We start from the raw sequence: 68,865 nt of genomic DNA, 5'->3' as shown, positions 1-68,865 counted from the left end.
CTGGTTTGTTTTTAGGACATGGTTTGTCCCTTTTCAGCCCAAGTTTGATCTCTAAGAAAGGAATATATTAAGCTCATAGATTCAAACCAAATAAGAAAACAACTTCCAATTCACTTTTGATAGGAAGAAATGCATCTAAAATTAATTTATTACTATTCCAATAAAATTTTGGTCACGGAAATCGACATATTTACCACTACATTTTGTAATATAAGTGAATCTTATTATTGTATATGAGTCTCATTTGTATGAAAAAGTGCGTTAACACCTTACTATTGTTGTTTTATTGTCTTTTTACACTAAGGAATCAAAATTGTAGTGTAGTGCCACTTGACTTAGGCCTGGGGGGAACCAAATCAAACAAGTATATATGGTTCATAAAGGTCTTCCTCTACACCACCAAAATAAGCATAATGCACGAGGACAGAGCAAAAGATCAACAGAATCAACCAAACATGTATGGTTGTTGTTGAACACCTTCTTTGTTTTACCAAATTGCTCTATATTCCCAAACAGTAGTACCAAGTACCAAGACAATTTGGATCACACTAATGGTACTTGGACCTGACAATAAATGGTTAAAATGATCTTTTCATATGTCATTGGAATATGATCACTATATCATCAAAATCTCATCGTTATATCATCAAATATTCGATCACTATGTCGTCAATCTTTAATTTTAATCAATTCAACAATTAAAATTTAGTATCTAATCATTTTAATCATTTTTTTTTCAATTATTTTTGGCGTTTTAAAATTGAATAGATTATTTGTACAATTTTTTTAGAGGCAAATATCTATGCAGAAAGTAAAGAAAAAAAGAAGAATGGAGGGGGGGGGTCAAAGTGTATGAAGTGCCAAATTATTGCAGCCCTGATGAACTCTAGCTACTTATTTTCTTTTTTAAACCGTAGCTACTTATTGATTAAGTGAATGACGTCAAAGGGTCCTAGTGTTCCAAATATATATGCCATGACAATCAAAAGAGAAAGGAACGTTGATAAAAAGTGGCTTAGATTAAAGCAATGTCTAACTCTTTTCTATGCCAAATGGTGATAAAAAGTGGCTTGGATAAATTAAGAAAATATTTCCTTACCAGTGGCGAGGGATTGGAGAATTTGCGCTATATGTTACAATGTGCCGTCATAAGAATTGATATTAAACTTATTTATTATTTAGGAGAGTCGCAGCTATAATATCTCACTAAACCGCAATACTAGGGCCAATAACTTAAATTATTAAATTAAGAGGAGTATCGACATGTTTGGTGTATGAGTGAGTTTGTGATAGAACTTACAGCGCGGAGTTGATGATGATCAATTCAATTAACTATTCCTATGATTTCCCCACAACGAATAGGAATTTGAGTAATTCGACAATCACCAGCATGCTAATGGAGAATCTTTTAAGCCATTTATAATGGATTGTAGGTATAAATGGAGCGATATAATGAGACCCAAATGGTTGGTATTCTCTGAAATGCTCTTACTTTTGTATTTGGTGAATTTTCAAAGGTCCATTCGTGTGGATAGCTTGGTTCACAAAATTACATGGGACTAGAATCTCATCGCAGGACTAATCAACTGGCCAGTTAGGCCATATTCTGCTGCACTTTGCGTGTACCTTGTGCCATCTTTTGGAAATACATCACACGTAAATTATAAAAGGGAATATGAAGAAATGGAAACTTGTTCATGTGAAAGCCACAAAGTCCAAATGCTTTGACCTCAAGTCAAAAAATTCATCCATATTGAATTGCATACGTTACATTGCTTAAGCATTTGTACATGTGTGATTGTTGCTCATGTTAACAAATTCAAAAGACAGACAAATTCTGATTCTTATTTTATAAACAAAAAATAAAATAAAAGACTATAAGTTATCAAGACGGTAACATGGCTAAAGAATTTGCTATACTTAATTATTATGTTACAATACAACGGTGTGTTTATAAAGACAAATACGAAACAAATAAGAAAGCAATAAATGTAAGGTTTTCTTTAGTAAGCATGATCAAACACCAAGTCATGCAATAACACAAGTCATATGAGCTATATATGAAGCAAGACTTTATTTAGGGTTGCCATTTAGTACTACAGTCTAGTGATATTCTTCTTCATTTGTAAGTGAGAGGTCGTAGGTTCGATTCTTGTCAAAAGTGAATTTGAACCACATTATTGCTAGCTCATTGTGAGGCTAAACTCATCCCCCTTCCGGGGATAACAACCATTTGGAGGAAAAATATAAGAAACTAATTTGAAATTAGAATGATGCGGTTATGGTTTCTTCGACAATTGATTGCAACTGCTCACTTAATGGGAGGAAGCAGTTGCAATGTATATATAGTGATGCTTGGTCCCTTTTTTCGGTGAATCTATCCTTTGTTCCATATACATTGGTTTGTCCCATTGAAAACCAGAGAATCCTAATGTGATCACAGAGATGAGAAGGCTAATCTCCTAAGAATTAACTCATTGAGTGCTAAAGATGGCTACAAACTCAGGTTAGGTTTGTCAGCCTTGTATACAAGTAATTAGGGTTAATGCATGTTCATTTAATGTCCATGCACATCATAGATTTACTGAATATTAATATGCAAGGGTTTGATGGTAACGATCTCAAACTATGGCCAACAATAAAATAAACAGGAAAGTAATCCTAAACCTTAAAAGATTAGGTATAGTAAAGCAATCTTAATTTTTATCCGACTAGAAAAGCATAGTACGTAACAAATCAAAAGTACTCCGACATGCATAAAAATAAAGGAAAACTAATTAAAATTGTTTCAAATCTTTACATTTTAATAAAAAGTCATCCACTAACTTTATTTAATGATAAAGGACAAAATAAAAATAAAAATAAAAAGAGCATAAAAAATACCACATGAGCTGGTGCGCATACACCCCACTCCACCCCCCATTTCCACTATGTTTTCTCCCCATTGTGAACTAACATTAAGCCATTATTTTTATTTTTAATTTTTTGCTTAGAATAAGAGAAAAACTTCAAATTGAATTACATTTTCCCAGTTTTATTTTTGTGGTGTTGTTTCCCAATAGTAGTTAAGATGACGAGAAATTTTTCAATTTTTCAATGTGCTCGAAACATGGAGTGATACACCACGTCTCTATATAAGTGGTGAGATTCTTATGTTAAAAAATAAAATTTCTCACCACTTACATAATAACACGTGGTGTAGAAAGTTAAGATTGTAGGTGGAGGAGAAGAGGAAGCTGCAGATGGGCGGACAATAGAGGAAAATTAAGTAATTGGTGTAGAAAGTTAAAAAATTGAAGAGATACAGAGAAAATTTGATGAGTATCGAATAAAATTAGAAGAAGAAAATGTGTTTGTTGGAAGGTGAGAATGTGCCAAGAAAATTCAAGAAAATGAGAGAGAAGAATGTAGTACAGTAAAGTTTTATAAACAGTGTAGTACCGTAAAGATTTATAAACAGTGTAGTACCGTAAAGTTTTAGTTAAGTTTCATAAACAGTATAGTAAGTTTCATAAATAGTGTTGTAATTTTTCATAAACAATGTAGCAAGTTTCATAAACAGTGTCGTAAGTTTTATAAACAGTGTAATAAGTTTTATAAACAGTGTCGTAAGTTTTATAAACAGTGTAATACCGTTAAGTTTCATAAATAGTTTGTGTGAGGACGCGTAGATCTGCGCGTCAAATTTTTTTTTTAAAAATATTAAAATTATGTCATTTTCATTAAAATTTAAGTTCTTTTGTCATTTTTATTATAATTTAAGGATTTTTCATTAAAATTTAAGTCTTTTTAATTAAATAAAGTTATAGCATGATTTATTTATCAAAATAAACTTAGACCAATCACTTTTCATAAAAGTTCTCTAAAAATGAATCAATTACTAACTAACTTTTCAAATAATTCAGGATATAAATCTTGCATTGAGAACGTCAAGCGTTGCTTGTACACGTGCTAGCTGTAAGAGAATGAATCATGTAGGGTTTTCTTCATTACTCAACAAAACAAAAGTAATTTTTCTATTTACCCATGTTTAGGTTCATATATATATATATAAATTTTTTTTTTTTTTGAGAACTGGTTCATATATTATTTGGCTATTAGAAATTGAGAAGAAGAAATGAAAAGTGAAAGAAATAAAGAGAGAGAAGGTGGGCGGGAGAGGCCAAAAGTCCAAACAAAATACCTTTTGGTAAATGATTTTCTTAAAGTGATCTTATGCTGGAGATGCGTTTGGTATAAGCACTAGATAATCACTTTAGATTTTCGTAAGTGACGCGAGTTGGGAAGCAGATGCCATTGCCTCGTGAAAACAAATAATTATAAAAAGGTGGAAAGAAATCCCGGTCCCAATCCCATCCTGAAGCATTATATATAAATAAAGAAAAAGTGAGCCCTCTGTTAATTTATTCAAGTAATCTGACCTAGCTACCTTTGTACAGTTATATGGATGAAGATGATGCATGGCTGTCTTTTCGTTTTAAAACTGAATTCCGTGTACCCAAAACACCTGCGTGCTAGCTCAAGAGTTGCCAGTTTCATATGTTAAATTACTTAAAAAATTTGTTTATGATATGTGATGGCAACAGCAGATCCTTATCGTAGATATTAGCTAGATTTGGTGATATTTTCGTTCAACCTTACAATACTACCGATGTTAAGAGAAGAGACTCTCGAATGTTGAACATCGACTGAGTCGTAAGTAAACATTTTTATCCACTCGAACTACATATATAATTTTTTTAATTTAAAATAAAGCTGGGTAAAAACTCCTTTAATTATACTTATAAAAACTTATAGTATCTCGCTATAATTGTTTCAGTTGTGTATTTGTTTAATTAATCTCCCCTTATATTATAGATTAACCTAATAACTTTACAAACCTTAAACTACTGTAAAGTGAAATTATATTGGCTAATTTAACACAGTATGAACACAGAAAGTTCTTAAATTAATTAGAGAAAAATCTATTTGTATAAGGCTACCTAATTAATTGATCTTTAGTTGTGGTAATTAGTATTATTTTGAACCAATGATTTGAGTATTGCACCTCAATAATTGGTGATCAACCTAGTGGCTATCATGTAAAAGAGAGACCACATTACCAAATGGCCAAGTATCACTTCGCTATATTTATCTTTCTTTTTATTTTGGCTTATTCCTGCTTTTTTCTTGCATTGTCTGTGCTAAGTTGACGCAGCATTTCTTTGTCTTGCATGGCATACACAGTGGCAGTGCACCATCATGCTCTACCAGACCCAAAAAACAATAGAATATGAAAGCCAATATTTCAACAAGTTGCGTAGGGTAATGTTACTTTGTTAGATTTATGTTGCTAAGTAGGCAAATTTTTATGTTGATGAGTATTGTGAATTTCGATGGTATGTGATAAGTGAATTTTATATTATATATTTAACTCTATTCTTAGTATATTTTGGTTAATATTTTGGAAGAATTTTGATACTTTGAATTGTATTTTCAATATAGGACTTTCGACTTCCTCTGGAGCAAAACATGGACAAATGGACGAATTTTGGAGCAATTCCAGTTGGAGGACGTTTGTGAGTCACTTAGCTTGGTCGTATCAAAATTTGGGATTTTTCCATCAAGCGGTTATTTTCTGACGATAAAATAAAGGAGCGATGTGCGGTGCTGGAAAATGACGTTTCTGGGCTTAAATTGCGTTTTTTGGAGCCCAAAATGACCTCGGATGGTTTCGTGACCTTCTGGAGATGTGTTCGGAAGGTCCTTATCTTTAAAACAAGCTGTCTTGGGCCGGATTTGGAGGATATCTGAGGCTAAAACGTGGCTGGACAAGTATTTGGCAGATTCTCCTAGTTTAATTAGGGTTTTATTTTCTAAGATATTTTATTATTTTTCTTAGTTTCCTAGTTGGAATAAGAAACCTATGTCTTAGGGTTTGTGGGGGCTGAGCAAATATATTGCTTTGGCTGTCTACATTTTTCTGGACGCTTATTATTATTCAACTTCAGAGACAAATAACTTGGCGAGGGTTCTTGGAGATTTTATACTTTAAGGTGTTTTCATTCCTTTTCTTCTTAAGAATATTTTCTATGATTTCAGTTATGAATATGCATAACTAATTCCTTTTGTTAGGGCGAAACCTTGAGCCTTAGCATGAATATGTAATTTTTATTTAATTGCTTATGATTGATTGCATGCACACTTTGAATTATTGATCACTGTTTTAAACTATCTAATTATCTTGATGATTGGCCACCATTAAGATGTTTAGACAAGTAATTGGATGCAATTCGGTTGGAATATCACCGGAGGATTGAGTATTGCTTCTTGTGATTGATAATTGTAATTCCGTCTAAGGCGAATATCACGTTCTTAGGGGTTGCATGGTTCTTCAAAAGGTTTTCATAAAACTTAATGAGTCTTGTATGTTCATATTTGATCTGAATATCACAGACGGATTGCATGTTAGATATACGTTCTTGCTTGAATATCACGAGGAGAATATATATTAGGAAAACCTAACCTTCGAAGTAGCATGTGTAAATCGTAAGTAATTGGTAGAAATTCATAGGATTGCTAGGTGATGGTGGAACCCTAGTGCCTTTATATATTGGTATTTAAAACTCTTTTCTTCGATTATTTTAGTTTTTGTTTAAAATTCGTTTTTAATATTACCCATTCTCAAACTCTCTTTTCTCAAGTTTTAATTCTAAGTATTTAATTAGGAATTGTTTCTACACAAATTATCCAAATAGTCCTTGAGGAAAACGACCTTGCATGAGCATCTATACTACAATATCCTTGTATTCTTGCAAGTATTTCGTGTGATTTTGACCCTATTTGCATAGACGTTAAAAATCCTATCAGTATGTATGTTAAGATTATACGAACAATCATTCAAATTTACAGTTGAACAAAATAAATGTTAGATACTCATTATTCTAAACTTATTACGTAAACCCAAGCAACCGAGTGTGTTTACGCTTCCTCAAAGTTAATTAAAAACTGACTAAGCCATGCAATTGCTTGTGAATGCACATAATGTATACATTCCCCTTTGGCAAAAGGCTCACTTAAGTTACACCTATTGCCTGGGTTCCACATTGATGAAAAAAGGGATCTTGCATGAGCTTATAAGAGGTTGGGCTAGTCCTCATATTGCAAATTGGTTTTATGGTGAAACCTTAACTTTCTTTATGGTATCAGAGCAAGTTGTCTCACATGTGAAGCCAAACAGCCACAAGTGCTTCATGTCATTCCGTTGTGTTATCCACATGTTAAGCTTGAAATTCGCCGTGTGTGATCTAGACTACTCTTCATATTGCCAATTGGTTTAAGGTGAAACCTCAACTTTCTTATTACCGTGGTATATGTGTGTGTGTGTGTATTGCTTCCTAGTTGATGGGAAAGTACCATCTTTCTTCATTTTAATTATCTACTTGTTTTTCCTTATTGTGTTCCTTTAGATTGACAAGCTGGGAAATTTGTTGTCGGAAAGTATTTGGTAATCTTTAATACTATGTTTTTTTTTAATCAAAGATACAATATTATTGAGAATAAGGAACCATGACCACATGATAGCAGAATAAAAGAGAGTGACCCTTGAAACTGCCTTGCCGGGCCTACCAACCCGGAATCAAGGAAAGAAGGGGTCACCAAATACATCAAATACTTGAAAGAAAGCTATGTAGCACTATCCTCTAACAAGGCATCTACAACTAAATCCGGAGGTTCCTCATACCAAATCACCTCAATTACTAATATTATGCAGTATGCATGCTAATAACTTAACTAGCAGGATATGTTTCAACTTTCAAGCATGGAGTATTGCACTGTATATTTTGTGTGGAACAATAATATGCTAAAATGTACGTGAAATATTATCATGTAGATGTAACGTGATGCATGAATGGGTAATTCTAGTGAGACTAAATTTGGAGACTAAATTTGTAAACTAAATGATGTGTAAGTAATAAACCAATCATCAACTTCAATGTCCTTTAGTTTTCAAAAATTTTGTCTACAAATTTTGTCTCCTTAGCATTACTCTGCATGAATACGTAGTTTGATTAGGTAAAGCCGCATTTAAATCATCAGCCAAGAGAGAAGACAGCCAATTACAGATCCCTCCTCAAGCTGGGAAGATTATGAGTTACTCTATTGTACTTTTTGATTCTCAATAATTAAACGCATGATATTATTGCCTAATATTGACTGAAGGGTAGCATTGTCTAAAGATTAGTTGTGCTGATATGGCAAAACTGTTAGTAAGGTTGTTAGCTAGCTAATGTGGTAGTTAGTTAGAATTGTTGCAACTATTAGTTAGAGTTGTTGATGCTAATAGCTTAGAGCGCAAGGTAGCTATTGAGCTATATATGTGTGTAAATTGTCATTGTAATTCACTTGGTGAAATATATTGAAATTCATAGCTTTCTTTCTCTATCTACAACTGCATTCATTTCTTTCATTTTTCTGCAATCCATTAGTTCTTACAATTTTGTTATCATGGTATAACTCGCCCGTCGATCCTCGGTGCCAATTCCGCTGTGCAATTTCTCTTGATTGATCGAAGTTCTTTGCTTATTAAAGGTTCTTTGTTGGTTAATCGAAGTTCTTGATCGTCGAGGTTCAAGATTGCATTGTATATCAGGTTCTTCGTTTCTGATTTTACTGTGCACACAAACTATTTGTTTTGATGCTTCAGTAAGAAAATGTCTGTAATTTTTGTTCAAGATTGAAGGCCCGATAGCCATTTTATGAAAGATTGCAAAGTCAATAGCCAACTTGTTAAAGTTTTGAAGATTGTTATTTTTCACTCGAAAAAGGCCGATAGCCAATGAGTGGTTTATTGAGAAATTTGTGATTTTGTTCTTGATATTCAAGAACAAAGTTTTCTATGACGAAAGAAGAATTGTTTGATCAAGATTAGTTGTGATTGCATTCAAGTGGCAGAATCAACTGTAAAGATTGAAGGGTTACTTGGTATGCTCACAATAAAGTTACAAGATGACAATTTTGTCAAGTGGAGTTTTCAGTTTCAGTCAGTTCTTAGAGGCTATGATCTTTTCGATTACTTCACTAGAGAAGCTCCATGTCCTCCAAGATTTGTGATCAATACAGAGACATGAGTTACAAAAGAGGTCACTTCGGCTTACAAAGATTGGGTAAAGAAAGATTTGGCCTTGCTTAGTTTACTCTAGCTACTTTGCTTGATGATGCTATGGAGCATATAATTGGTTGCAACATTTCTCATGAGGCTTGGACTTGTCTACAAGAAAGACTTGCATATGTTTCCATGGTGCGAATCAATCAGTTGAAAAGTGAATTTCACACCATTCAGAAAGGTGGGGAATCAGTAAATAAATTTCTTCCAAGAGTCAAGGCTATCATAGATCAACTTGTATCTGCTGGAGAAAAGATTATTGAGAATGACTTTCTTATAGCTGTTTTGTCTAGATTACCACATGAGTTTGAGATGATTAAAATTGTAATACTTGTTAGGGATTCAACTATATCATATAAAGATCTGAGGGCTCAACTTCTTGGAGCAGAAGCAAGTATTGAGTCAAGGATGAAATCTCTGAGCACATCTATGGCAACAATGTATGTTCAAGGAGAATGATCTAGTTCCAATGGATTTCAAGGTGGTTACAATGGTTTTGAAATTTGTGAGAGCTCTAATTCACAAAGGTATCAAAGTGGTTATGAAGGGAGCAATTCTGATTGGTCAATAAAAATATATTTCAATACGATTTCTTTTTTTATTTTTCCTTTGTTTAGCCAATCTATCATGATAAGTAAAGAGGGGTAAAGTCAATCACATGGTTGTCAATCTGGGTTTCAAGGAGGATCTGATTTCATGGGGAATGGAAACAAGTCTTTTCAAAGGAATAACTTCTCGGGGGGGGGGGGGAATAGGAAGTATAAATGGAGCAATAACAACAATTCAAGATCTTTTTTGAGCAACTTTGGTAACAAGAATGGTAATGGGAACACTAGTGATAATTTATCTGGAAATGGGAAGAGTTTTCAGAACAATGGACATAGTTTTTCAAATGGTGATGCATGGATCCTGGATACTGGTGCTATACACCATATGACAACAAATGCCAATGCTCTATCTCAAGTCAATCCTTACAATGGAGATGAGAAAATCATTATTGGAAATGGTGAAGGTTTGGCAGTCAAGCATATTGGTTCCTTATCCAGTATTACTCCTTCAAATGCTTTAATATTGCATGATGTTTTAAATGTGCCTCAAATAAATGTGAATCTTATTTCTGTTAAGAAATTATGCAAAGATAATGGATGTTGGTTTATTTGTGATGATGTGGATTTCTTTATATAGGACAAGGCAACAAGGGTGATTTTGTACCAAGGAATGAGTGATGGTGGGGAACTCTTCAAGATTCCAATGAATGTGTTTGCTAATTCTTTTGCTTTAAGTTTGAGTAAATGTGCTACATTCTTGGGACAAAAAATGAGAGCTACAATTTGGCATCAAAGGCTAGGACATCCATCTAAGGAAGTCTTGGTTTCAATGTTGAAGAAGGCTGATATTACAATTAGTAATATTACAGTTTGTAAAGATTCATGTCAAATATGTGTTCCTTTTGTATTAAAGGGAAAATGTGTAGGCAAGTGTTTCCTGTTAGACATGATAGGGCTAGTTTTCTGTTTGAGAAAGTCCACTTTGATGTATGGGGGCTATCTCCAACACAGTATGTAGAAGGGCATAAATACTACATAACATTTGTAGATGAGTTTTTAAGATTCATGTGGATATTTTCTATGATAAATAAATCATACGCTTTTCCAATCTTTGTCAAGTTTACTGCTTTGTGCTTAATCAGTTTAATGCTTCAATTGAATGTTTTCAATCTGATGGTGGAGTTAAGTATATGGGTAAAGTGTTTAACGAATTTGTAGCAAGAAAGGGTATTACAACATGGTCTCATACCCATATACTCCTTAGCAAAATGGAATTGCTGAAAAGAGACATAGACATGTCATAGAGACTGTTATTACTTTATTGACAGAAGCAAGCTTGCCACAAGTGTTTTGGTATCATGTTTGTTCTCATGCAGTGCTATTAATAAATAGAATGCCATCTAAATGCTTGGATTCGAAATCTCCATATCAACTTTTATTTGGTAAAATTCCAGATATTCATAATTTCAAAGTTTTTGGGACTGCAATTTATCCTCTTATGGGACCATACACTGTGAATAAGCTTCAAGCTACATCTTCAAAATGTGTTTTCCTTGGATATGCTTTGGCGTATAAAAGAGCCATCTGTTATGATTTCCAGAACAAAATGTTGGTTTTGTCAAGACATGTAATTCACAATGAAGATGAATTTCCATATAGACTGCACTAGTTCAAGATTCTAATGTCTCTATACAGTCATAGAATGCAAGAATTAATACTGTTGTGATTCAAATGCCAATTCCTACAATTCATGATCAGGTACCACCATCAAATAGTGTTTCAATTCAGGAATTACAAACAAAATCCTTGTCAGAGAATACTTCTTAACAACAATCTTCAAATATGCAACAAGGGTTTGATATTGGGGATTTGCCAGTTTCTAGTTCACCTCTCAGTGCTTCAATATATGCAGTAGTTATCTTTATAATCAACTTCTCATCACCATCACTCTACTCCTACAACAAACAAATCACCTTTAATGCATGTCCATCACAGTCCTCAACTTGAGGTAATTCTTCCATTCTCATCTCAATTGAATGTAAATTCTGAAAATCATGTAACAGCTAAAGATTCACTTCCTCGTCATTCCATGGTTACAAGATTGAAAAGTGGGACTATTAAAAGGAAAATTATGCGATATATCTTGCAATTTTTCCAGAATTGAAAACCTTACAAATCACTAAAGATAAACCATTCTCTGGTGGTTATTCTGTAACATCCCACATCGACCAACAGAGAGGGGGTGATGTGCCTTATATGTACATGCCCACCTTCATATAGCACGAGGCCTTTTGGGAACTCACTGACTTCGAATTCTATTGGAACTCCGAAGTTAAGCGAGTTCGGACGAGAGCATTCCCAGGATGGGTGACCCACTGGGAAGTTCTCGTGTGAGTTCCCAGAAACAAAACAGTGAGGGCATGGCTGGGGCCCAAAGCGGACAATATCATGTTACAGCGGACCCAGTCTGGGATGTGACATGGTATCAGAGCAACTCTATCGTTCGGTGTGAGTGTGCCGACGAGGATGTTGGGCCCCTAATGGGGGTGGATTGTACCATCCCATATTGACCAACGGAGAACGGGTGATGTGATTTATATGTACATGCCCACTTCTATATAGCACAAGGACTTTTGGGAACTCATTGGCTTCAAATTCCATTGGAACTTTGAAGTTAAGCGAGTTCGGACGAGAGCATTCCCAGGATGGGTGATCCACTGTGAAGTTCTCGTGTGAGTTCCCAGAAACAAAATTGTGAAGGCGTGGCCAGGGCCCAAAGCGAACAATATCGTGCTACGGCGGAACCGAAACTGGGATGTGACATATTCATTTGTCACCGAGATTACTGATAACACAGAACCATCCAATTTTCAAAAAGCTGCAAGTATATCACATTGGAAAAATGTTATGCAAGAAGAATAGGACTCTTTGAGGGCACAAAGTACTTGGATATTGGTTCCATCTCCTATTGATAAGTCAATTGTTGGTAGTAAATGGATGTACAAGGTGAAAAAAAATCCTGATGACAGTGTTTCCAGATACAAAGCTAGGCTGGTTGCTCAAGGGTTTTCTCAGGAGTATGGCATTGATTACTTTGATACTTTTAGTCTTGTTGCTAGACACACAACAATGAGGATTATTCTTGCAGTGGCTGCAATGAACCATTGGGAATTGGAACAGTTTGACATTAAAAATGCATTCTTACATGGAGATTTGCAGGAGGAGGTTTATATGAAACAACCTCAGGGTTTTATTGATTCTTTTTGTTCTGATCATGTTTGTAAACTCATCAAATCCCTATATGGCCTTAAACAGGCACCAAGGGCCTGGAACTCTAAATTTACAAGCTATTTGAGTGCTATGGGATTTTGTATTCCATGTCTGATACAAGCTTGTTTATGAAGAAAGATGGGGCTGATATCATCATACTTCTTCTTTATGTTAATGATATCATTTTGATAGGTTCCAAGTCTATAAAAGTACATCAGGTTATTCATGAGTTATTTGAAGTGTTTGACTTAAAGGATCTAGGTAAACTTACCTATTTTTTTGGGTATTCAAATTACATATCAACCAAGTGGTGACATCTTTGTCAACTAGTCAAAGTATATTAAAGACTTAATCCATAAAGTTGGTATGGATTCTTGCAAACATGCATCAACACCATGTATACCACACAACTCATTGTTAGTGACAAAATGAATTCCCTTCAATGATCCTACATTTTATAGAAGTATAGTTGGATCCTTGCAATATTTAACCTTCACTAGGCCAGATATAACATTTGCAATAAATTCAATATGTCAATTTATGAAAACACCAACTGATATTCATCTTGGGGTTGTGAAACAAACACTGAGATATCTTCAAGGAACATTGAAGAATGGTATTGTGTATTCATTGGATGCAGACCCAACTTTTAATACTTTCTCGGACTCAGATTGGGCCGCCTGCTTGAATACTCGAAGATCTGTGATTGGATATGACACGCCCTGATCCCGATGTCTGGGGGACATCAGGATGGTCACGTGATGGCCGACACCTAAGCATGACGAAAGTCATTTAATAAATGCATATGCCGAGAACATGTGAAACATGCATATAAATTTCGCGCGAACTACGCAAAGTAATATTCAAATGTCAAAAAAAGATAGTGATAATGCATGACATGTTCAGAGCATATATCTAATTCAGAATACAAGCGGAAGGTGCTATTACAATGGTGTCAAAGTAGAGAGGATGACAAGATATCATTGGTAGGGGAATGCCTCGTAGCTTGGATTGTATGCCTCGTTCCTATGTCCTGAGGGGGCGCAAAACAAACATGAGTGGACCAAGTTGATATATAATATTAAAACAATTATTCAACAACGTGCTAACCCCCAAAGTTTTATGGAAACTCAATAGTATAATATGTAATAGGTTTTCCGAAAAACCTAGCATGCCATAAAATCTTCCATAAAACATATATCGTATATAATGTGCTAAATAGTGGTATCATAATCGACCGAAGCCACTATATCACCTGACCCATAGGCCAAATATATGAATATCTTCCGACCCGTAGGCCATTACATCACCCGACCCGTAGGCCAAATAAATATCTTCCGACCCGCAGGCCACTACATCACCCAACCGAAGCCAATATAAGTATCATCGCCCGTAGGCAGAACAGTGACCACTAGATAAGCACAAAAATATTGAATATAATCTTTCCAATGTAAGTACATACATCTCAAAACATCTTCATAGTATATAGTCATTCATCATATATATAATATACTACAAAGAGTGTAAAAATATGTTCATATATAGTATATAGTCATCCATCATATATACTACAAAGAACATAAATTCGATAAAGTATGGTATTCCAAAATATTCTCAGTAAAACATGATAATCATGAAGTGTAAATCTAATTTACTCAGGAAACGTTTCATAAAATGTAACCATTTAAATCGTGCTTTTCATGTATGCATTACTAATAGTAAAATATGCATTTTAGAAGGGGTCCACTCACAGATACTCCGTCATCGAAGAGCTATGCAAAATAGGAAAGACGAAATCGCCGCTAATAATCGCACCTAAGCACATAAAGGGTCCAATTAATAAAACTCTATCATAATGATTGATTTTCGGAAAATGGACGTTATAAACGGATTCAAGATGTTGAAAAACATAAGGGAAGACCTCGGGTACTCCCACATGCTACCACACGCACTCTCACTCACTGCCGCAGGTCGTCGAAAAGTTGGCTGGAAAAATCGATGACGCTGTCGTGGAAGGTGGTGCGTGTGCTCCACGGGCTGGCACCGACAACCCTTCACTTGCGCCCACGCGCCTTCACGCTCGACCTGGGGTCTGGGTTAGTTGGGTTTAGGCCTAGGGTTTGTTGGGTTTGGGCCTAAGCTTTGGGCTTGGGTCCAAAGGGTTTGGGTTTAAGTTTAACGGGCCGAGGGCCCTAGTTGGTAAGGCCTAAAGGCCTAGGTCCAAAGGGATTTGGGCTTGGATTAAAAGGGTTTAGGTTTGGGCTAATAATCGGGTTGAGCTTGCTAGCTCGGCCCAAAACTCTAGGCTAGGGGACCCGGGCTTCCGGGCCTATTTTTAGTCGAGAAAGTAGGCCGGAGCCTCTCGAGCTTCGGTCGACGCTGATTCACCACCTTACCCTACAATCTACCTATTAAAATGAAGGTAGAGATGAGAGGGAGAGATTTCGTACCTGTTTCACACCGTGAGTGGCTAGAGTCGGCTAGATTTTGGCTCGAAAGCCACGAGTTTGCCGAAGAGGTTTAGGTGGCCTCTGGGTGTCTCAATGCTCCACAAAGGAAGATGGAGAGAGAGGAAGGAGGTCCAACACGATGGTGGTGATGGTGGTGGTTCCTTGGGTGTGAGGGTGTGTCGTCGGAAGGGTGAGAGAATAGAAAGAGAGATCTGCGAGAGAGGGAGAGTGAATTGAGAGAGAGCTCGGGCGAGAGAAGAGAGTGTTTGAGCTGAGAGAAAGATAGAGAATGTGTGTGTGTCTCCGAGGAAAAGAGAGAAGAAGAGAGAGTGAGATAGGAAACTGCCACGTGGCAGGCAGAGAGAGGAGGAGAATTAGGAGAAAATCCAAAAATAGGATCTGGGTTGGGTAAAGAATAAGGGGTAAAAAATGGTGATTTTATAAATTCGTGAATATAAAATTACATAGTTTAGGACGGGGTTTCACATGATATATTGTTTTCCTTGGCAACAATCCCATATCTTGGCAGTCAAAGAAACAAAGTTTGGTTTCCAAGAGTTCTACAGAAGCAGAATATAAAGCATTGGCTCACATTGCTGCTGATATAGCCTAGATCAGGCATATTTTGAAGGATTTGGAATTATTTTTGTCTACATCTCCAGTCATTCATTGTGACATTATGTCTGCGATTGCATTGAATGCAAATTCAGTGTTTTGTTCTCGAATAAAGCACTTGGATACCGATTACCACTTTGTTCGAGAGAGAGTGCAACAAGGTGACTTGGAACTTAGCTACATTCCTACTGAAGATCAATCAGTTGACATACTAACCAAGGGGTTACATGGTCCTTCATTTGTCAAGCACTATTACAATCTTAAACTTGGCAACCCAAGTTAAGATTGAGGGGGGATATTGCCCAGTATTGACTAAATGGTAGTATTGTCTAACGATTAGTTGTCTTGATATGGCAAAACAATTAGTAAGGTTGTTAGCTAGTTGATGTGGCAATTTGTTAGAATTGTTGCAGCTATTAGGTAGAGTTGTTGGTGCTAATAGCTTAGAGCGCAAGGCAGCTATTGAGCTATAAATAAGTGTGTAAATTGTCATTGTAATTCACTTGGTGAAATATATTGAAATTCATAGCTCTCTTTCTCTCTCCACAACTGCATTCCTTTCTTTCATTTTTCTGCAATCTATTAATTCTTACAATATTGTTATCAGATATGACATAAATAAGAATGACACACATTTCTTACCATCATTCTTGCAAGTAAAAATGCTCTCACTTTTCAAGCCTTATAATAATCATTCTAGGATCTAAGTTGGAATTCTTTTACATACAATTTCACAAACTATTCCAATACCTTATTTTGTATTTTATTTAAAGATAAAAACCATTATAATCGGATCCTCTACAAATCATATTACGATACAAATCAAATAATAGAAACTATTTTCGGGAGAAAATTACCAAACCAAATACAAGATTGATTGTAATCAAGAACACACAAGCGCTAACTCAATTAATAAAACGCTAGCCACTCTTCTAGGCTTGCTTCACTATGTTTCGCATAATCTGAAGGAATCATTATTTTAGTTTATCATTGAAAGATCAACTTTGCAAAAAATCACTAAAATCAGTAAATGCTTAACCCTCCAATTTTGACTTGATAAATAGACAAACACAATATTGGCGATAAATATTGAAATGTTCAAAATAATAATTAGACAACTAAGCGATTTCAAATTTGAGTGATTTTTTACAGGTATGATCTAAGAATGATGATCTAAAATAAATGGTTCAGATCTTGAAATTACTTTATAAAATGTGCCTAAATAAGTGGTTAGTTAAGTTATTGAATGATTAGCAAAACCGTCATATAAATGTGATAAGAATGATTGATCTAAAATAAATGGTTAAGATCTTGAATCACTATATAAAGTGTGCCTAAATAAGTGGTGCCTAAATAAGTGGTTAGTTAAGTTATTGAATGATTAGTGCTTGAGGTGCTAGAGTAGCAAAACCGTCATATAAATGTGATTAATCATACTTGAAATATTGTTTTGGTTACTTTGTAGTTTTTAGCATGCAAACGTAGTTTAAAACGAAAATATTTCTCCCATACACAAAAATCCCATCCATCATCATCCATGTTTGGTTTTGGTGGCTGGAAATTCTAGCCTCTCGCAGTCGCAGGTACAATTCTTCCGGTACGAAGGAGAGCCTGAGACAGTCAGACGGTACTCCCAACTTCACCAACTCATGTTCTCGAAATGACAAAACTGCCGCTGGTCCCTTCTAAAACGTACATACATTGCTTTCTCTATCCTCACCTGTCACCAATCCATTCACAATCCATCCAGAATTTTCCACCTGTCCTTCCAAAAGTAACTGACGTCATTCATGCCGAAATATTACTGTATTTATGTGACATAATTATACTCATAATATGATCTATCTACATGTATTATATCATTTGTATGGTGTATTGCATGTCAGTTTTAACTTGATGCAGTGATGCTCTCTTTACCAACCAAAAAATAGTGTATGATGATTTAAAATCAACTCAATTGAGTAGGATACCAAATACATAGATAGTGATACTCAAAGTCGCTTCTTTTTATGTTCCTTGAGTTAGCAAAATCATTATGTACTTTACTTATATCATAATATGTGGAGTACCCGGCTGTTTGAAAAAATTTCTTTTAATGAACAAAAAAAAATCCTTGTGAGTGTTAACATCTCATCGGTTGGATTCATGGTCACTCAATTTGACGTCCCGCAAATGGGCCAAACTATAAAATCACATTTTAATAACATACTAGTTATATATTGGCGAGGTACAATACACCACATTAGCCAACTTACGTTGTGTATGTCTAGCACACGAGTAACTTTTTCATGTATTAAAAATACAATCACTTGACGTTATTATTTCACTCCAATTATAACAAATAAATTTATTTTTTATTAATATATCATAAAACAGTAATATAGCATATTCAGGATACACTATGTGCTACCCATAAAAAAAATTTCAAATACACAATTATTTCTCCTCTTTTTCGCTCAATTTTCTTTTCTTTGTTTTTTCGGCAAAAGCAAAAGAAAAGGAAAAAAAAAAAGTAATGAATAAGACGTTAGTGGGGATGTTGCTACGTTAACGTTTACTGCTCTTTGGGAAAAGAATGAATATTTTAAGGTGGACAGACGGCTTATGGGTTCCTGCAAAATTGTGCTTAAAAAGCCTCTGAGAAATTTTGTGACAAATGATTCCCAAATGATCGATGGGAGTGTTGAATTGCCAGGGTCCTCCCAGCCCAACCCAGAAAACCCAATTCGTCATCTTCCTCCAAATTCCCACATTTGAAGAAATTAATCAAGATTACTTTGTTGGGTCTGATTGAATGACTCAAAGCTTTGAAATTTGAAGTTATTGTCTATAAGGTAAATGAAGTCATATTTTTTTTTTTTTTTTTTTTTCCTTGCGAGGAGTTTATATCGTATAATATTACTGCAGCAATTATCTACTTCCCTCCCCAACTTTTTACTGATCTTTATCCACTTCTTGTGGTTATTTAAAGTGTAAGCTTTTTATGTTTTCATGCTTCTTCTTTGCTTTTTGATGTTTCTTCTGGTTTTTGTGGAGGCCTCTACTTCACCATGCAAATCGTTTCCAAGTTTTGAAGGTTCCCAATCATCCAACTTTCTGATACTGTAGTTAACTTAGAAGTTTAGGACAAATTCAAGTTATAATTTGTTTGGATTTTGCTTGTTACCTTATGTGTTTTCAATTTCTGAATTTTCAGACCATTTTCTAGTCAAGTTTGTCTGTTTGGCGTACCACAGTTATGTTTTTGATAAAAAGTTTGTAACCGATTCTATCTGCGCATACCTATGGGCCATATTTATTGGTCTTATTCATGGAGCTGTGAATTTGCAGCAGAGTGGTTATGAAATCTCTTTGTTTTTGTTGATAGAGTATGAGCTATTCATCAACTCAATTTGCCACCTCAAGACAAATGGGGATATACGAGCCATTCCGCCAAATTGGTGTGTGGAAAGAAACCTTCAGAGGTGATCACACCTCTAACACAGCTGCTTCCACAATTCTAGAAGAGGATTCTGGTATCGAAAACAAGGTGAAGCCGAAAAATGAATCTTTTGTTCCCTTTTTCTTCAATGTTAGATTCATTTTATTTGTTCTGACTGATGAACTTCAACTAATTTTCTGATTTTGCTTCCTCTAGATTGGATTTGTTTCTCATGAACCCATGCTGCCTTCCGGAAACGGAAATGATCACGAACCGAGCAGATCTGCTGATAAGGTGATATAGCTTTGCTCTCCCTACTGTCTGTCTGTCTTTCTTTCCAAGCAAGGCAACATATTTGTGCCATGTTTTTGTTATTTGTTCATTTATCTCATCAATTATGAAGAAGATCATACTATCATCGATGCAATTTTTCTTTTTTGTATTCATTTTCGTGTAAGTTGATTATGAAGTGCACATATACACAGGTGCAGAGACGGTTAGAACAAAATCGTGAAGCTGCACGGAAGAGTCGTATGCGAAAAAAGGTGAGTAGGATTCACATGCCTTGATTTATTGGTCTATTTCATTGCTACAACTTGTGAAATTATTTGAATGATTTCTTGTACTACCACAGGCTTATGTTCAACAACTCGAAACAAGCCGCTTAAAATTGGCACAGCTGGAGCTGGAAATTGACAGAGCTAGAAAACAGGTGAGTTAAAAGAAGAAACTTTTTTCATCTTTGTTCATGTTACCCGATGCATTTCCTTATCAATCAGAATCGAATTAGTATCATTGGATGAACCCGTAACTGCCTGATTTGCAGGGTGCCTATGCAAGCAGTTCATTAGGTACTAGCCATATGGGATACAATGGAGCTTTGAATTCAGGTTTGTGATTCTGAACTCCCTATATTAATGACCTGATCACAATTTTTGTATTTTTTTTGAGAATTTTTAAGTGATTCTCGTAGATTATTGTGATTATAGTTCCATTCTGTAATTCCATCTGCAAATCTTTGCAGGGATCACTACATTTGAGATGGAATATGGACACTGGGTTGAAGAACAACACAGACAAATTGTTGAGCTCAGAAATGCACTGAATGATCGTGTAACAGAAATAGAACTTCGAAAACTCGTAGACTGTGGCTTGAACCACTATGCCATTCTTTTCCGAATGAAGGCAGATGCTGCAAGGGTTGATATCTTTTACTTACTGTCTGGCATATGGAGAACATCAGTCGAACGCCATTTTCATTGGATTGGTGGATTTCGCCCGTCGGAGCTGCTAAATGTAACGCTGAACTGAGTTCACATTATTTCTGTTGAGTTATTGTACGGTTTTATTATTGTGTAACATGGTGCATATTGTTTCGCTTTTTCAGATTGTGTTGCCACAGCTTCAGCCATTGACTGATCAACAACTTCTGGACTTCTGTAACCTGCGGCAATCGTCACAGCAAGCGGAGGATGCGCTATCACAGGGAATGGACAAACTGCAGCAGGCACTGCAGCAGGCTCTGGCATTGAGCATAGCAGCTGATCAAATGAGTGGAGAAAGTTTTGGGTGTCAGATGGCTTCTGCACTTGAGAAGCTTGAAGCACTAGAGAGCTTCCTGAGCCAGGTGATGCATCAGATTCCAATAATGGTTTTTGCAATTAATCTCATAAGTGTTGGGGATTTAATGAAATTGCATATTCAACACTAATTATATTTAGATTATGGGTAATATGTACAAATATAATGGTTACTAACTGCATAAGCCGGATATAAACTCACTTTTAGAGCCCCTTGAGTCTCTGTTTGGTGTCCCACTTTCCCTTCAGTTCTATTTTTTATTAAAAGTTTGTAACCGAACTGTTTTCCCTTAAAAATGCCTCAGCACAATTTGAGTTAGATTCTGCTATATAAGTTCATGAACTTACTGAAGAATTCAAGCTTCAATGGGGTGAGAAATTGTTAAGAAGCATAAAGCATGAAATACCTTTTGACAGTTGACTCCTTGTTAATTAGTTTGCTGAAGTAGAAAGTATGTTTCTCTTGTCCATGGCAGGCAGATCACCTTCGGCAGCAAACGCTGCAGCAAATGTCTCGAATCCTCACGACACACCAAGCAGCGCAAGGCTTGCTTGCACTGGGGGAGTACTTTCACCGGTTACGTGCCCTCAGTTCTCTATGGACTGCTCGTCCCCGCAAACCAACATAGTCAGCTGCAACGTATTCTCCGTAGTTATATGTATTCTTTGTTCCATTATTATGAACTTATATCTCCCTGTTTCAGAAGGTGTAACCGTGTAAATATGAAGAAGCTTAGTGCAGGAGCGTTACCTATTCATATAGGTTTTCAAATTAGGTCTCCAATGAATGTAGCATATACGAAGTTTCTCTAAGGGTAGGAATCATTTCCGCGCTAAAACGCTTTATCTGTTGTAGTGAGCAGTATTAAGGTTTGTCGAGTTATTAGATTGTGGCCATACATACATATTTGGATGCAAATTTATTCCTCCTTGATCTTAGACAATTTTGCACCTGCAAAACAATTAACACCTTAGGTTAAGGCCAAGAGCCTCACGCGCCCACGATGAATGGGGGGGCTTTGGCCGAAGAACCTCCGATGCCAAAGTTAGAATTTAGAGAGAAAGAGTGTTTAGAGAATTTTGGGATTTTTGCCAAAGTGTTGGAATTGGCTTTTTGGTGAGAAATGAGAGTATATTTATAGGGATAGGAGGTGGCTAGGGTTTTTTTGGTTTGATTTAGGTTTAATTAGCCAATTTATTTGGCTATTAAACATAAAATGAATGTTTGGTGGTTTTTTGTATGATTGGCTAATCAATGTCACAAAAAATGAAAATTATGGTGAAAAAAGAAGGAAATGGCCGGCTCCCTTTGGAGAAGGGATAACCGGCCTTTAGGGTGATTTTTGGGCTTAATTTGGTGATGTAATTAGCCTTTAATATATTGATTATATTAATTGGTTGAGGATGTTATGGAATGTTTGAAATAAATGGCTAATTGAATAAGGAAAAAATGAGGTAAAAACATATATGGAATGAAATAGGTTTTGAATTGTTACCCATTTTGGGTACTCCTGACTTGGTTGATGGATGATTCTCCACTGCTCGCGTGTAGGAAACCCAGTATGCCTCGAGGGTATTTTTGTCCTCTTTTGTCCAAAAGTCCACGTGTCGCCTAGTGAATATTTTTGGCTCCACAAATGCCTCCACATCTGTTGGGCTGCTCGCAGAAAAGGGCAGCAGGTGTAGAGATCTTCTTGCTTTAGGAAACTTAAGACTGCTTCCTATTTTGATGTTGATTCTCTCTTTAATAGGAAATTAGATCCTTCTAGGAAAAGGAAATAAATTTCTCTCAAAGCCTATTTAAGTCCACCTTAAGTGGGTTATTAAATCAACTTTGGAGAGCGATTTATTCTACCCTACAAGAGAGAGATAGCTTAGAGGATATTTGTTCCCCCTCCTCTAGCAATCTTCTACATCTTGCCCGTGCAAAGGACCGTCCTTTGTTGCTTTCTTCGTCTTCTTCGTGCCGCACCAATGTAAGAAAAATTTAATTTTTCTTGCCTTATTCTTGGATAGTGCTATTGCGGGGTAGCCGTCGGGGTGGTGCGGCACGTCGGTTGGCAGGGGCCAGGAGCTGGCTCGGCATGGGTTGAGGAGATGTCGTGGCAGAGACCACTGCTTGGGTAGATTGGCTTGGCTTGAGCCAAGGGCAGCTTGTGCAGCTGGGGTCGAGGATTGTGGCGCTGGGGCACAGTGCTAGGCGAGCCGCATGGCTCATGTCCTTTGGGCTCTTGGACCTGACTCGGGCCAGGCTGGCGATTGAGAGAAATAAGGAGATTGCGGGTCTCATGGGCTGCTAGAATGTTGGGCATGCAGGCCTCCTGCCTGCTGGAATGCTGGGTTGAGCTCCCCTGCTGAGTACCATGAATGTCGTTGGCTGCTTAGTCATCTTTGCTGAAAGAAATGTGGGCTGCTTCAGAAAGATGAGGTAAAGAGGATCAAGGCGGATGCATTGGCTCGTCTGATCGCTGTCATGGAGCTTACTATGAATGAAGATGGAAAGAATAGATCTTCCCCACCTGCTCATGAGATGCCAGTTAAGAAAAAACTAAAGACTTCTTTTGCTGCTCATGAGGGTCCGCTTGCTACCGAGAGGTATGTGATTGACATGACTTCTTCCAATGGGAAGAAAAATAAGGCTGCTAGATCTGAGCATGTGGCGTCTTCCATGTTGAGAATGGCTAGTACAATTGTGGATAAGATTGCTCAGCGTAAAGGTTTTATCATGCCCCTAGTGCCGAAGTCTGTACCAGGATGTTCTTTGGGAGCCAAGTCTGGTTCACCTTTGTAGAGACTTGCTATTATGAAGAGTGGTAAGGTGGACTCTGCTGCTAAAGTGGCGCCAAAGCCTGATCCCTTTGCTGCTGAGATTGATTCGCCTCAGATTCAAGATCTTAAGCTTGCAATTTCTGAGCTTCGTTTTGCTGCTTATGCTAAGAAGGGAGTGGATGAGCTTTTCTATTTCTCCAGAAGACTTGCTTGCTTTTATTTTTAAGGCTTCCATTGGTGAAGTAGTTGGAGAAGTTAGTGCCCAGACTGGGGCAGCCGGGGGTGAAGCGCCGGATGATGCCGCTGCTAAGAGCGTTACGACTGTTGAAGGTGTGGCGACCGAGTAGTCGTGGGATGTTCAAGCTGCTGTAGTGTAGTATTTTAGGTAGCCTTTAGGATTTTCTTTGTTTTTCCTTGTAGCTCTTGTTTTGCTTGAACTCCTTCGGCCTTTGCTAGTTGTTTATAAACATGTTTTCCTTCGTTTTTCTTCATCTTCACTTCTTTTGTTCATGCCCTAACCTTTAGACTTGATAGACCAGTGGCAAGCATGTTACTTTTTTATAAGCAGACAAGCTCGCGTAGCCTATGCAGCCGTAGGTGTTGGTGTAAAACTTTGCAAAGTTGTTAGCCATAGGGTTGGCAGCCGGATGCCTTACTTACAGAAGCAGACAAGTCCGCGTAACCACTAGGTTGTTAACCTTGACTTTCTTCAATTCCGTAGGTTGCGTAGCAAGTATCACAACACTTTAGGACTTGGTGTAGGTTGTTCCGCGCTTGGCAGAGGTGAAGCTTATCGACTACGTAGCATGTCAGCAGTAGATAAAACTTCGTATATGCGCGCTAGCTTGTTTAACCTTTCACAAGAATGTGTGGTTGCATAAGTCTAGCGCGGCTTTACTGCTCGAAGGGTAAGCCGTAGGCAGTCTTCCGGAATCCGTAGGCTACCTTAGTGTACTCGGTAGCAGCTTTAGGATTCCAGGGCAGCCGTCCATCGAATGTACTGCGTAATGTGCCCTCTCCGTCTCTAGGGCCCGGTTGCCCACGGATTAGGCCAAGAGACCCAAAATCCTTCAGTTAGCTAAGCCTTGAAAAAGACCATTGCGGCTACTTCTAGGAATCCCAGCGTAAGCCATCGTGCATTTAGTTATACTAGGGCAACCAGACTCATCCACGTCTGGATATTCGGAGTGTAAAGTTTATCCTCCCGTCTTGGAGAGCTGACCCATATGGATGTCGGGGAATTGGTTTACCCTCTCGCACTGGAGAGCAATTAGTTTACCCTTTCGCACTGGAGAGCATGGTTGGTCCCTCGGGGGGTGCAATTCCTGTGATGGGTCCCTAAGAAGGGCGCAGTCTTCTTTTGAAGTGCCGGAGTGATCAGTTGTTATAAGCATGCAGCCGAGCCAAGTTGTGATTACTTCTGAATTCTTCATTGAAAAACGAGTGAAACGAACGAGAACTTAGCTGTAAGGTAGGAACTGCATAACAACTAGATAATCATTGACTTGTGAGGTGGTGCCTGTCGAGCTTCTTGAGTCTTCGGGCTTTGATGTAATGGGAGGTCACACATGGTACTTCTTCAGATTGTAGGCGCTCCACTACTTTTCGATCTTTTTATCGTTTCATGGTAGCGGGGGTATAATTACTCTTGCCGCCTATTCTGCTGAGCTTGTACAGACCTTCCCAGATGAGATCCATCTTTTTGGATGTTTCGGCCTGCCTATTGCCTTGAGGATATCTCGGCATGCACATGTGCTGCTTGATGCCATATTTTTGGAAGAACTTTGCCAAATCTTTGCCCACGAATTGCAGGCCGTTGTTGGTGACGATGGATTAAGGAATGCCAAATCGGTAAATGATGTTCTTCCATATGAAGCGCTCTATGTCCGTCTGAATCGTGGTCATCATGGGCTTTGCTTCCACCTATTTGGTGAAGTAGTCGGTTGCCACGAACCACGGCTGCTCGTGAGCCTTTGTAGTTGGATGCGCCGTTGACATGCGAATGCCAGAAATCTCCATTGAGGGAATATGTGCGGCTAAAGTGTGATCGACTGCCTTCGGGGCATCGTTGGGCCGAGTTGTTACGTTCGTCAGAAAACTTTGCATCTGCCAGGGTCTACGCCTTTATCGTCGCCAGTTTGGATTCGACGGAATAGTGCGTCATGATGATGACTGCAGGTAACTGTAGAATACAGGTAGTCGGGCCCCCAGCTCTTCTCGCATGATGGTAGAGCTTATTACTACTTTAGATACCGTCAAACATGTGAATAAGTCCTCCGCTGCTTCTAGGGAGGTGATGTCGGGTACTTCTTCAAGTCCTTGAATATGCATTGGCGAGCCTCATCCCAAAGTGCATGCTTCTCTGCTAAAGCAAAAGAGTCTGCCAGAGTTAGTTCTTCTTTCATGATCAATTTTCCGAATAGCGGGTGGTCTGCTGGAAGTCCTTTTTGGAAGGCTGCTCTAGCTATCGAGTCGTTGCATCCGACTATTTTTGCCTTCTCTACTTTGAACCTCCTCACATAGTCGCGAAGCGACTCCTTTGGGTTCTTCTTAACGTCGAACAAATGGTCAGACTTCTTTTTGATCGAGCGATAGGATGAATATTCTTTGGTGAAAACCAAAGAAAGTTCGTAGAAATTCCGGATGGATTGTGGCGGCAGGGTGTAGAACCAATCTTGTGCCTCGCCTTGTAGAGTGGTGGCGAATATCTTGCACATGAGATCATCATTGTTTCGATAAAGGATCATTGCACTTTGGTAACGTTTTAAGTGTCTCTCCGGGTCTTCATCCCCTTTGAAAGATGTGAAATGTGGCATGCTGAACTCGCGTGGAGGCTCTGCCTGCTCGATCTCCTCCGTGAAGGGTGACCTGCTTATGTTGGTTATGTTCCGTCGTAGTGCCTCGTCGGTGACCTCGTTGCATTGGAAATCATGTAATCGCTTGGTCAAGAGTCTCTCTACTTCTTCCTGAATTTGCCTTTGTTGGGGTAGCGGAGCTCTCGGCTGCCCCCAGTCATGACTTGCTGGTCTAGGCTGCTCTTCCATGTGTTTGGCTGGTCTATGCCGCGGATGCAATGCATGTGATGCGTTCCTAGTAGGCGAGCGAGTTCTTCGCAAGCTGCTGGTTGAACTTGAGCTGGATTGAGTGACTGCTTCTCTCCGTCCGTCGTGCTGCCTACTCTGATGTGAGGTGGAGGACGCTCGTTGTGGGCTTAGCTGCGAATAGACACTTTGCCCAGAAGGTTGTTCATGTTAACTATCGGAGTATGACCCCAACCGTGAATGTATGCTCCTCCGTGGGCCTAGTCGATAGTGCATGCTCCTTCGCGCTCTAAGACGGGAATGTACACTGCCCAAACGTTTGGCTCGTGGCTGGTCGAGTGACTGCTTGCCAGGACGCTGCTGTAAATGTCTGTCTGCCCTTGTCCTATTTCGGGATACCTCGTCCGCGGCACGTTGGATCCCGATGCGTTGCAAAAGTTGATTCACCAAGGTTGTCTGTTGTGCAAGGGCGCTCGTTAACTCTATGACTTGTCGAGACAAGTGTTGTTCGCCATTTGGATTGGAAGAGCTTGGAAGGAATGCGCCTCCTTGGGCAGTGGAAGAGTGGTAGATTCCGGGCGCGAGATTTGAGTTAGGAAATGTCAAATCCGCGAAAAAATGTGGTGAGAATGCTCCCGGCTCGATGGTAGGTCCAGATGGTTGAGATAGTCTTGGGCCGACTTGGGCTGCTTGGAAAGCCACGGGAGCAGTCTGGGCCTTGAGAGTGGGCTGCTCGTCGGGAGCAGGCTGGGTCACGAGAGCAGACTGCTTGGCAGGAGCAGGTTGGGCCGTGAGAGTGGGCTGCTCGACGGAAGCAGGCTGGACCACGGGAGTGGGCTGCTCGTCGGGAGCAGGCTGGGCCACGAGAGCAGGCTGCTTGGCAAGAGCAGGCTGGGCCACGGGAGTGGGCTGTTCGACTGAAGCAGGCTGGGCCACGGGAGTGGGCTGCTCGTCGGGAGCATGCTGCTTGGCAGGAGCGGGCTGGGCCACGGGAGTGGGCTGCTTGACGGAAGCAAGCTGGGCCACGGGAGTGGGCTGCTAGATGGAAGCAGGCTGGGTCACGAGAGCAGGCTGCTTGGCAGGAGCAAGTTGGGCCGTGAGAGTGGGCTGCTCGACGGAAGCAGGCTGGACCACGGGAGTGGGCTGCTCGTCGGGAGCAGGCTGGGCCACGAGAGTAGGCTGCTTGGCAGGAGCAGGCTGGGCCACGGGAGTGGGCTGTTCGACTGAAGCAAGCTGGGCCACGGGAGTGGGCTGCTCGTCGGGAGCAGGCTGGGCCACGGGAGTGGGCTGCTTGACGGAAGCAGGTTGGGCCACGGGAGTGGACTGCTCGACGGAAGCAGGCTAGACCACGGGAGTGGGTTGCTCGTCGGGAGCAGGCTGGGTCACAAGAGCAGGCTGCTTGGCAGGAGCAGGCTGGGCCGCGAGAACAGGTTGCTTGGCGGGAGCATGCTGGGCCGCGAGATCAGGTTGCTTGGCGGGAGCAGACTGCTTAGAATGTGATGCAAGCGAATGCGAGGCTTGGGCCCGGGCCCGTGCAAACTTGGATGGCATGACTTGGGCCGTGGCCTTGGTGTCGTGAGCCTTGGATGGCACGGCTCGAGCCGTGGTGAAGGCACCATGGACCTCGCCACGGGTGGCTACCGAGGTAGCCACCGTGGTGGTTCCCATAGTGGAAACTCGTGGTGGTGGTGTTGCTCAACTTATTATCGCATTTAACCTCACGGATCTTTTTGTGCGAGAGTCTTCTACGAGTATGGATTTCAACTCTCAATGAAAGCACCAATTTGTGGATGCAAATTTCTTCCTCCTTGATCTTGGACAATTTTGCACCTGCAAAACAATTAACACCTTAGGTTAAGGCCAAGAGCCTCACGCGCCCACGATGAATGGGGGGGGCTTTGGCCGAAGAACCTCCGATGCCAAAGTTAGAATTTAGAGAGAAAGAGTGTTTAGAGAATTTTGGGATTTTTGCCAAAGTGTTGGAATTGGCTTTTTGGTGAGAAATGAGAGTATATTTATAGGGATAGGAGGTGGCTAGGGTTTTTTGGGTTTGATTTAGGTTTAATTAGCCAATTTATTTGGCTATTAAACATAAAATGAATGTTTTGGTGGTTTTTTGTATAATTGGCTAATCAATGTCACAAAAAATGAAAATTATGGTGAAAAAAGAAGGAAATGGCCGGCTCCCTTTGGAGAAGGGATAACCGGCCTTTAGGGTGATTTTTGGGCTTAATTTGGTGATGTAATTAGCCTTTAATATATTGATTATATTAATTGGTTGAGGATGTTATGGAATGTTTGAAATAAATGGCTAATTGAATAAGGAAAAAATGAGGTAAAAACATATATGGAATGAAATAGGTTTTGAATTGTTACCCATTTTGGGTACTCCTGACTTGGTTGATGGATGATTCTCCACTGCTCGCGTGTAGGAAACCCGGTATGTCTCGAGGGTATTTTTGTCCTCTTTTGTTCAAAAGTCCACGTGTCGCCTAGTGAATATTTTTGGCTTCACAACATACATATACATATACATATATATCTATATATATATATATATACATATATATATATATATATGCCTGTATATGGCCTGATGATTCTGAACAATATATCCACATAAGTCATGCAAGGAGGACCCGTTGCATCCAACAATTTTCTCTCACGAGAAGGGTAAAAATAACACAAAAAAAATCTGTTGGAATTCCGAGAATGCCAGTGTTTGGGTTAATATTTGAACATTGGACTTAGATAAAGGAAAGTCCAAGGGTGTCAAATTAAAGGAGACTTGCCCAAAGCCCAGTACTGGGCACAAAGGCAAATTGAAGCCTTTTCAGCCAAATACAAGCCACGTGCTTACCTTTGAAGTGACAAGTAATGAAGACTAACCTACTACCAACCAAAGAATACTTTCCAGTGGCATTCCAAGTAAAAAGCTGAAGACTCACTATCCTCTAAGTGCTTTCGGGCAAGAACAAAGTTGCAGCAGTCAGGCTAAATTGCCTATAAAAGGAGGAAGAGGCCCCCAGAGACAAGGACACTCAACCAATTAAACAAACAAGCATACAAACTCTGCTCTCAAGCCAGATTTGCATCCAAAAGCTGAAATTAACCCAGATTCAGTCATTTTTAGCGACAATCTATCTCTTGTCTAGTTTAAAGCTCTGTTATCTCCCTTAGTAGTATAGTATCGATTCCCTTGTGTAAACTTGTTTACCATCCATCCCTTTTTAGCATATAAACCCCTGTTAATTCAAAGAGAAGTGACTGCAAGAAAGTTCAACCTTAACAGACAAGGTGAAATCTTGTCCGATGCTCTTTGTTTGTTTGCTAAATTAGTAGATCTATTACTTAATGTATTCTCCAGCATGTATTCAAGTCATATCGACCTGCTTTCCTACTTTAAGAGTCTTATTTGCATCTGGATCTGGTTAGTTTAATGGATATGTTATCATTAAAATCAATCAAGAACCACGTAAATGGCTTAAAGGGATCTGGACTCCCTTCATTCGAACATACAAGACTATGAACTAAAAGTCCTTGTTTACAAGGCAAGAAAGAGAGCTTAATGTAGACTTAAGCCATCCACGACAATCTTTTGATAACAAGAAGTCCGAGTAACTTGGAGCGCAAGTAATCGACTTAAAACACACTTGCTCTACATTTGCTATACTAAGATAACAGTGGCACACTTAGCACTTAGTTAGTTTTGATTGCGAGCCTCAAGGCCTACACCTAAGGCCCCACAAAGGCACCTTGCAGAACTAACTATGTGCTCTTCTTGTAGCACATCAACAAGCAAGAGCTCGACTATACACCCAAAGTGCCAATCCCTTGGGGAGCTGTGCTGAGGCCCGAGGATCCATCTCCAGAGAAATCTTTGCTCGAACATAGTTTTGGCACTTCCAGTGGGATTCCATTAGTCTTGTATGCCAAGAAAAAGAAGGAAGGAGAAAACCTTCAAGTGGAACACAGAATATGAGCCACCCTAGTGTTTACCAAGATCAAGCATGACAAATCATCCAGAGGATTCTCCTTCCCTGCAAGGACCAGTTATTCTAGAAAGCCTGACTTCATCCGAGAAGTCAGGAAGGAAGGTAACCAATGAAGATTTGCAAGCCACCATTGTACAAGTGCTGAAAAGTATGGAGAATATCATTCTAGAAACCAGAGGAGAAGTAAGTGGACTCTGTTTTTTAATAGGGAGTTTGCAAAGGAGATTAGATCTGGAGTACTCTACTCCAAAAAATGGTTATGCCAGGGAAGTGATAAGAGAGGCTAGTCTTAAGAAAGAACCAGTTATCCCCCTATTTCCTTTGCTTGGGGAAAAAAATGATAAGGGAAAAAACAAGGAAGGATCTAGAGCTAGTCAGCCAGTATTTGAGGAGATCCTAGAAGCGGAGTTACACGACCCCCTATTATTTTCACTAGATAGTAAGGGGCAGAGCGGGCACGCCTAGCACTTAGTTAGTTTTGATTGCGAGCCTCAAGGCCTACACCTAAGGCCCCACAAATGCACATTTCAGAACTAACTTTATGCTTTTCTTGTAGCACATCAACAAGTAAGAGCCCGACTATACACCCAAAATGCTAATCCCTTGGGGAGCTTTGCTGAGGTCCGAGGATCCATCTCCAAAGAAATCTTTACTCGAACAGCTAGGTTAAGAGTTGTTGTATCATAGTTTGGTCTCACTACTTAAACCTATGTACGAGGTGAGGAAGCCCTTGGTTTTTGTTTTTTCGATCAAAGAGGAAGCCCTTGTCCCATAAAGGGGTCCCTCACCCTCATTTTAGGGATGGCCTCTTATAGCCTCTTTACTCTCTCAAAGGCAAGAAGCCTTTATGTCCATTGTAACATATATTTACATGGTGAACTTGGATCACTAACGTGGATGTAGCCCCAACTGACACACCCCGACCTAGATCGAGGCATGCTGGTCGTCACGTGATGGTGACGTAGCCATGTGCACAGTACGGAAGCAATAGAGATATAAGGAAATGCGAAAGAATAAAAACCAAACTACTAAAAGTAGTATCTAAAATAAGGTGCTAGTGCGAGATTAAGTGTGAAATACATAATCAGAGCAGAGCATAAATATCCTAAGTGCAGTCCGATTGGACAAGTACTAATTATACAACACCCAAAGGTGATCCTACATTTGTGATGTTCTGTCAGAACCACCGTCGAAATCCCCGTGAGCCACCAAAGCACTTTTACCTAAAACCTGGAGGGGCGCAAAATAGAAAGTGTGAGTGGGCAAAAACAAAGCTTTTCAAATTCATTTCATTTATCAAAAACGCTAATCCCTCGTCGTAAAACCTATATAATTTCCCAGAAAAATAATATATGCTATATCATAAATCATGCTCATAATGAAAATCCATAGAAATATACCATGCCAAAATATCTTAATGAAATGCTATAAGTAATCCAGTTAAAATATATCAATGCCAGATATCATATCATCCGGATCCACCTAACGTGACCTGCCCGGTTGAGTCTATAGCTCATAACCATTCTCAATCATATCAAATCCTGCACACAAGTCGGAACTACTTAAAGTGGTATGTACGACAAGACTAGGTGTAAAATAAATATGCTCTAGTGCTACGATTACGTGAAGATTGTGCGAATGATCGCGGGTCACCTACGAGTCGGAACCACTTATAATGGTCTGTACGACAAACCTGTGCACCTAACTTGGATCCAAGGTAAGTATATGGTGCGGGAGATGAACATCACGTGAATGACTGTGCCCTAACTCTGGGCGGGAGCACTAACACTGGGGTGCAGGTTTATGAGCTCTCAATGCATCACATCATATCTCGCATAACTAAAGCAATCTCATATCTTTAATTTATGAACTTACCTGGCACTTACATGTGCGTCCGTAGCACCAATCATAAATATATGCAACTATTAATGCATAAATAAAATAGGCAGATACTTTGCATGGCATTTCAAAATGTATAATCATTCAAATTCATTTTCTGGGAAAAATCTCAAGTATATAGGTATATACGGAAAACCAAAAGCCCACTCATTGGTATGTTGAAGGGTCGTAGCCCCTAAGCCTCGATTGATGGCGCTCGTCCTCTGGATAGGTCTCACCTATATGCAAAATAACTAAATAAACATTAATTAAAGCACACAACCAAAATTAGCTAATAACTTCTCATACAATGCTCAAATAGGGTGTTTGAATATACCAACACGATCTACTCAACCTCATGAACATCCCCATATTTTTAAAATAATTTTTGGACCACCCACGCGCCGCCACCCGCCGGTAAGGGCACAGCCAGACGCACCCTCACGCGCCACCAAACCCTAACTGAGCCTAATGACCGTTAGGAATATTCCGTTAAAACCTTAATAAAAGTTAACGGCGTTACGTGACGCCGTTAGAATATTCCGTCAGACTTGATGGAATATTCTCCTTTGTCTTTCTTGGTTCACCGGAAACCGTTGCTGGCGCCCCTGCGATTGCTGGCTTCTGGAAAATATTAAAACCTTCATTCCTTACTCATTTTTTCACCAAAATCCATGAAATTTGTCTCAAAATGAAGCTTAGAATGAGTAGAACACATTCTTACCACTTTCAAGCCTTGAAATCCATGGGATCTCGTCGGAGAAACCTTGATAATCTGGCCAAAATTTGAAACTCATCAAACTAAGCTTCCCGACGTCCAAAACACTCCAACTTTCTTCCCCGAGCTTTGTGAAGATGTTCTAAAGCTTCTTAGGACCTCAAAACTCCTTGAAAAGTCCACAATTACGATCACATGAACAATGCTCAAAATCAGGGTTATTGGTTTCTCGGGAAAACAAAGGCTTCGCATCCAATGAAAGGTATGGATGGGTTCCTAAGCTCACAAGCACGAAAATGGCTTCCAAAACCTTGATCCGTGCCAGAATTGATTGGTTCATGGGTTGACCGTACAATTGTACGGATAATGGATGAAAACCGAGAGAGGGAGGAGAGAGAAAGGTCAACGGGTATGGGTATGGGTGTGTGTGAGTGTGTGTGATCCTAGTTGGCAACAAAACAACCAACCACAAACTAGGAAAAAATTTAGTTCTAATTGGGTCCAAACAATTAGGACTTAACATGAATTGGACCACAACCAAAACATATCACCCACAACACCAACTAACGTCCAAGGGTAATTTAGTCAATTCACGCCATCGATAAAAAAAAATTAGGACGGGCTGTGACACCAATTTAGGGTGAACCATAGTATATGTGTGTTCTTGTGTTTGTGTGATTTACGGTCAAATTTAAGTTGGCTCAAAATTGATGCGAACATTTTGTTACAAAAGTTTGAGCACTAGTGATCTCTATAATTAACATGTTAGTTTCGATGATCATCATATCGTGAATCGGCTGAATCTTAACTATGTAGTGAATTTTTAATTTTCTCCTATACATCAAAGTTATTAGAGTTCCTTGTTCATAGTCATCCATCAATATAAAATAAACACCTACCACTAAATATTATGCAATTGCATAAAGTTTATTATCATGCAAATGTGATGCTGAAAAATAAATATCTGTTGTGTGCAATATCACTAAAATATTCTCATGAAATTCAGGTTTTGAAAAAGACCAAATATTTGTGTTATTTGTTTTGAGGAATTGTGGCTTCATAAGGACCATGTTTTTCTTTTTCTTTTTTGGGGTCAAACATGTGAGAATCATGTTTTCAAACTACATATATAGTTACCAATTTTTAATCACAAATAGAGCTAAGGATCTAAACAGAGAATAAGTCATATATAAACCAAAATTTGGTGTTGTTTATTGTACCTGTCTAGTTCTAGTGTTGATTAAAATTTTGTAATCGGAACAGGTTCTATTTGTTTACATTTGCCTTATAAAAATGCAGCATTTTAATATTAATTATAATTCTGCTATATAACTTCTTGAACTTATTGAACTAAAACTTAGATGAGGTGAGAAATTGTTAATAAGCATAAAGCAGTAAATACGTATTCCCATCTAGATTATCGTATTATCAACTACCACTGTGACAATGGACTCCTTGTTACTTTGCTGAACTGTATATGTTGCTCTTGTCCAAAGCTGCAGGCATATCTGTCAACAATAGTTGTTAGACATTATTGGTATAAACAATAGACTTATAATTATTCCTCTAAATAGCCATCATTACTTTACTTTATAGCTAGTCATCATTACTTTGCTTTGCTTTCCTTTTCTCCTTATTTTCCTCTTCGGTGTTTTCCTCATGTAATCATCATTTGGCTTGTCCACTTGGTGGGACTAGTTGTGTAGTTTTTGGCCCTCTATAAGAGAGGACTTCCCTCTTGTAAACAAATGATAATAAAATATATTATAATTTCTGAGATGGTATCAGAGCAGTCGATCATGACTAACTCTTGAACCTCAAAAACAGAAAGAAAAAAAAAAGCTTCCGCCATATCATATCTCAATCATCATATCAGTTTTATTTTTATTTCAACTTTATTGATCTTAAGCCTATACAATGGCTAATGATGATGAAGTATCAGACCTACCAATTTAGTCCTTCGCACCAGGTGAATCAAACTCCACCACACAAGTGGTCACCATTCAAAATGATAATTCCAATTTCTCTGCATGAATTAAACTTGATGAGAACAACTATTCTCTATGGCATCAAGTCATAGAGATGAAAATTGCTGGTCGAGAAAAACATGGGCATCTTTCCAGTGATACCAAGCAGCCTGCAATCACAGCCCACTGTATAACAAGTGGCGAGCTGAAAATTGCTAAGTCAAAAGTTGGTTATTTGATGCTATGACACCCAATTAGATGAAGCGGTTCATCCGTTACGACACAACCATGCAAGTATGGGATACCATAAAAAAGACTTACTCAGATGGTTCTGATGAAGCCATTTATGATCTTCATAAAAGGTCATTTACCATGAAGCAAAATGGAGCTCCTATTGCTAACTATTATAGCAATCTCATCGACATTTTTCAAGAACTTGATCAACTTAGTCCTACTAACATGAAGGACCCAGATGATATCTTATCAAGGCAGCAAGAAATTGAGCGACTTTGAGTCTATATTTTTCTTGCAGGATTAGACAACAAGTTTGATCAAATTCGTGGTGAGATTTTGAGGATGGAGCCTAAACCTGGTCTTGAAGGAGCATACTCTCATGTCAAACGTGAAAGCAATCGACAAGGAACCATGTCAGAAAGTGCCACCATGCCTGAAGCTATTGTGCTCTTTACCACAAATTCTCGATCTCCACAAGGACCTCGACTTCAAAACATAAACTCCTCAACAGCTGATCGATTTTGTAATCGACCACCTATGCAGTGCACCAAATGCGAATTGAAAAATCATACTATTCAAGGTTGTTATGAGATTATTGGCTATCCAGAAGGATGGGTTCACAAAGGACGAAAGAAGGAATCCAGCAGAGCATCATTCACCACCTCTGAGTCTTCTCAAGATGTTAGCTCATCTGACCATGTCCCAAAAGCCTTGAACACCTCAGGTATATCTAATTCTACATCCGCTAATACTTGTAATAGATCATGGATTATTGATACAAGTGCCACAGATCACATGACATATGATGCTAACATTTTTCACTTACTAAAAACAGCCAACCAGACATTCATTACCAATGCCAATGGTTCAATCTCTCCGTTTACTGGAGAAGGCTCTCTTTCACTAACTTCCTCACTCAATCTTGATCATGTCCTAGTTGTACCATCCCTAGATTACAATCTTTTATCTGTTTCTCAAATTATTGACTCCCTTAATTGTTCTGTTTCTTTTTTGCCACTATATGTCTTTTCCAGGATCTGCTTACTAGGGTCGTGATTGGTTGTGGTACTAGAATGGGCAAACTATATTATTTGGACTTAACGGAAGAATGCAGCAATAGATTAAGTCAAGTGCATCATGTAAGCAGAGACGAATCAACCCGAATGAAGAAGATTTGGTTATGCCACAGGCGATTAGGACATCCCGCATTTGGTTATCTTAAAACTTTTATTCCCTGAACTTTTTCCCTAATTCAAATAATCCAATTTCCATTGTGAAATTTTTATTTTGGCCAAAAGTCATCGTGTTTCCTATCCATTAAGATTAAATAAAAGTTCTGTGCCATTCATGGTCGTTCATTTTGACGTTTAGGGTCCTGCCAAAATTCTTACAACTTCTGGATTTAGATGGTTTGTGACATTTATAGATGACTGTACTAGAATGACCTGGGTGTTTCCAATGAAGCACATGGAGTATGTGAACTGCTTTGGGTGAAGAATTTACTGTGAGATTTGGGATTTAGGCCCAAGCATACTATGCGTCTACATTATGACAACAAGGTTGCAATTGACATTGCTCACAATCCGGTTTAACATTATTGAACCAAACATGTGGAGGTGGATACACATTTTATTAAAGAAAAAATTAAGGCAAGACTTATTGAAGTTCAATTCGTTAAATTTGAAGATCAATTAGCATACATGCTCACCAAAGCAGTCACAAGTTCAGTATTTCACAACTCACTAAGCAAGTTGGGCATTCATGACATCTATGCACCAACTTGAGAGGGAGTGTCAACAACAGCTGCTAGACATTATTGGTATAGATAATAGACTTGTAATTATTCCTCTAGCTAGTCATCATTATTTTACTTTATAACTAGCTATCATTACTTTACTTTATAGCTAGTCATCATTACTTTGCTTTGAATTCCTTTTCTCTTTATTTTCCTCTTCGGTGTTTAGTCATCATTACTTTGCTTTGAATTCCCTTTCTCCTTATTTTCCTCTTCGATGTTTTCCTCATGTAATCATCATTTGGCTTGTCCACTAGTTAGGACTAGTTATGTAGTTTTTGGCCCTCTATATGAGAGGACTTCCCTCTTGTAAACAAATGATAATGAAGTATATTACAATTTCTGAGAATATCATCTCCGGTAGGAAACTTTGCAGAAAATGTCTCAGATCCTAAACAACGGGCACCAAGCAGCGCGAGGCTTGCTTGCATTGAGGGAGGACTTTCACTTGCTACGTGCCCTCGATTTTCTTTGGACCGTTCGCCGCGGTGAACCAACAGTCAGCTACCACCTAGTCTCCATTGATACGTATATTACAGAAGGTGTAAATATGAAGAAGTTTAGTGCTTGAGTGTCACCAATTCAAAACACACATATAGGTTTTCAAGTCAAATCTCCATTGTCCAATGCTTGTTGCATATACTAGTTTGATTGAAATGGGAGGGATATTAAGTTATTAACACTAAATAAATGTGTAAATTAGTCTGAAATATCAAGGTTTGTTGAGTTATATTTTAACCTCATTTCTTATATTATTGGGAACTTTGCCTGATTATTTTGAACATTAGATCCACAATTTTAAGTCCAGCTAAAAGTTCCGCTTTTGAGCTCAAAAATTGAACTCTGAACATGAAATGCCATGCAGGATTAGGAGAAAAACTTAGTTGAAGTTGTACGAAACACTCTTTTGTGTAATGCGAAAAGAGATACATATACAATTAGGGCATACAACTACGATAGAAAAAAAATTTCTTTGAGAGTAGACGTATGTATACATGAAAAATTATATATGAATGTGCATTCTTGGTCAATAGTTTAATAACAATTATCATGTCATTTTAGTATTACAATATAGTTGTATTCATCGTCATTGTAAGTGACATGTCTTAAATTCGATTCTCGTTAATAATATATTGTAAACAAAATTATTATGGCTAACCCATAGTATAGATTGACATAATAAAAGATAATTCGTAAAATACCATTGTAATACCCTGAAAATTTAAAATACATGGTTATGTGGAGTAAATCGAGAATAAATGATTTATGGTTATGAAAAATTTAATTAAGAACTTTTAAAGTTTGTTTCAGAAATTATTATAATTTACATCGTAAAATTTATTGATAAGTGAAAAGATGAAAATGTGTTGACTTTTGTTACCTCGTGGTCGTGACACGTTTGACATATTAATTAGTATATTTGAATAATGTTCGTCGCCACGAATGTGTGAGTGCAAATTGGGGGCTAATCGGAATTTCGGCGAAGAAGTTGCGGATTTTTAATCTTTTAGTTGATGGGCAATATAGTAAATTGGGAAAAAGGAGATTTTTCTAGAAGGGAGGAGACCTTTTTCTTCTTCCCGGGGGGGAAGGAAAAAAGAAAAAAAAAGAAAAAGGAAGAGGGGCTGTTCTTGTTTCTGTTTTGGGTCGTTACAAAAATTGGTATCAGAGCGAACGATTCTACTCTACAATATGCGTTATGCTTGAGTTCTTCGTTGGTTTGCTGCTCAGAAAGCAGAAACTAGTTGTTCCACTTAAAAACCTTTCCCAAAAATCATAAGTTTTGGTGTCAATTTTTATTCATGAATCATTTTGAGCTACAAAGTTTAGGCAATCGTTTTCAGCTACAATGTTATGGAGCTGAGCTTTACAATTCTAGGTAAATTTTTAAAAGCTATTTTTAAAGATTGTGAGATTTATTTGTTACTTTTGTATTTGAAGAATTTATCTATTTTAAAATGAATTGCTACATTGGTTAAGTCGTTGGTTATTATGGGTGGATCCAAGCTACTGGAAACTCTAGTTAGAATGTTTGATTACAAGGATTTATTTATAGTTATGATGTGTGCTATAATTTCGGCTTACCGAGACATTTTTCCTCTTTTATGACATTGGCGTTTGACAAGAATTGTATATGGGGCTACTCACATATATCAGGTGCACTGTGTTTAACAAGGAAGATCATTGATATATTCACAGCTATGGGTTAAAAATCAAACTGTGAAGTGAATTGGGAAATTGCATATATGAGTAGCTAGTGTTGTGAGTTAATCTAGTCTCTACTGTCTTTACACTTTAGCTAAACTACTTACGTTGTCCCCACTCTTATTGGCGTGAAATATGACTTGCGGTGATATTGAACCATTGCATGAGTATTATGAATGAAGGTACATTCACATGAATTATTTCGAAGACCTGAGAGTGAAAGGGATTGTGTGGTTTCCCTGGGTTTCGATCCCCTAAACCTTCAGAGGGTGTTATACGGTCGGGCTACTCTTGCGGAATAGTCTATGTGGTATGGCCGTTGGAAATGGACACTCCTGGATTGAGAGTTACCAGGAGTGAGGGGCACCGCGCGCTGCCTTGGGTTTCGATCCCCTAAACCTCTGGGGGCCTACACGGCCGGACATGTACCATATCCCGTGGGGAGGGTACTTGGTTCTGGGGTGTAGGATTAAATGGACACTCTCGTTATCCTACTTCGGGCTGTTGTGGTCAGAGTGAAGTGAGGGTAATCGGCCGCGGGACCGGTCATCAGATTGGATTATGTTGGCACCCGAGTTCTGGGAGTGAATTGTGGTGACGGCTATGTATAACCAATAATGGTATGTGATTTTACCAGTGATTGTGATTTCAAATTCCTATGATTTGGCTGTAATTTCTTATAACTGAATTGCCAATTTAAATGGTTTAGCTTGAAATTTTGATATTTATTTGGCCGATGATGGTTACGGTTGGGAAATTTATGATAATTGTTTTGCCAATGGTAAATGTGGCAATGATGGTAAGTAGTTTACCAAAGATTGTGATTATGATGCTAGTATTTACCTAACCAACAGTAAATGAGGTTGATAATCTAGTATTTATTTAGGCCATGAGGATTGTGGCTTGATGTTTTAATATTTATTTTGCCAATGTGTATGGTTAGGATTTATGATATCATTCTACCAATGAGGGTGGTAGGAAATCTGAGTATAGATGATTATTTCGTTGAATTATGTATTTTTGGAACTCAAATAAAATCGTAGACTGAGGTTATGATTTTATTCACGATAAATGGAATGGTGGAATTAGCGTTAATTCCTTTCAGTTACTCGATGGTAGAAATCTCGAGGACGAGATTTATTTTAATGGGAGTCGAATGTAATACCCTGAAAATTTAAAATACATGGTTATGTGGAGTAAATCGAGAATAAATGATTTATGGTTATGAAAAATTTAATTAAGAACTTTTAAAGTTTGTTTCAGAAATTATTATAATTTACATCGTAAAATTTATTGATAAGTGAAAAGATGAAAATGTGTTGACTTTTGTTACCTCGTGGTCATGACACGTTTGACATATTAATTAGTATATTTGAATAATGTTCGTCGCCACGAATGTGTGAGTGCAAATTGGGGGCTAATCGGAATTTCGGCGAAGAAGTTGCGGATTTTTAATCTTTTAGTTGATGGGCAATATAGTAAATTGGGAAAAAGGAGATTTTTCTAGAAGGGAGGAGACCTTTTTCTTCTTCCCGGGGGGGAAGGAAAAAAGAAAAAAAATGAAAAAGGAAGAGGGGCTGTTCTTGTTTCTGTTTTGGGTCGTTACAACCATAGTTTTGGGGTACTGTTTTTATTTTTATTTTCACTTTTGGCGGGTAAGTCCAAGATCCTAACTGTCATGCTGCAGGAAGCCTCTGTCCACAAAAATTTCCCGTGGAAAATATAATAAAAGGGGAAAATATAAAAACCAAAATTACAAATTAAAATGAAAAAAAAAGGAAAAAAAAAAACCCAAATTCAGTCAGATTCTGAAAAATATTCATTATCAGAAGTTCAGAGCCTTTCCACTTCCTTGACGCCTTCAACCTTCGCAGCCCAAATTGAAAACCCTAATTTCCATTTCCAATTTGATTGTGACCAATTCTTTCCAAATCGGTCGGATCTCCGATCTGACAGGCTGAGATAGTACCTGAATAGAACAAAACAATGAGCAATTTGAGAACCATCTGTCGGCCGCACACGGTCTTCACGTCCTTCGTGTGTTGCAGACACCAAGCTCGCTTCGGCTCTAGGGTTTCATTTCGAAACCCTAATTGCAGTCCTCGCTTTCCGCGGGTGTCCGATTTTGCGAGATTGAATTGGGGCGGGTGGTCCCGGGTCAACCAGAGAAGGACGGTGGTTAGGGCTTCCAGTTGGGACCATCCCAAATCTCCCTACGAAACTCTTGGTAATTGGATAAAGCTTCAACCTTTGATTTTTTTTTTTTTTAAATCTGGAATTTCTAACATTTTTACTGTCTCTAACTTTCTAATTTTTTGATTTTGTTTTTTGAAAATCAGAATTAGAGAGGAACGCTGACGATGACCAGATAAAGATTGCTTACAGACAGTTGGCCAAGTTCTATCATCCAGATGGTATGCTCCCTTGTCTTGTTTCGAAATTCTTTTCGAATTTTTCGATTTCATATCTGTAATTTGCTACTTTGCTAGTGGTGTTATCAGTTAATCACAAATCAAAAGAAACACTTTGTAAGAAGATAATGTATGTAAACAATTGTTGGTTTAATATGGTGAAACCCTTCAGTAAAATCGTCATTAATTTCAACTTGAAGAATCTTTGCAATTTGTGTGCAACAAAGTTATTGTGCAAAAGGGCTTATGACATTGGAAGTTGTTTTTATTCCTTACGGCTGCATTTGCGGCCTAGAATTGGAATTGGATAACTGACTAGAGTAAGAAATGAAGGCCATTCCAAATTTTGTCCAAGTTGAAGGAGGGATAAGTTTTCTGACTAATCTATCTAATTCTTTCAACTTGTTCAAATTTTGAAGTTTGCCTCCATGTCTTCCCTCATATACCTCGAATCCAATTCTAGTCTCCAAGCGTGGTTTAATTTTCATGTGATTTTTTTTTTTTTAAACTGATATCAGGCATATTGCTTATCGTCTTTCCTTTTGTGTTAGATTGCTGCATGTAATGGTTTCTATGTGTAAAAAAGTTAGATTATCAGTAAATGTGCTCTTCCTAATATTTTGTGCCATTTCCTTTGGTCTATTGGCTTTTGCTTGAACGTTCAAAATTGATCTAGTATTCTTTCCGTTTTCAAGTCTATGATGGTAGAGGGACTCTAGAGGAGGGGGAAACAGCTGAAGCTAGATTTATTAAGATTCAAGCTGCTTATGAGTTGCTCATGGATGACGAGAAGAGGGGACAATATGATAGGGATAACCGACTCAACCCAATGAAAGTAAGATTTGTAGTTTGCATATAAGTTGCCTTGTAGTTTCTTGCTTATATTTTTAGGATAGATACAGGAAAATGTAGAGTAGATTCATGATTTGTAAACAGATCAGCTTGTTTTTTTTTTAGTAACGGAATCTTTGTGTGCACTGTTATATCAGGCATCTCAAGCATGGATGGAGTGGCTAATAAAGAAGCGAAAAGCTTTTGATCAGCGAGGTGATATGGCAATAGCCGCTTGGCAAGAGCAACAGCAGCGTGAGATGAATATTCGTGCACGTCGACTTTCTCGTTCCAAGGTATAGAATCATTCTCCTAGTACACGAATCAGCTGTGAAGAATAGTTTCGGTAGTTGGGAAATAAAAATGGAATTTCTCTATTCTAACGGTTTGATAAATGCTGCAAAGCTCTGCCTTTTGCCGGATGCACAAAACATCGACGGCGATTTGTCTCTTATCATTACTGATCAAACACTATGTTCAGAAGCTCGTGCTTCTCTGTGTGATCTATTGTTTGAAATTATAATAAAGCTTTTGTGTTCTTTTGTTTTGGCTGCGTTTCTCGTCTTATGGCCTAAGATCAATGTATTTGACATCCAGGTTGACCCAGATGAAGAGAAGAGAATCCTGGCAAGAGAAAAAAAGGCCTCGGCAGAGTATTTCTCCAGTACCCTCAAGCGACACACACTAGTCTTAAAGAAAAGGGACCTAATGCGAAAGAAAGCAGAGGAAGACAAGAAAAAGCTCATCGGTCAGCTTTTAGCCGCGGAGGGACTTGAGCTCGACACACAGGACGAAGAGAAACGGTAGAGCAAGATTTACTCTTTGGCTTCTGACAGTGTAATTTGTACTATAGAATACACTTTGTAATGGCCGCTGAAGACAAATCCGTCCATACTTATATTCAACAACGAGAAAAAAATTAACCTGTATATATCTTTCGTTGAAGAAATTTATAGAAATTAATGAAAAAAATCCCATTTAATTATATCAGTGCATCCATTCTCGTGCACCTGTGTTGATATGCTTCAAATACATCTTTCAAAAGTTCACCAGAAGGTCTCTGCATCAAAAGTAAGTACAAGTAATATGATTGCTTTCAAGAGCAAAATTGTTCTGCAATCTTTTGCTCGAACGTACTACGCTGACATAAAACAGCTACATTCTACGATAGGCAAACGAAAGTTTGGATGAAAGCCAACCAAATATTGCTACCTTGAACAGAATAGGAACTGTTTGTTGCACTGGTCCGCTGTCGGATGAAATCAAGCATACTCATCATAAATCAGGATTCTCGAGATACGCCGAATGTCTTCCCACGATAAGGTCAATAAGTGGGTTCTCCACATCATCAACGCCCAGGGACTGGTTTCGGCGAACTGATATCTTTTCATTGCGTCTGACAACTACAACCTCTTCCTTGCGGGTTGAAAGCTCATTTGCTACAACCATATGTACCTTGTACTTCTTAAGAGCCATATCAGCCTTCTCCAAAAGAATCTTCGAATCCGTCTCTAGCTGTTTAGGCAAGCTTGTCAAAGGTTTTTAAGTCCAAAAAGTAATACTGCATCTTGTAATCTGTCAAAAACTTTTAGCAGAATTATATGACAAAGGTAAGGGTAGGGGGTATGATTTTGATTATTGAGAGGTACACATATATGACTGCATCATGCATGTCGAGGAAGATCTGTTAAACGAAAAGCCCCCACCAGAAATATGTCATTTTCAGGTTACTGCTACCCAGCCACGCCCTCAACCCTCGACCAAAAAATAAAAAAATAAAAAAAATAAAAATTATCGTATAGATAGTCTATGGATGCAAGTAAAAAAATAGCTCTTCCGCTAAAGTGCAGCAAGTGAACTAATGAATGGAAATGCCAGTAATTAGAAATAAGCAGAAGCTTCTATCAAACCTTAAATGATATACAGAAGGCCGTTGGTGCCCAGTCTTTCCTCAGCACTAATAGCATCTTTGGCACCTGAACAAGTCGCATGTCCAACGGACCAGATCCTGACTGAATTTTGTGTTCTGCCTGCACAATCATGCTTTGCTAAGAAATGGTGCAGCTAACGCTTAGACTTGGATGAAACTTATACACGACACAAGATGGAGTATTAGGATTCTTTTTCCTTTATTTCATAAGCAACTTTCGGACCACTAATCTCCTTATATAACAGTTTTTTCATTCAAACAAGCGATTAATTAAGCATCCAAGATTCATATGTCAACCCATTCCTATATATTCAGAGGAATATTGTGATCATAAACATGTCCTGTATAAATTTGTAAAGGACTGGATTATGTTATCTAACTGCAGAGATTCATATATAAGCCCTTAAAGAAACACTATCAAGCTTCCAAAATTCATAATCTAGTCATTTCTATGCATTTCAAGGAATATCGAGGAAAAAATATGTCCTCTAGCAATTTCTAAAAGGGGTAGCTTTTGTTATCTGTCGATTGAGTTACAGAATGCAGCCAGAGCATGTATGACATAACTTTTCAATACATTAAACCATTACCATGCTTTTCCAAGGAACATAAAAGTCAGACACTGCAGCTGCAAGGTAAAGAATTGCATTTGGCCCGAGACTTCTTATTGAAAAAGCAATCATCTGCAACATCTGCCCAAAACGCAAAGACAGATTAGTCAAGCATAGGAGGATAACTGTTATATCTAAAACAACCAGACACTCAAATATGGTTGTGAAGGGAAGTTAATAACCAACTGAAGCGAACCTGAAGATACTCAAATATGGTTGTGAAGGGAAGTTTTAACAAGAGGCCTCCTGCTACTGCCTGCAACAGAATAAATCCCCACATATAAAGGAAGTAAAAATATGCAATAAGTAAATACATATAATACTCAAAGAAAGATAAATATAAGTGATCGTACGGCATGACTTCGAGTGATGGCATTCCTCACTGCTTCCGAATGTGACTGGCACACTGGAAATATAATACAAGATTTAGTCACCTCAATAAGAACTGTCAAACATATGTATACTATTGTCAGATTTAACTTTCGAACATCACCACAAAGCTGCAAATAAAACTTCAAACATTCCTGTCTCCCATCTCCCCAAAACCCAATAATCAAGCCCAAAACCAACTCCGATAATTAAACTCTACAATAAAATCCTATAATAGCATACAAAAATCTAATATCATAGTTACTCACACTAAACATGTCAAAACAGATGGAACATCAATGTACATGACAAGCAGAAAGTTTGACATCTCTATTACTAATGCCGACAAAAACAGCTTGGTTTTCCTCTGATAATTGAGTTCTTGGTTTTTTCCTCAAGAACAGCAATCTGAATTGATCCTCAAAAGCTAGAGTCTTCAAGGCTTAATTACTCTAACCTTTTGGATGTAACCTTCCAGCCTGCTTTCTAAGCTGAGTTAAATCAGCCTACTCTATGACACTAGACCAATCACACTCTTCTTTTGGGTATATTCACTCATCTAAGAGTTTTAATGACTTAGCACTACGCGCATGTATGCCTAGGCATTTTAATCAAGCCACTAGCATCTTATGGAACTTTAACCAGCACGTTGCGGTTGGCTCTAATTCCAATAGTCAAGAATCAACCAGTACTCAAAAGCTATTTGCCGTCAAGGAGTCAAAAGCTTATTACTTGCCTTTAAGGATTGTAAGAGACTCATTGTCAGCTAGGACGTGAATATTACTTATTTGAGAAATGTAATTAAATATCCATTGCACAATGACTCTGTTTCTATCTCATGCCTTTTCTCAAGGTAGAAGTAGTTTGTTGCTAATGTACTGGTATTCAAGAAGATCATTCTTGATCCCTAAACCAGAGAGGAGGAAACATAAGTTTCTCTTCCGTCATCCATGTCCATTTTTTGTTCTACATAGAAAGAGAAAAAACACATATAATCATTTTGCAAACAAAAACTACAAACCGTTAATATTTGAGTCATCCGTATATTCAAAACATTCAAGCAAAGGATCAGCGGGAAGTGATCTGCAATATGGCTGGCAAGTACCCCTGCATAACATTGTGGAATAATCCAAAAAGTTTAGTAACAATTCTCTTCTATCGTGTTAAGTTGTTGAAATGACCAAATGATATGTAAAATGGTAGAATCAGAAATTACCTTCGATATAGAAAGATAACAGCATAACCTGCCTTCAAAAAGTACCTGCAATGTTATCAGATAAGTCTAATCCAGAAGTCCGTATTACCAAAGATGGCATATTTATTGATTTGCAGGGTGATATACTCTGTGGATGCTGCTCCCCTGTGACCCGAGCTGAAGTTGTCGATGTAGCGAACACATCGTTGCTCCAGAGGAACGGTGGTGCCACCTGATGTCACACACACAACCCTCCTAGCTCCTCCACTCTCTACATCACATTTCAAATCAATCAAAATCCACTTAACCATACTCTATCACCCAGAAAAAGAAATGACTAATATAAATGCGACAAATCAAAAGGTAAACATACCAGAAGGTGTCGAATTCTTCTTCACAAATCCCTCAAGCTTTCCACTGATATCATCACTGTTCTTCAAAGGAGGAGCTGAGTCGAAAAATGACTTGATTTCAGCATCCAGTATTTCTTTTTGAACTTCCAACCCATTTGATAAAGCCATGCCCTACAGACAATTCCTTGTCAAAACCCACAAAAAACCCTCAATTTTCACATAAACATAATTAATAACCACATATAAGTAGGAAAAGGACTAAAAGATCAAACTTTTATCATGTTAGAAATGATACGGAATAAAACCCATTGTTTTCAGATAAATATTGACCACACAAAGTTCAAAAAAAAAATATATATATATATATATCCCAAGGATCATTAGCTAGGTGACTGTAAATTGGGGAAAATATACCCTTTAAATTCCCAAAGCCCACATATGTATGCTGGGATTTCAAACCAGAACTTCACTACAAATCTGAAAAAATAAAAAATTAGTCATGAAATTCCACAATATATTTGAATTGAGAGCAAATTCAAAATTTGAATGCAGAGCAATGATCCCAATTCGAAAAATTTCCCAAAACAAAAACTACCTGCAGTGAGAGAACTGAGAGCAGCTGCTGAAAATCCAATCGAAGTGGGTTTGTCTTTCGGTTCTGTGATTCAATATTCTGGGAAGTATCGAACGGTGGAACGTTTCGTAGCCGTAGATTCCCGCGAAAATATAAAGGATAAAAACAGAGTTTTACTTTTTAACGACCTCTCAACTGTGTGTGTGTGTGTTTTTTTTTTTTTTTTTTTTTGAATTTTAACGAAAAATAATATTTTTATATTAAAAAATTAATTCTTTTATTATTTATTTTACTTTTTATTTTATCATTATCATTAAAATTTAAATTTTTTATACCTTTTTCATTAGTGTTTTTTTTTTTTTTTAACAGTGGAGGGTAAAATATCCAAGGTCAATGTGAACAAAATTAAATAAAAATTAAACAGCACCACAATTAAATAAAAATAAAAATAAAATTGAGAAGATAACCGAAGAAACCTGAAATTGAAGCGGCGGTGTTCGGATGTTTCTTGGGGGCAGAGGGATGGGCTTGATTTTGTTATGGTGCTGGCTGGCTGGGTGTGTAAGTGTGACCAGAGTTGTTGTAGTAATATGGTCCAAAAAGTAATTTGGTCGTGTTTTTCTTAATATTACGATCTGATGATATTTCTTTTTATCATAAGTGAGAAACCACTACAGGTATCCCAATGAAAAAGTGCTAACCACAAGTCCCTAAAGAAAAAAAATGAGAAGTTCTAGGTTCGATACTTTGTAAGATGTGAATCTGCTTGATCGTGACCACAAATAAATTGCAACTCCCAACTTAATTCTTTCAGATCCGAAAATGTTAGATAATTATAGTTCGCTATCTCTCTGTTTGGAAAAAACAAAAATAATTCAGTTGAGTAAGTTTTTTCAATTTTTTTTAATACACACTAATATTTATTGAATAAACTTATACTTACATTGAAAACGTCCACAATACATCAAAGACACCAAAAATTCTAAAAGGAAAAAAGCATAGGACATTGTTCACCACCCTAAATTTTGGTGTATACTCATCACATACCTAATCATTTGTCACGCATCATTTCAATTAACCTTGATTAATTTTTTTCAAAATTGCAAAGTAGTATTTAATGTGAAAGTTAACTAAAGTTAAGTGAAAAGACACATGAGAAATAATTAAGTGTATGATAAGCATACACTATAGTCATGATAGTGGGCAAAAATGCTCCCACTTTTTAAACATAGGGTTTGATGTGGTGTTGGGTGTGTGAGTGTGAGTTGTTGTAGTAAAATAGTCCAAAAATAATTTATTGGTATTCCTCTTAATACTACGATTTGTATTTCTCTTTACTTATAAGTGAAAAACCAAGACAAGTGATCCAATGGTAAAGTGTGAGTGACTCCCTAAAGAAAAAAAAGAGTTACTGAGTTCGATACTTTGCAAGACCAAAAAATGGTGGATAATCATGGTTCGTCACCAGTTATTTTCCTTTTTAAAGAAAAAACAAAAATAATTTAGTTGAGTAATTTTTTTTTCTTTTTTTTTTAATACAGACTAATATTTATTGATTCAACTTATAGTTACATTGAAAACGTCTACAATACATCAAAGACACCAAAAATTCTAAAGGGAAAAAAGCACAGGACATTGTTAAGTGTTACATGCTGACTTATTAATCTAAAATTTGGATGAAATGAGGGTTTAGGCTAAGTGGTACATGCTGAACTCGATATTAAATTAGGCTACTCATTTTGTAATTTAGCCAAACTCTCAATCCCTTTAGTATAAAAATATCGATGTACTAAAAAAAGGATGAAATGAGTAGAAATTAGACATTAAAAGGGAATTGGCGATTTTTCTAAGTTTGAGTCCTAATTATTCCAAAAGAAAAACATATTAAGGGCGAATAAAGTTCATAACTTTCTCAAGTATGGACTTTTGTCATATTCTTTAGATGTTTTATGTAAAATTGTATATAGTACACAAGATAGCACAAAATTTATTTAAAATTCAAACGTGAATATCAAAAATTTAAATTATATTAAAAAACATGTTATCTTTGATAAGAGTGAACAATTTTGAAAAAAATCGTCTAGCTTGTGCTTCTCTAGAAAATACTCATGTGTGTTTATTTTTATTTTTATATATATCAAATAGCATCGTAAAACACTAATTCTTGTAAAATAATAATTTAAAAGATTTAGGAGAATGCAACTAATTATTTCATGGAAATTGGGGAAAAAACAAGTGGGGAGTTTTTACTTATTTTTATAGTACCAACCAAAATAAATAACAAAAAAAAAACCGGGACAGGGTATTGAACCCGACGTGAATCGAACACGCAACCTTCTGATCTGGAGTCAGACGCGCTACCATTGCGCCACGGATCCGGTCATTAATCATCTGCTATTAATGCCCAAAATCCTAAGTTTAAATCCTGGGCGACGTCGTTTCAACTCTTTAAGCACGCTACAAAAACGGTTCAGAGAGCCTTCCCGCCAGAGCCCAACCGCATAACAGCTGGAAACCACTGAGTCGTCTTCTCCAAGAAAACCCCAATACCCCATATCCCCACATTCTTGCCGAGAGAAAGAGAGCAACCGACAATGGCCGCCGACCGATCGAAGCTTCAGACCCAGATCGACATCAAGCCTCATCAGCTCCCGAAACTCTCCAAGAACCCAAGCTCTCTTTCTTCGCCTCCCGCTACCGCCGCCGAGCCGACACTTGGCTCATTTCTTTCTTCGTGATCCTCCACATCGTGGCCTTCCGTAAACGAACACCTCTCAAGCTCGGGTGAATGACTTGTGCAGTGTGATATGCTCAGAGAAATTGTCACTCTTGGTGACTATTGCAACAGAATGGAGAGAGAGACACATGCAAACTCAGCGTCAATGCTGCGTTGATAGCTGTCGAGTTGTATAGAAGAGAAAGGTGAATGGTCTCTCACTTTTGCAGTGTAAAATTTGCAGAAAAACTTGTAAAGAGGGTCGGCATGAGGTATATAGATACAACGGTCTCTCTTTGTAAGGATATATTCTCTCATGGATCTGTCGGAGTTAAATAACATTCTTGAATTGATATATGATCGTTAATCTGAACTGAGCACTACTACTTTGCATTGGTTTGTTTTACAGCGGTTTGGTAGTATTCATCTTCACTTAAAAAATGTCTTAGGTTCGAATCTCGTGGATGGCGAATTCAATATCAAATTACACTGCCCATTGTGTGGCTTTGCTGAACTTCCCCTTCCTTTAGTGGAAAAATATTGATGCACTAAAATAAAACCATTGGTTTGTTTTAGGGTCCTCTTCAGTCTATACTGAACCATAAACAATATCAACGCAGCTAGAGAGAGAAAGAATACACAAGAAAACAAAGAGAGAAAGTAGTAACCGACTTATCAACTTTTGTTTTCATTAAATGAATACCTATTTTTACTACAATATAAATACCTCACAGTATAACTAACATCTGACATCAAGATCTCAATAACAAACTGACACATGACACTCTTTTACAATTGACACTTGTTACAATCTATTCAACCTTATACTCTAACATTCCCCCTCAATCTTATGCTGAGAACAAGCAAGCATAAGATTGGAACAATGAGTGTTAACAAAGGAGAACATAAGCCTTTAGTGAATATGTCTGCATGTTGATCTGCAGAAGCAACAAATTGGAGAGAAAAGGTTCCTTGTTGAACACGTTCATGCACAAAGTGACAATCAACTTCAATATGTTTGGCTTTTGAGAGAAAAATAGGATTTGTTGCTAATGCCATGGCAGATATATTATCACGGTGCAGTAAAGGAGGAGAAGAACTGTCAATGTGCAAATCTTTTAATAGTTGCTACAGCCACACAATTTCTGCAGTAGTAGTTGTCATTGCCTTGTACTCAACCTTTGTTGATGATCTACTAACAATGTGCTATTTTTTAGAGCTCCAGAAGATAGGATTAGAGCCAAGAAAGACAACAAAACCTGTAATAGACCTTCGATCATTGAGATCACATGCCCAATCAGCATCCGTGTATGCTTTCAGTGCTAATGAACCAGGTCAAAAACATATACCCCATCCTAAGGTGCCTCGAAGATATCTCAAAATTCTCTTGACAACATAGTGAGACTTCAAAGGTGAATGCATGAATTGACACACATGATTCACAGAATAAGCAATGTCTGGCCAAGTAAACGTTAAGTATTGTAATGCCCCTACAATACTTCTATAATTGGTGGGATCTAATAACAAAGACTACCATGATTCAACAGTTTTTTATTTGGATGACACGGAGTTATACACGGCTTACATTGCATCATGTCTGTTTTATGCAGTAAATCTTGAACATACTTAGATTGATGCACAAACAGCCCCTGATCTTGATAGTCAATTTGTAAACCAAGGAAATAATGAAGAACACCTAAATCCTTCATATTAAACTCAGTTGTCAACTGAGCGATCACAACACAAGTTGAACTATCTCCAATTAGAATTATATCATCCACGTACAACAATAACATAACAATATGCTTACCATCATGTTTAACAAATAATGACGGATAAGCATAGGATGATTTAAACCCCAAGGAGAGTAGGAAGGTGGTGAACCTGTCATTCCATGCTCGGGGAGCTTGCTTTAGCCCATACAAGGACCTCTCTAGCTTATAGACATAGGTAGGATGATTCTTGTCAATAAATCCTAGAGGTTGTGACATGTAAACTTCCTCTTCAAGAAAACCATGTAAGAATACATTCTTGACATCTAATTGCTTGAGTTTTCAACCGTGAGTTGCTGCTAAAGACAACATTAACCTCATAGCAGTTGGCTTGACCACGGGACTTAAAGTTTCATAATAATCCAAACCAACTTCCTGAGAAATTCCCTTTGCCACTAACCGAGCCTTGTGTCTTGCAATTGAACCATCCGGATTCCTCTTGATGTTATAAATCTATTTGCAGCCAACCAAATTTTTACTTAGAGGAAGTGGAACAAGTCTCCAAGTCTTCTGTTGTAACAAAGCATCCATTTCTTCCTTCATGGCAGGTTGCCACTAGATGGATTTGGAAGCTGCAATAAAAGACTTTGGTTATGTGTTAGAATCAGACTTGATAGCAATATAGACCTGTTTCTTCTTAAAAATCCCAGACTTTGATCTAGTCTGCATAGGATGAGAATTATGAGGAGGAAGTGACACCATTTGTAATGTTGAAACTTGAGATGTGGTAGTGTCTGGATGTAGCTCAGAATATTGTAAATCTGTTGTCTAAGAATTGGATGAAGTTGCTATCTTAATATTTGGTTGAGTTGCTGTTGCAGAACTTATGGAAGCAGTGGAGACACGATCACCATTTCTGAGAGATAAAGACTGAGTAACACTAGGGATAAAAGCATTGGAAGGGGGTACACAAGCATGTGGTAAAGGTATAGGTATTATAGGAGTATGCACAAAAGTATTTGGATGAATAACAGTAGGTGTGGAAGTTGAAGAGATGGATAATGAAAACACAGTATGAGTGATTGTTTGTGGGGTAGGAAATTGTGTTTTATCAAACAATACATGCCTATACACAATCAATTTGTTATCTTTGACAAAATAACAAATATATCCCTTGTATTGAGCTGCATATCCCAAGAAAATACACATAGTAGTCTTAAGTTCAAGCCTAAAACCTTTGTTATATAAGGTTTCAGATAGGGGTAGCATGCACAGCCAAAGACCTTTAAATGACCTAGTGTAGGTGGAGAGTGATATAAAGCTTCAAAAGGAGACTGCATTTTCAAGGTAGGGGTAGGCATCCTATTGATAAGATATGTGGCAGTTGCACAAGCATGATACTAAAATTTTGATGGCAAAGAGGCTTGTTGAAGTAAGGTTATGGCTGTTTCCACAACATGTCTATTTTTTTCATTCAGTTAACCCATTTTGCTTAGGGGTATAAGGGTAGGATTTTTTGATGTAAAATGCCTTTGTCCCTAAGAAAAGTTTGAAAAATGTTGCTTATATACTCTCCACCACCATCACTTTGCAAAATTTTAACTTGTGTAGCAAAAGAATTTGAAATAAAGGCTTGAAACTGAACAAAGATACCAAATACAACAGCTTTATTGATGATTGGAAAAATCCAAGTATATCTAGTACATTCATCGATAAAGGACACATAGTACCTATAGCTCTCTATTGACAAACAAGGAGTAGGGCCCCATATATCTGTATGTATAACCTTAAAGGGAATGATAGACTTCGGTGCATATGTAGGAAATGGAAGTTTGGTAAACTTTCCATGTAAACAGGAATTACAAATCTGAGAAGGAGAATTACAACTGAAATCAATGGAAGATTTATCAAGAGTTGCTTTGACTACTAGATTGGTAGGGTGACCTAAACGACAATGCCACAGGGTAGAAGAAACCTTTTTACCAAGACATGTTGTTGGAAAGGCTTTTGGTTGCTTAATCACAGGAAGTGGATAGACAGCATTATTACTCAGTCCTTGGAACAAAGTTCTCTCAGTGACCTTATCTTGTATACATATAGAGAACTCATCAACAATACATATGCAATTATTATCTTTGCACAATTGATGCATAGACAATAAGTGTTGTGACAATCGAGGTACATAAAGTACATAATTTAATCAAAAATTATGAGTTTTAGTGGAAAGTTGAGAGTTGCCAATATGAGCAATGTTTAAACCTTCACCACCAGCACTAGTGACAGTTTCTGTGGAATGACAAGGAGCTGCCGTTTGAAGATTAGACAAATCCATTGTCATGTGATTTGTTACTCCAAAGTCAACAAGCCAATATTCTTGCTAAGGTGCAGATGGAGTGGCATTACTACGAGCATTCATGGCAATTGGTGTGTGGGACTGAGTAGGCATAGCAGGTGCAAAATATGTATTGGAGTTCATCATATGACCTGATGGATATGACATGAAAGGCATGCTTGAGTTTTGACCATTCTGATACACAGAAGAATGAGGAACCTGAAACTGTTGAGGATACGGTTGATAACTCTGAGAGAATGGTTGATAGTTATGTGAAAGGAAGTAGGCTTGACCTTGAGAAGAAGAATTGTTTCTATCAAAACAAGTGGCAGCAATATGGCCCACTTTATGACATATTTTGTAATACCCTGAAAATTTTAAATATATGAATTGGGTATTCATAATTATGAATATGTGAAAAGAATTGAGAATTTATATTAATTCATAAAATTTTAGTTTTAAATTAAACTAGTTATGAGGTTTAAAGTTTGGACATTAATTATTTAAAATATGTAGACCTTTCGAGGTCAAAATTTATATTTTTGATAGAGCCCGATCTCACGAAAGCGTGGGCGCAAACCGTTCATGAAACAGAGTTATAACGAAGAAGTTATTAACGTTTAAAATCAGGGATATTTTGGTAATTTTATTTCCATTTAGAAGGCTGCAGAAATTTAGAGCAATAAGTCGTGCCACGTGTGTGGCTGGGATGAAAGGAAAAAAAAGGGATGGATGGCTGTGATTGAAAGGGAAAAATAGAAAGGAGAAAATGAAGAAAGGAAGGGGGTGTGACGAATGGGAGGAGAGAACCGAAAGGAAAGGGGGAGAGATGGGGGAACACCGGATCACACAAATCTGGCTACCTGACCCGTTTTCCTCATCTTCTCCGATGGTTTTCGTTGATTTTCAGGCGAATCAAGTCGATCAAACCTTGGGAAATCATTTCACAACCTCCCCTTTACCTAATTTACTCCAAAAATCGAGAGAAAAGGGTGTGGAAACCGTGAAATTTGCACGGTGGGTGTGGGGTGCGCTGGAGATCCTTGGCAGCGATCTACCAATTTCTGAAGCCAAGTCCGACCACCACCACTATCAATGGACTCCTTGTGAACCTAGGAACGTGTCCCAAGCCTTGGATGGGGCGGCAGAGCACTGGAGGACATGGATCGAGGTCACCCAAATTCTAGGGCTTCCGACGGGTTTTATTGGAATTGAGGTGTTTTCCGGTTGAATTGGACTTCGGCCCAGGTATAAAAGTTGTTCCTCTTATTAAAATCTACCTGCTTGTAAAATTTGGGAATTTTTAAAAATAGTGAAATTTTTCAGCGAGTCGGGGTGGCCGACCGCCACCCGCGGCAGTTCGTGCGGCGGCGCATGGCCAGTGGGCCGACGCTGCCTTTTTCATGCAAATTTTGATGTTTGAATCCATAATTGATAACCATTTGATTCGATTCGAGTGTGGAAGTTAAAATGGAATTAGGCCGATATCGGAATATTTTTTTGAATAGAAATGGAATGAATTGTGAACTACGAAAGGCTTGATCCCACTCCAGGGTACGTAGACAATCTAACAGTGTTAGATGCATCCTTAAATAACTCGAGAAATAATTTTTAGAATGGGAAGTGTTTTATAAAAGGAAATAGTGACAAAGTGAGAATAAACTTGTACGTTTGGTGTTTAAAATTTTTAATTATGAATCATGGCTGTAAACAGGACAGATAATTAAAGGATTGCGATAGGTGGTAGTTAAATAATTGAGAGAAATCCTTTGTGGTGATTTTTTTTACTAAAGAAAGGAATTTAGTAAATAATTTGAGTTTTTACCTTATGGTTATTTAATTAAAGGTTGATTTGGAATTTAATGTAAGGATTAGTGAATTGAATATAGTAGAAAATAAATAATTAATGGTAGTCCACTAAACATGATTTTAGGTTGGGCCTGTCACCAATAATATTTCCGAAAATAACAAATATTTCGGGGCGGGGCGTTACAGATTTGACAGCCATGTTGAAAACAATTTATTGCTGAATGACCTTTCCTATCACAGATTTGACAAATTTTAGTGATTAGTTTCCTTGATTTCCCTACAATTGCTGCCCTGGTTGTTGAAACATAGCTTGATTATGTTGTGAATAGGAATTATTACCAAAAGCAGGTTGCCAGGAGTATTGATTTCCACTAGAAAAGAACTTTTTTACCTTTACCCCTTGGTTTGTAATTGTTCCCCCTGAAATTGTTATAAGTGCCCTAACCAGTTTGAGACACAAAAGCAAAGTGTCCAGGAAATGGTAATTGTTGAAACTGAGAGGGTAAGGGTAATTGTTGAAACTGGGAAACGGACTGAAAATGAGTCATCATTGGACTTGTTTGATCTCCAAAAAAACCACCAAGATTCTGTCTTGAATTGAATGTTTTTGTTCCAGATGAACCACCAGCTTCATAAACAAGTCCAGAAGTATGAGCCAGCATAGCAGACATGACAGGGATTGACTTATGAACTTCCTCCAATGTAGCTTCCTCAGCCCTTAACTGTGACCTTAGTTCTTTTAAGGACACCAAATTTTCACGTCCTCGAATGACAGCCTTAATTGTATTAAACTCAAGAGGGAGACCCCTTAAAGCAACAATTGCAATATCCTCATTAGAAATAAGTACTCCAACAGTAGCTAATTGACCTCTAGCATCCTTAATTCGTTAAAGATAACCATCAATTGATTCAGAACCCTTCTTAATGTTTTAAAGGTCAATCTTCTTTTGTACAATACTAGTTCTAGTGACAGTAGCAAATCTTTCACGAAGATTAGTCCACATTTCCTAAGAACTTTTGCAACCAATCACACATGACAAAGCAGCAGTGGATAGAGTAGCAGTGATAAGAGTCATCAAAGCTTTATCATGAATCTTCCACACTTTATAAGCATTAGACAAAGTAGGTGGATCATCAATAGCTTCATGTTCTGAATCAGAGTCATCAAATCTTCCTGGACAAAGAATTAAACCATCAAGAAAACTTATAATTCCATTTCCATCCAATACTAATTCCATTTGGAAATTCCAAGTCACATAGTTAGAATTATCAAGTTTCACAGTGACAATGTTTCCTACACTTGGAATTAGAGAAGAAATTGATGATTGAGTGCGAGCCAATTGATTAGGGGTAACCATTTTCAAACAATCGAACACAAATCTTGAAGAATCTTGACAAGAATTTACGAAACGATCTCCAAATACAAAGATTTTAGACAACAAATGAATAAGAAACAACAATTTTTGCAAAATCAAATAAGGAAAGATATCACCTCAGTATCACGAGCAGCCTAAACAACAAACACAACAACTAGCTGCAAAAATCCCCAAATTTCTAGGGTCTAGCCACATATCGACAAGCTTTGAGTCTTCGACAACTGGAAAATCAAGGCTTCAAGACAACCACGACCAAGTTGAATCAGCAACGGCGACAACAACTATCAGAGAACGGATGAATGAGCAGAAGCAATGGATCTTCAACCGACGATGTTAACCTTAGTCGGCGAGGATACCATATCAACGCAGCTAAGAAATCTTAGAGAGAAAGAGAGAAAGAATACACTAGAAAATAGAGAGAGAAAGTAGTAACCGACTTATCAAATTTTGTTTTCATTAAATGAATACCTGTTTTTACTACAATATAAATACCTCACAGTATAACTAACATCTGACATCAAGACCTTAATAACAAACTGACACATGACACTCTTTTACAATTGACACTTGTCATAATCTAATCAACCTTATACTCTAACAAAACAGACAAAAAACTTATGACCTCTTTATACTTATTCCTATCAAGTTCAATAATTAGCGCTCGTGGCCTAATGGATAAGACGTCTAACTTCTAATCAGGCGACTGTGGGTTCGAGTCCCACCGGGCGTGCTCTCTTCTATCTTATTTTATTCAATTTGATTTGATTTTACTTAACAATTCAAGGCAGAGGTCTTAAACATCCATTTTATCGATCTTAGAATTTCGATGTAAGCCCAAGTGCCCAACAATCAAGCTTACAAAGGAAAAAGATAGCACAACAATGTGGCAAAAAGAGACTACACGTGAAAGTGTTTCTTGTATTTTTAATTTTATACACAAGATAAGAAAATTATCATAAAGTCATTTCTTGTTTGATGAATAAAAGTAGAGATCTTTTTTCCAAAGTTCTCATCCGTGGCTTTAAACTTCAACCCACTGAGCACATTTTTGAGTTTTTTTGTTTGTGAGGTGAAAATTTTTGAACAAACAGAAATGTCCATCTTTAGGCTATCTCCAACTCAAGGGTCTAAATTCCAAAACTTAGCCCTGTATTTTCAATTATTCATCTATACATATGAGTTTAGTTAGTTTTTTTTCCACCAACGGTAAAGAACCTATAATTCTCACCCCACCTTTATAATTGGTTAAACTTTTGTATTTCATAGATTCTTTTTGCATATAATTTTGGAATTAGTTTTTGTATAATCGATTTTGTTTTATTTTTACGAACATTTTGATGTAAAAATATTCAAATTCTGGAAAAATAAAAAAAATTAAAAAAATTAAAAAAAAAAACCTTGATGTAAAAGAAATTCAAATTTCAAATAAATGGATGGGTATTTATAGAGTTTTGGTGTTGGTTCTGTTTTGGGTTAATTAATAATATTATTTTGACCGTTAGATTTAAATTTGAGCCGTTGAATTTTTTTTTACCATTAAAATTGATTAAATTAGATTTGAGTCGCTGGGTATAAAATTGATTAAACTGATGCAGTAGGGCGCACTACATTGGATCAAAACCCAGAGCGCACGCCAACCATTAGATGGCAATGACTCTGTAATCTTGACCGTAAAGAGGACGAGTTTGGTGCGCCTGTGCAGAGACACTCTGTCTGCTTTGATGGATCTATAGCGCGGGCCCGCGTGGGCTTGTTTCACCTGCTGGAGGAGAAATGTTGGGCCCTCGGCCCACATCAAACCTTATCCACCCGGAGTGGAAAGCAATCCCAAATTCCCACCTCCAAACCCAAAATCATATTTTTTTGACACCAAGGCCGGCCCTGAGAATTTGGGGGCCCTAGGCGAGTCTTCAAAGTGGGGCCCTAAGGTTCTCATACCTCCGACTCTTTGTATATTGGTATGTAGTAAAAAAATTCGCTAATTACATAAAAAGTATATTTCTTCATCGAATATCATTAAAAATTAATATCAAAAGAAAAAAGATATACTAACATTACTTAATATTACATGTCACATGTCTTTAGACGCAAATGCACTAAGATTGAGAGTGAAAAGCAATAAAACTTGATGATCAAGAGAGTAAAAAATAATAAAACTTGATTGACGAATATAATAATTCAACAACGCTAAGTGGTTCTCTTGTGTTCTTTCTAAAATCAACACACACTAGCGAATCAAATTTTAGAATAACCTAGTTTAACAATAAATTATTGAAAAAGAAAATTTAAATTCAAAGTTATGGTTACCTCAAATTACAATTTTCAAGACCAAGTGATAGTTGCTTAAACATTCAATAGAAATAGAAAGACTGGGAAGTTGAAAGAAAAATGATTACAAAGTTATGATTATTCTGGTTTTTGTTATTTTTTTAGGTTATTTTCAAAAGCAAAAGAAAAAAAAATGCATTTGGACAGATTGAGGACATTAATTTCACTAGTTTCTTGTCACACGCGCAGGCGTGTGACAATTGGCCTTTATATGTTTTTTATTTAAGAAACTCAAGTTTTTTCTATTTATACAATTTTTATTTAAAATATTTTTGAAAAAAATAAGAATTTAAACATAAACCACCCACTAAGGTTTTATTTTTTTTTTTCTAAAGTTGAAAATTTTAAATTCATTCAAAATTAATATTTGTTGAATTATTTTAACTCCTTTTGATTCTTGTAATTTTAAAATTTTTAAAGAGCAATTTATCTTTAATTTTAATCTTTAATTTCATAGATTTGAAAAAAAAGCAAAAACTATAGCCTACAAGGTGTTTCAAACTGCCCACCCCAATGAAAACGGAGTGGAAACGTTTCCACTGCACCAACGAAATAATTATGATGTTTCTTACGTTTTCGTTATTTATATTTTATATACATAATTTATAAAAAAATTTGGGGGCCCCCAAGTTAGTGACTGCCTACCTCGGCTACCCTCATGGCCGGCCCTATCCAACACCCAAAATGCACCGTTTGAAGAGGTTTTGGGCCAAAATTTTAGATTTTTTTTTGTTTCCCACCCCCTTTAGAGGTTTTGGGCTAATGTACCACTGAAAGGTTTCAACCACTTATTTGGCACCACGTCGCATGCAGCTCCCACTCATGCACATCCTGATATAGTAACAGAACCCTTCACGCAATTGCATATTCTAACGAAAATCATGCATGCTCGCGGAAACTAGGGTTTCCTAGCTAGGGGCTCTTTTTTAGGTCTTCCAGTTTAGTTATATATAAAGCCTATAAAGCACTATATAAAATAAATTTTTGGAAGGCTCCTCCTCCTCCTTTTAGGGTAGTGACTGACTAGTGAGAGAAAGAGAGAGAGGGGTTGAAAGGAAAGGAACCCTATAGTGCGAAGGAATCCTGAAGTGGGTTTTTGCCTAGTTTGGTACCAAAAAGCAGCAAAGAAAGAATGATACATGGCTAGCTCTTGGAAACTTCTCACTATCATCAATGTTGGTAAGAAAAAGGCTATAAATCCAAGGTGAGAAGAAGAAGGTTTTTTTTACTCAAATAGATCAATGATATAGGTACCAAGTAATATATTAACGATGAACCTTTTTTTCGAATGAAAACTAAAAAATTAAAATGTTCTGATTATAAAATTTATGTGGTGAAAGTACGTTATTTGCAAGTAAGGGTAAGCTTATCCCACCAAGAAAAAAGGCAAGTATTATTCTTTTACTTGACCACTTTCTTCAATATCTATCATCATTGTGGAGAATCTAGTAGTCAAAGAGATGCAATGTGCAACATGTAGAACTGTATTGTGTTAGTGAATTAGTGTGTAAGGGTTTCTCTATGTATGGGGGTTATTCGTGCTCCATTGATGAGCCAAGTGAAAATAATAAATTAAGGTTAGAATAGAAACACATATCGTAAGATTCCATCAACATGATTTTTTTTTGGGTTGATTTCATCCGCATGATTGAGAATCCTAGCACCTAAGTCAATTGAAAATAAAGATTTGGTGCTCGATAGTAAAATATATGGACAGATAATGTAGCTACTACAGTATCTTGAAGAAAAATAAATACAATTTATTGGGTACAAATATGCTTGAAACAATAATAACAACGATGAGGGTTCCCATTAACTTAGCTTTAAGTAATCGATTAATAAAACAAGAATTCGGCTAAATCATGTATGATTATCTTGATTATTGTCAACCATCTTTGGCAATCTCGTATAAAAAATTAACAATAATAAAATAATTTCGTAAACAAATTGTATGACATTTGCAAATTTTATTCTAGCATGCTATAACTATTTTTTTCCCGGAAGCATGACGTATCCCACATTCCAAATGTATGACTAATCTTTAATGGGGCCCGAAAATGCTAAAGACATTTTATCCCATTCATGACCACAGTCAAATGACAAACGTTCTCTCAAAGTTTCCAACTAAGGAATTACATGTATTCTTGCCAGTTTCGTGCCTCGTGCCCAAGACCAAGGAGCATACCTAACGTGAAATTCTACTGCATTTTCATTGGACCATTTGCCGTAGTTAGCATACTATAACTTAATATATATTAATGTTTTTGTTTTTGTTGGCGAATGGTAGATAGTTCATGCTAAATTCATATAACTTATGAGAAAGAAAATTGGATCTTGAGTATAATAAGAATGCACTACTCGAACCGGATTAAGTCATATCTGCGAATGTATTGATGATAAAAATGATAGCATAGCATTATTGATTGTTCTTTTATGTGGTATAGAACAGAAGCTCCCAGAAAACTACATGATTGAATTTGAAGGCATACATTTATTTTTCTTCAGTTTATTTGAGAATTTCCCCGAATATGTTAATCAGGTTGTCTCAGAACAAAAGTAAACTATATACTTTAAAGAATATATTATCGTTTTGTTTTCTCGTTGCCATGTGTTCCAGATGCAAAAACCGCTGATACTTTAACCTAGCTTTAGCTAATTAACTTATGCACTTTTTACCAAATAAGACAGTGATTTGCTCGTGTCTGTGATAAGTGGAGCATCTTTGCTGCTCAAAGACCATAACGCCCTTCCCAACTTATTTTTTGGTTGAACTGTTTATACTTCAAATTTAATCTCAGTTCGATATAAGTTTGCACAACAAGAAGGGGGACAAAGAGCGCAGATCAAATAGTAAGCAGGGTCCTGAGTTGGATACTTTGTAAGTTATGAATCTGCTTAATCGTGATCACGGATACGGGCAATTCCCAACTCAAAAGTAGGAGATAACTGTGTATCCGAAAAGTAGCAAAAGAGGTATTAGGAGAGTCCAAGGGCTTTGCCCCACACCAAAAGGAATCTTGGTGGTGGAATGAGGAGGTACAAACAAAGGTGAAGGCTAAGAAGGAATGTTGTAAAGCCTTATACAAGGAGAGGACCGATGAAAATGGTGAAAGGTATAGAAAAGCGAAGCAAGAGGCGAAGAAAGCTGTCAGAGAAGCTAAGTTAGCGGCTTACGACGATATGTATAAACGACTAGATACCAAAGAAGGAGAGTTGGATATCTATAAACTATCTAGAGCAAGGGAAAAGAAGACAAGGGACCTAAACCAAGTGAGGTGCATCAAGGATGAGGATGGAAATGTTCTTGCTACAGAGAACGCGGTTAAAGACAGATGGAGAGGTTATTTTCATAATCTTTTCAATGAAGGACATGAAATGAGTGCTTCTTTAGGGGAGTTGAGTAACTCAGAAGAGTGTAGAAACTACTCTTTTTATCGTCGAATCCGGAAGGAAGAAGTGGTTGTAGCTTTGAAGAAGATGAAGCATAAAAAAGCAATAGGCCCAGACAATATACCAATCGAAGTGTGGAAACTTTTGGGAGAGACAGGTATAACATGGCTCACTGACCTTTTCAATAGGATTTTGAAAACAAAGAAGATGCCAAATGAGTGGCGAACGAGCACTTTGGTGCCTATCTACAAGAATAAGGGCGACGTACAAAATTGCATGAACTATAGGGGTATTAAGCTAATGAGTCATACAATGAAGCTCTGGGAGAGAGTCATTGAGCATAGATTGAGGCAAGAGACACGGGTTTCGGACAACCAATTCGGATTCATGCCAGGGCGCTCAACCATGGAGGCAATCTATCTCTTACGAAGATTGATGGAAAGATATAGAGATGGGAAAAAGGATTTACACATGGTCTTTATAGATTTGGAAAAAGCGTATGATAGGGTCCCAAGAGACATTCTTTGGAGGATTTTAGAGAAGAAAGGAGTACGAGTAGCATATATCCAAGCTATAAAGGATATGTATGAAGGAGCAAAGACTGCCGTAAGAACTCATGAAGGACAAACCGAAAGCTTTCCCATAACTGTAGGATTACATCAAGGCTCATCCTTAAGTCCTTACCTTTTTGCGTTGGTAATGGATGAGTTAACAGGACATATTCAAGATGATATTCCTTGGTGCATGCTTTTTGCAGACGATATAGTGTTGATAGATGAAACTCAGGAAGGGGTAAATGCAAAGCTTAACCTTTGGAGAGAAGTGTTGGAATCTAAAGGTCTTCGCCTAAGCCGATCAAAGACAGAATATATGGAATGCAAGTTCAGTGCAAATGGAGGCCAAAACGAGTTAGGGGTGAGGATCGGAGATCAAGAAATACCAAAGAGCGACCGTTTTCGTTACCTAGGATCTATCTTGCAAAAGAACGGAGAATTAGATGGAGATCTCAACCATAGAATACAAGCTGGATGGATGAAGTGGAAGAGTGCATCCGGCGTGTTGTGTGACCGCCGTATGCCACTGAAGCTCAAGGGAAAATTTTATAGGACGGCAATAAGGCCGGCGATGCTGTATGGCACAGAATGTTGGGCGGTGAAACATCAACACGTACACAAAATGGGTGTAGCGGAGATGAGGATGCTTCGTTGGATGTGTGGGCACACGAGAAAGGATAAGATTAGGAATGAGGATATCCGGGGTAAAGTAGGAGTAGCCGAAATTGAAGGAAAGATGAGAGAAAATCGGTTACGGTGGTTTGGACATGTGCAAAGAAGGCCTACTGACGCTCCGATTAGAAGATGCGACTATGGGACAAAGGTTCAGGGCCGAAGGGGTAGAGGAAGACCTAGGAAAACTTTGGAAGAGACTCTAAGAAAAGACTTAGAGTACTTGGATCTAACGAAGGACATGACACAGGATCGAGCACAATGGCGTTCTAAGATTCATATAGCCGATCCCACCCAGTGACTTGGATTTTCTAAGTCTCCAACCGAGAAGTTTTCCTCACTCGGGAAATTAAGGGAACACTACCCCAACCTACATGCTCCACTCAGAAAGCTTCAACATACAAGCTTCAACAAAAGAAAATTCAAAGAACTTAGCGAAGAAGGCTTTGGTGTATTTAACACAATACGTTGAAATGAAGGAAAGCTTATTTATTGATATCCCCGATAAGCTACAAATATGTACATATACATGAGTCAAAATAAACACACAAGAGGGAGCCTTCACAAAGGTTGCTTAGGAGAAGTCTCAGCAGTCGGTAGAGCCCCAGAAAGAGAAGGCACCGGAGGGGGATCATTTGGAGCCTCAGTACTGGACAGAACCCTAGAAGGAGGAGGCATCAGAGGTTGATCATTCGGAGCTTCATTACGCGGTACAGCCCCAGAAGACGAAGGCAATAAATGCCTTTGGAACAAACCCACAAATCTCTGATGATCAAGTAAAACCTGACCATCAGTTTCCTTCATCTGGTCAAGCTTCCTCTTCATGTTTGTAGCATAGTCATGTGCGAGCCGGTGCAACTGTTTATTCTCATGCTTGAGCCCTCTAATCTCCTGTTTGAGACTCATCACTTCAGCCGCCAATGATTCAACTTGGCGGGTTCGAGCAAATAGGCGTTGGGCCATATTAGACACAGAACCTGCACACTGAACACTGAGAGCCAGCGAATCCTTAACAGCTAACTCATCAGACCGTTTGGAAAGTAGTCTGTTATCTTTGGGAGTGAGAAGGTTCCTGGCCACCACCGCAGCGGTCATATCATTCTTCATCACGGAATCCCCAACGGTAAGAGGACCAGTAGGGGAGACGAAGGATGGGCGCCATATGTTGTCTGGAGAAGGCGGGGCTGCCTCTTCAACAAGGTTCAAGTCAAAACGACGGTCGGAGGGGCCAGACATTTTCAAAGGTGTTGAAGAGAGAAGAGGTCGGACAAATCAAGATCTTAGAAGTGCAAGAATGAAGCTTCTACTGGTGGAGATTCAAGTGTGCTTTGGAACTTAATGCCAGCCCCTATAAAAATCTGCACTCGACGGAGCTTCAGAAATCGAAGAGGCGCCTGCTCAGAAATCGAAGAGGCGTTTGCTTTCTCAAAAGCTGGGCTGCTTAGAGATCACGAGGGTTGATCTCAGAAATCGAAGAGGCGTTTGCTTTCTCAAAAGTTGGGCTGCTCAAAGACCACGAAGGCCGACCTCAGAAATCGAAGAAGCGCTCGCTTTCTCAAAAGCTGGGCTCCCCAGAGACCACGAGGGCTGATCTCAGAAATCGAAGAAGCACCTACTTTTCCAGCCTTGTCAGCACCTGTCACATGCACACTCAGCTTTGCGGAAATTATGGGCATTCTGTCGAAGACTTCTGGGGAAGTAGAAAACACATGAATCTAACTGTTCAATCACCCACTTCCCACACGCAACAATAGCTCATGGGTACCACAGATAACTTTGCCAAAGTTCTCTGCCAAAGTTGAGCACGTGAAGCTTGCAGCTCCCACTACATCGTTCTGACCAAGAAGGGTAAAAGAATAGCAAAGAAACAGCACTAACAAAGTTTAGACCCATAAATTTTGAAGGTCTAGCTACCATATTATTACCCACAAGGGTAAAGGAACAGTACCACTGCTGGATAATTGGAAAGTCCCTGTGTGTCAACCTTTGTGCTTCGTGGCAAGGTAGACTAGCAAACATGCCCAACTTTTACTCACATTCGAGAAAACACTCCCAACAAGATTGCTTGCTCCAAAATTGAAGAGGCACCGCCCTCCGAATCTCGAGAGCCAGACTCCCAACATGATTACTTTCTCAAAAATCGAAGAGACACTGCTCCCAGAATCTTCGAGAGCCAGACCCCCAGCATGATTGCTTTCTCAAAAATCGATGAGGCATCGTTCTCCGAATCAATCGAAGAGGCGCTCGCTTTCTCCAAAGCTGGGCTGCTCAGAGACCACGAGGGCCGATCTCAGAAATCGAAGAGGCACCTACTTTTCTAGCCTTGTCAGCACCTGTCACACGCACACTCAGCTTTGCAGAAATTATGGGCATTCTGTCGAAGACTTCTGGTGAAGTAGAAAGCACATGAATCTTACTGTTCAATCACCCACTTCCCACACGCAACAATAGCTCATGGGTACCACAGATAACTTTGCCAAAGTTCTCTGCCAAAGTTGAGCACGTGAAGCTTGCAGCTCCCACTACATCGCTCTGACCAAGAAAGGTAAAAGAATAGCAAAGAAACAGCACTAACAAAGTTTAGACACATAAATTTTGAAGGTCTAGCTACCATATTATTACCCACAAGGGTAAAGGAACAGTACCACTGCTGGATAATTGGAAAGTCCCTGTGTGTCAACCTCTGTGCTTCGTGGCAAGGTAGACTAGCAAACATGCCCAACCTTTACTCACATTCGAGAAAACACTCCCAACAAGATTGCTTGCTCCAAAATCGAAGAGGCACCGTCCTCCGAATCTCGAGAGCCAGACTCCCAACATGACTACTTTCTCAAAAGCGAAGAGAGGGTAAAGGAACAGTATCATTGCTGGATAATTGGAAAGTCCCTGTGTGTCAACCTTTGTGCTTCGTGGCAAGGTAGACTAGCAAACATGCCCAACCTTTACTCACATTCGAGACAACACTCCCAACAGGATTGCTTGCTCCAAAATCGAAGAGGCACCGCCCCCCGAATCTCGAGAGCCAGACTTCCAACATGATTACTTCCTCAAAAATCGAAGAGACACTGCTCTCCGAATCTCGAGAGCCAGACCCCCAGCATGATTGCTTTCTCAAAAATCGAAGAGGCATCGTTCTCCGAATCTCGAGAGCCAGATACCACATACCACTTTTTCAAAGTGCTCTGACAGAGTTAAAACATGTGAAATTGGCAGCTCCCACTACCGTGCTATGACCAAGCAGGGTAAAGGAATAGCATTACTACTTGTTGTTAGGGAGACTCCTATATATTTCGACCTCCATCCCCAACGGACAGGCAGACCTGCAAAAATGCTCAACCCTTCATCATATCTGAGAGGGCACTCCCAACGAAGCCTTTCGAAATATTCAGCTTTCTTTCCCCCCGATAATACCTCTGCAAACAAGCTATACTAGAGCAAGAATATCTCATATCATCAGGGTTAAAAGCAAGAGTATCCCATATCATGCTTTTTCCCTGTCTTTTCCTTTGGCCTTGTTTTTACCTGCAAGACAAGGAGAAAGAGAGCAATCAGTCAGCACTTGGAATCAAGCTTCCAGCCAGGAACTGACTGCCTGGAACCCCTTACCTGATTACTTACCTGGCATTGCTCTCGAGTACTCATCTTCAACATCTTATGTTTCCAGGGAAGATTCCGCATCTGCTTGAGGAACAGATAGGGCAAGTGTGAAGGATACAAGGAAGCATGTGGAGACAAGCGTATCAGCACACGTGCCGATACATCCATTACTCTGTCAAAAGCAAAAGTATCCCATATCAACAGGGTGGAACGTACTCTAGATTTGATGGACTTGTTTTGACCCTCAAATTCTTCAGTCGGCCTTATACTCTGGAGGAAACCAGAAAACCCTCCAGCTCAGTTCAAGAATAAGCCTGTGGAAAGTTACTTCTTCAAAAGCAAAAGTATCCCATATCATCTCTTCTCATTTTTCTTCTCTTTATCCTTCATGCTGCTGCAAGATGGGGAGAAGGTGAACAATCAGTCGGAGCTTTGATTGCTTACCTTGTCTGTCACCTCTTTCAGCAGACCCCC

At 38.2% G+C, this 68,865-nt stretch overlaps 3 protein-coding genes and 1 non-coding gene across 12 annotated transcripts; 2 read left to right on the top strand and 2 right to left on the bottom strand.

Annotated features, from left to right (window-relative positions):
- Nucleotides 1-18,630: 18,630 nt before the first annotated feature.
- LOC126601142 (transcription factor TGA3-like) lies at nt 18,631-21,915 on the top strand. 5 transcript variants are annotated; one of them, XM_050267806.1, is made up of 11 exons: nt 18,631-18,862; nt 19,065-19,104; nt 19,225-19,263; nt 19,396-19,557; nt 19,666-19,743; nt 19,935-19,994; nt 20,084-20,161; nt 20,276-20,339; nt 20,474-20,745; nt 20,837-21,076; nt 21,506-21,915. In XM_050267806.1, exons 4-11 carry the CDS (start codon nt 19,399-19,401, stop codon nt 21,656-21,658), a joined length of 1,104 nt encoding a protein of 367 aa, XP_050123763.1. In that variant the 5' UTR covers nt 18,631-18,862; nt 19,065-19,104; nt 19,225-19,263; nt 19,396-19,398; the 3' UTR covers nt 21,659-21,915. The 5 variants fall into 5 exon arrangements, with proteins under 5 accessions (XP_050123763.1, XP_050123760.1, XP_050123761.1 ...); XM_050267803.1 differs by having other exon boundaries at nt 19,225-19,282; XM_050267804.1 differs by lacking the exon at nt 19,065-19,104 and having other exon boundaries at nt 19,225-19,282.
- Nucleotides 21,916-41,406: 19,491 nt separating this feature from the next.
- On the top strand, nt 41,407-43,858 carry LOC126604731 (uncharacterized). Its single transcript, XM_050272031.1, has 5 exons — nt 41,407-41,858; nt 41,971-42,045; nt 42,738-42,877; nt 43,032-43,169; nt 43,471-43,858. Exons 1-5 carry the CDS (start codon nt 41,618-41,620, stop codon nt 43,678-43,680), a joined length of 804 nt encoding a protein of 267 aa, XP_050127988.1. The 5' UTR covers nt 41,407-41,617; the 3' UTR covers nt 43,681-43,858.
- LOC126604729 (phosphopantothenate--cysteine ligase 2-like) lies at nt 43,833-48,044 on the bottom strand. Of its 5 annotated transcripts, XR_007616726.1 has the most exons (12): nt 47,927-48,043; nt 47,746-47,808; nt 47,352-47,502; nt 47,126-47,249; nt 47,000-47,044; nt 46,805-46,890; nt 45,768-45,820; nt 45,611-45,670; nt 45,394-45,495; nt 44,784-44,903; nt 44,086-44,388; nt 43,833-43,933 (listed from the first exon to the last, which is right to left on the bottom strand). XR_007616726.1 is itself a non-coding variant. In XM_050272028.1 (11 exons), the coding sequence occupies exons 3-11, from the start codon at nt 47,497-47,499 to the stop codon at nt 44,149-44,151; spliced, it is 978 nt and encodes a 325-aa protein (XP_050127985.1). In that variant the 5' UTR covers nt 47,500-47,515; nt 47,746-47,808; nt 47,927-48,044; the 3' UTR covers nt 43,833-44,148. The 5 variants fall into 5 exon arrangements, 4 of the variants coding, with proteins under 4 accessions (XP_050127985.1, XP_050127984.1, XP_050127987.1 ...); XM_050272028.1 differs by having other exon boundaries at nt 43,833-44,388; nt 47,352-47,515; nt 47,927-48,044; XM_050272027.1 differs by having other exon boundaries at nt 43,833-44,388.
- Nucleotides 48,045-50,211: 2,167 nt separating this feature from the next.
- On the bottom strand, nt 50,212-50,283 carry TRNAW-CCA (transfer RNA tryptophan (anticodon CCA)). The gene has a single exon. It is a non-coding gene; the product is annotated as a tRNA-Trp (tRNA).
- Between the last annotated feature and the right edge of the window lie 18,582 nt (nt 50,284-68,865).

The sequence above is a fragment of the Malus sylvestris genome, chromosome 15, assembly GCF_916048215.2.
Source record: "Malus sylvestris chromosome 15, drMalSylv7.2, whole genome shotgun sequence".
Lineage (NCBI taxonomy): Eukaryota > Viridiplantae > Streptophyta > Magnoliopsida > Rosales > Rosaceae > Malus > Malus sylvestris.
The sequence above is the reverse complement of the archived record's forward strand: the minus strand, read 5'-3'. Positions and strand labels throughout refer to the sequence as shown.

Bases quoted from the DNA above. Each gene is read 5' to 3' on its own strand.
- LOC126601142 (XM_050267804.1), top strand. From the start codon at position 19,399: ATGAGCTATTCATCAACTCAATTTGCCACCTCAAGACAAATGGGGATA. The intron at 19,744-19,934 runs GTGATATAGCTT...ACATATACACAG, and splicing joins CGAGCAGATCTGCTGATAAG to GTGCAGAGACGGTTAGAACA. The intron at 20,746-20,836 runs GTAACGCTGAAC...TCGCTTTTTCAG, and splicing joins GCCCGTCGGAGCTGCTAAAT to ATTGTGTTGCCACAGCTTCA.
- LOC126604731 (XM_050272031.1), top strand. From the start codon at position 41,618: ATGAGCAATTTGAGAACCATCTGTCGGCCGCACACGGTCTTCACGTCC. The intron at 41,859-41,970 runs GTAATTGGATAA...TTTGAAAATCAG, and splicing joins ATCTCCCTACGAAACTCTTG to AATTAGAGAGGAACGCTGAC. The intron at 42,046-42,737 runs GTATGCTCCCTT...TCCGTTTTCAAG, and splicing joins CAAGTTCTATCATCCAGATG to TCTATGATGGTAGAGGGACT.
- LOC126604729 (XM_050272028.1), bottom strand. From the start codon at position 47,499: ATGGCTTTATCAAATGGGTTGGAAGTTCAAAAAGAAATACTGGATGCT. The intron at 47,250-47,351 runs GTATGTTTACCT...AATGTGATGTAG, and splicing joins GAAGAATTCGACACCTTCTG to AGAGTGGAGGAGCTAGGAGG. The intron at 44,904-45,393 runs GTAATGGTTTAA...ATGATTGTGCAG, and splicing joins ATGTTCCTTGGAAAAGCATG to GCAGAACACAAAATTCAGTC.